Below are 72,089 nucleotides of genomic sequence, written 5' to 3'. Positions count from 1 at the left end.
TAAAGATATGATTTTTAAGGCGACAGTGACGCCGTAACCAGATTGTCTGGAAAATTTTTATGGACTGTGAAAATAATTAAGTCTGTGTGCACCTTGTGTTCGACTCCGGTAACGGACTCGGGTACGGGGTGTTACAATTTTATTGGTATCAGAGCTACGGTTTAGTCGATTCTAGGACTACTGTAATGCGTTTGGGTCTAGCTATACATGCCATTTTATGTGATTATTGGATAGTGTGGTGATTTCTGACATTTGCAAATGTGTTGATTTATAGTAATGGATCCCGATCCCGACCGAAGCGGTAGTGATGATCTTGAGAGTGTAGCGCCTGCTCAAGACAAGGGACAAAGACCGCGGACTCGAACCTAATGCTAGTAATCCGAATGATGAGGCTAGGCAAGCTTTTTATAGCGTGATGAATGATTGGTTCAACCAATACATTCGAACTAATACGGCTGTTCCACAACCTCCATTCCCAACAAACACAACCCCCGCACCTACAATGCCGCGATGGAATCGACCAAATAAGGTCGAATAAGCTCCCAGTTGATGAATTCGAAAACATGGGGCTACTAAATTTAAAGCTACGGATAGCGACGATGCCGAGCAAGCTGAATTTTGGTTGGACAACACTATCCAGGTATTCGATGAGCTATCTTGTACACCGATGAATGCCTAAAGTGTACTATCTCCTTGCTACGCGATTACGCCTACTATTGGTGGAGTACTCGACTTCATTGTGCCCGAGAGCGAGTAACTTGAGAGTTTTTCCAAACCGAGTTTGGAAAAAGTATATCATCGAGATTTGTTGATAAAAATGGAAGGAATTTCTTGAGCTTAAGCAAGGTTCTATGTCGATTCATCGATTACGAGCGAAAATTTGTTAGACTTAGTAGATACGCTCGAGAATGTATTTCGTCCGAGACTATCATGTGTAAACGCTTCGAGGATGGGCTGAATGAAGATATAAAAATGTTCGTTGGCATTCTTGAAATACGAGAGTTCGTAGTACTTGTCGAGCGAGCTTGTAAAGTCAAGAGCTCGTAAAAGAAAAACAAAAAGTTGATGTGGGAACCGGAGAGTTTCAGTAAAGATCCTCGGGAAAGTCTCTTCAATAGGCATCGAAGAAATTTCGTGATGATGTGGGCCGGTCTAGAGGCACTTCGGGCCTTTTTAGACGAGATCGTGATCGACTCCTGTTACAAGTGCGGATCAGTTGACCACTTCATTAAAGATTGCCCGAGGTTGTCTGAACAGAATGTAGATCAGAGTGGGAAACCGGACGCTACCACTGCTCAAGGTAGACCATCTAGAAATATGGGCAATGCTAGTGGTGGTCAGAGAGGATCTAGAGATGCTACGACCAGATCCGAGGCTCGCGCTCCTGCTAGGGCTTATGTAATACGCGCACGCGAGGATGCTTCCTCGCCAGATGTTATTACGGGTACTTTCACTCTCTTTGATACTAATGTGATTGCTTTAATTGACCTTGGTTCTACTCACTCTTATATATGCGAAACCTTAGCATCCAGTAAGACTTTACCTATTGAGTCTACTGAGTTCGTAATTCGGGTGTCAAATCCCTTGGGTCGTTACGTGCTTGTCGACAAAGTGTGTAAGAAATGCCCCCTAGTAATTCGAGGTTCCTGTTTTCCGGCGGACTTGATGCTGTTGCCTTTTGACAAATTTGATATTATCCTCGGTTTAGATTGGTTGATCGTGCATGATGCGGTTGTGAATTGCAAAAGCAAGACTATGGATCTGAGGTGCGCAAATAACGAGATGATCCGAGTTGAGTCTACGGACTTAAAGGGGTTGCCAGCTGTAATATCATCAATGTTGGCCCAGAAATATGCAAGAAAAGGGTGTGAAGCATACCTTGCGTATGTACTTGATGATAAGGAGTTAGAAATAAAACCCGAATCTGTGCTGGTGGTTTGTGGATACCCGGATGTTTTTCCCGAAGAATTACCAGGTTTGCCACCTGTTCGGGAGATAGAGTTTGGTATTGAGCTTGTACCGGGGACTACGCCAATTTCGATAGCTCCGTATCATATGGCACCAACCGAGTTAAAGGAGTTGAAAGCTCAGTTGCAAGAATTGACGGATAGAGGTTTCGCTCGACCAAGTTTCTCACCTTGGGGTGCACCAGTATTGTTTGTGAAAAAGAAGGAAGGAACCATGAGGTTGTGTATTGACTATCGTCAGCTGAATAAAGTGACGATAAAGAACAAATATCCGTTACCGCGTATTGATGATTTGTTTGATCAACTAAAGGGAGCCTCAGTGTTTTCAAAGATAGATTTGAGATCGGGTTATTATCAGTTGCGGATTCGAGATTCGGATGTACCCAAAACTGCTTTCAGAACGAGGTACGGTCACTACGAGTTCTTAGTGATGCCGTTCGGGCTCACTAATGCCCCTGCGGTATTTATGGATTTGATGAATCGGATCTTCAGACAGTATTTGGACCGGTTCGTAGTTGTGTTCATTGATGACATCTTGGTCTATTCAAGAGATGAGACCGAACATCTTTGAACACCGAGACTAGTGTTGCAAATTTTACGGGATAAGCAGTTATATGCTAAGTTCAGCAAGTGTGAGTTCTGGTTAAGAGAGGTTAGCTTCTTGGGTCATGTGGTATCTGCATCGGGTATTCGAGTCGACCCGAGCAAAATTTCAGCCATACTTAACTAGAAGCCTCAGAAATATTCTTGAGGTTCGAGCTTTTGGGACTTTGGTTACTACCGACGGTTTGTAAAAGGATTCTCGATGATAGCCACACCCATGACGGCTACTTCAAAAGATGTTAAGTTTGAATGGACGGAAAATGTCGAAAAGTTTTGATCAACTGAAAACTTATTTGTGGAAGCTCAATTTTAGTGCGGCCGAATCGTGCAAAGAGTTTGTCATCTATAGTGACACCTCCCTACTTGGGTTAGGTTGCGTATTGATGCAAGAGGGTCGAGTTGTGGCCTATGCGTCGAGACAATTAAAGCCACATGAGAAGAATTATCCGACTCATGATCTCGAATTAGCTGCCATCGTATTCGCCTTGAAAATATGGCGACATTACTTATTTGGTGAGAAGTGCCATGTATTTTCGGATCACAAAAGTCTCAAATATTTGATGACTCAAAGATACTTGAATCTACGACAAAGGCGTTGGCTTGAGTTGTTGAAAGATTATGAGCTGGTCATTGATTATCACCGGAAAGGCTAATGTGGTTGCGGACGCCTTAAGCCGAAATCACCGTTTCGCTGCGAAGCGATGAATGTACACTTGTGCGTTTCTACCCGACAATGTGTTAGTAGCTGAATTAAAAGCCAAACCATTATTGATTCATCAAATTCGTGAAGCTCGATAGTCGATGATGAATTGGTTGCAAAACGAATTTGAGTGTGTTGAACAAGGAATCGAGTTTCAAATTGATGATGATGATTGTTTGAGGTTCGAAGTCGTTTGTGTGTTCCAAGGAATTCGAACTCATTTCGATGATTCGAACGAAGCCCATTGTAGCCGAATGTCAATTCACCCGGGAGTACGAAGATGTACAACGATTTGAAACGTCGGTTTTGGTGGCATGGTATGAAACGAGACATCTCCGACTTTGTTTCGAGATGTTTAATATGTCAATAAGTGAAAGCAGAACATCAAGTGCCTTCAGGATTACTTCAGCCGATCAAGATACCCGAGTGGAAATGGGATCGAGTCACAATGGACTTTGTGTCCGGACTGCCATTGTCCGCAAGTAAGAAGGATGCGATTTGGGTTGTTGTTGATAGACTGACTAAGTCGGCTCACTTTATCCCCGTGCACGTAATAGATTTGATCCATCGCACGTAATTAGTCCATCAGAGGTTGAAATTCAAGCCAATATGAGTTATGAGGAAGAACCGATTCGTATCCTAGCACGTGAAGTGAAAGAGTTGCGAAACAAGAGGGTTCCGCTAGTGAAAGTGTTATGGCTCAAACACGAGATAGAAGAAGCTACTTGGGAACCCGAGAACTCTATGAAAGAGCGATACCCAAACCTATTTACCGGTAAGATTTTCGGGGACGAAAATTTCTTAATTGGGGGAGAGTTGTGACAGCCTTAAAACGACCCTAGTCGGAATGTGGTTTCGGGACCATAAAACCGAGGCATAAAAATAATTTAATATTCATTTTGATGTCTATAATATGTGTTAATTCGTGTGTGACATTTTTGATGTTTTGATTTAGGGTTGTAAATGTAAATTTCACTAAAAAGGACCTAGTAGTAAACTTTGAAAGTAGGATGGGGAAATGTGTGATGACTAATTGAGTCATGCATGCAAAACAATGGTTTTGCATGTCAAATATCCCTCTTTTTATAAGTGGTGGCCGGTGATGACAAGGGAGGATGGGCAAAACATGTCATAGACATGTTTTGTTGGTGCATTATGGAAAAAAAACAATAAACTATGGTTAGGAATAAAGAAAGGGAAAAAAAAAAGAAAAGAAAGGAGAGAAGGTGTGATTCCCCCCATTGCAGTGAGTTGAGGGAGAGAAAGAAAAAAAAAAGTGTTCATCATTTTTGCTTCTCTTGGCCGAAAATTCTAAGGAAGAAGGAGGGAGTTCTTGCTTCATGCTTGGTTTGGAAGAGGATTAGGAGGAGGTTTGGCCATACTTGTGTCTAGATTAAGGTATGTTTGAGGTTGTGCCATGAGATTCATGCATGTTTTTAGTTGCTAGCTTGATGTTCTTATTAGCCCATGGTTCAAATCCTTGCTATGTCATGGGGATGATATTCGGCCAAGGTGGATTTTGTGTTAATGCCATTGCATGCTAAATATGAAGCTTGTTGATGATATATGTGATGGTGGGTTGAGGACTTTTGGATTTTCTTTTAGCATTTTTGAGTGAGACATTAAGTTCTTTGTTTAACCATGACCAAAATTGAAACGGTATGGTATTGTGGTGTATTCGGCCATGGTATGTCCATAAGCATAATTTATGCATATTGCATGGTAGGTAAGATTTGAGCTTTGGATATATGTTTATATTTGGTTATAATCAACTTGAGATTCGGCCCTTGCACCTACATGTATATATGTTTGCACATGATGTATTGGTATGACATATATACTATCTCAAGGTATATATTTACTTATGATGATGTTTCGGTTATAAAGGAAATGATAGATGTGTATTGAACTACAATATGTAATGCATTAGTTAGTAAAATGTATGCCGTTCATGTGTGGTATTAAACATGTAATTGGCCTCAACATCAACATGCATAATCGGCCACATGAATGAGCACATAGGTTGATGTGTTGTTCGGCCATAAGTAAGCATGTTGAAGGCTTTATCTCGACCTAGAAAATTTGGCTAAGGAGAGTACTAACTAATGTGTTGAGTTTGATGCATGATTTCACATGTATGTGACTTTAATGTCTAATGTATAAGTGTGGGCTAAGTGCCTTGTGTTCCTTTTTTCGATTCTCAAATGATTAAATCGATTTATTTATTTAATTAAGCTCAAGAGCAAAGGGGATCCAAATCCGATAAAGGGAAGGAAAAAGTGGTCGAATAGCCATCGAAATCGTTCGACAACACCCGAGGTAAGTTCTTGAGTAATAGAGCTTAAATTATGATTTGATTAGATCATGTCTCAAGTAAATCGAAATCATGCTCTTTGTGTGTGCATATTGAACCGAAATGTGCAAGAGTGATAAGTGTATTGTATTTGAGTTTTGCTAATGAAAATGAAATACGAATGTGTCATGATTTAGTGTTAAATGTGCATGTTTATTGAATGGTGTCCGGGCTAAGTCCGAAGGCTTTTGTGCTAAGTGACTAAATCCGGGTCAATTCGAAGGCATTCGTGCGAGTTACCAAAACCGGGTTAAGTCCGAAGGCATTCGTGCGAGTTACTAATTCGGGCTAATTCGAAGGCAATTGTGCGAATCACTATAATCGGGCTATGTCCGAAGACAATCGGCGAGTCGCTATATCCGGTTAAATTCCGAAGGTACGTGATTCGAGAATGAGCAATCTTGCTGTAAAAATTTCAGTTAATACGCTTGCAAAAATTCTAGCAATAAGGTATGTTCGTATGTGCTTTGAATTAGTTGATAAACGAGCTACCGGCCTTTGGCTAAGTTGATCTTTTGTGTATGAACACAAGGGTTGGTAATGTGAAGTAAGTATGATATTGAGAATGTGTGCATATGAAATTATCCGTTTAGCTATGTGAATGCTATGCTTTTGTTGTGCTGGAATCCCTTGCTCAAAACTTACTAAGCATAAATTGCTTACTCCGTTTCTTTGTTCTTTGTTTTATAGATTTTGGCTCGTCAGCTATCGGACTCGGGATTTTTGGAAGTCGAAGTCTCCCACACTATCAAAGCCCCCTTTTGGTACAATTTTGGTTGAGCTTTGAAATGGCATGTATAGGACTATCCTTTGTTGTTTTTCAAGTACTTTTTGTGATGTATGTGTGTATAGCCATGCGAAAATGGCTCGTAGAAGTGGAGTATGGCATTAGACCATTTGTGTTTATGTATGTATATATGGTTTCATGATGTGACTATGGACTGGAATGGAAGTGTTGGGCAATGATCAGCCCTTGGAATGGCTAAATATGATCATAGGTGGACCTATGTATGACAAAACTCTAGTTGGTCCATGGAAACCACGAAATAGGTAAAGTTTACCTGAAAACAGATGCTGACAGCAGCAGTGGTGTGGATGTGAAAAATCACTAAAAATAGCAGGAATGGAATTAAATAGTGAATAAATTATGTAAATGAACCTTGATGAATCTAATTTCATATGGAAGAAACGAAACGGTCATATGAGTTGTATGTTAAGAGATATTTAGGTTTTCGTGAAACTGGGCCAGAACGGTTTCTGGATTCCCTGTTCCAACTTTGGAAATTCATTGTAAATTAACCAGAGATAATTAGGAGTCATGCCATATATGTATAGATTCCTTCTTGAGTCTAGTTTTTATAGAAACAAACGGCATCAGTATTGAAGCCCTGTATAGAGAGATATCCAATTCGTAATGCGTGAAGGTCAATGTAGTCGAACCTTGGATTAGGGGAGACTTTAACTAATAAACTGTACTAATTGGCCCGACCAAAAATTCTATAAAAAAATATGTAGATGGACATATGAGTTTAGTTTCAGGGAAAAATTACGAAACTGATTTTCGAGCTTTGAAACTCAAGATATGATTTTTAAGGCGACAGTGATGCTGTAACCAGCTTGTCTGGAAAATTTTTATGGACTGTGAAAATAATTAAGTTAAGTCTGTGTGCACCTTGTGTTCGACTCCGGTAACGGACTCGGGTACGGGGTGTTACACGTTTACACAATTCATACAAAATTAAAGCATTTAAAATACAATTATAATAAAGCTTATTTACATACGAACTTAACGACGAAAAGGATTTATTTGTCAATTACTTTGTTTTTCCCCCGATCTACACCCAAACTTCGTTTTTCTTGATCTATAATACCACATTTAACTTATTTAATCATCAAGCTATTCAATTCAGTCCAAAATCACATTGCAAAAATTATGTTTTTGCCCTTAACATTTTCAGCATTTTATGATTTAGTCCCTAGGCTCGAAAAATGAATTTCTTTCAATTTCATCACAACCCAAGCCTAGCCGAATATTTTTTGTACTTATAACAGCCCACATTTTTTTCATTTATTCACACTTTTCTACACATTTTATAATCTTTTACAAATAAGTCCATATTTGACATTTTTATCGAAAATCACTTTACAAATGTTGTTTAACTAACAACAAACATGCATTTTCTACCATCAAACATCAAAATACAAGCACAACCAACATGGGTAAATTTTTAAACTTTAACTTTCTTTCAAATTAGTCCTTAAAATAGCTAGATCAAGTTACCACGATCTCAAAAATATAAAAATCATTAAAAATAGGATAAAGATGAACTTACAATCGATCTTGAAAGCTTAGCCAAAACCTTAGCTATGGCTTCTTCCAAAATTTCGGCTAGGGGGACTAAATTGAGAAGATGGACACTTTTATTAGGTTAATTTGTCTTTATTTACCAAATTACCAATTTACCCGTAATGCGTAACTTTAAAATTTCACCTAATCATGTCCATTTTTGTCCATCTTAACGTATAATGGTCTAATTACCATTTAAGGACATCCAATTTAAAAATTCATAACAATTAAGCACCTTTAGCTAAGGGAACTCAAGTTTGGAACTTATTGCAATTTAGTCATTTCAGCTAAATTGAGCACTCAATCAAGAAAATTTCTTAACGAAATTTTCACACAATTATTCTATCATGCTGTAAACCTTAAAAAAATAATAAAATAAATATTTCTACTTCAGATTTGTGATCTAGAAACCACTGTTCCAATTTGACCTTAAAATGGGCTGTTACAACTCTCCCCCATTAGGGAATGTTGTCCCCGAAAATCTTACTAGAAAAGAGGTTAGGGTATTGTTTTCTCATAGCTTCCTCGGGTTCTCACGTGCCTCTTCAACCTCGTGTCGTTGCCACAAAACTTTCACTAGAGCTATGCTTTTATTTCTCAACTGTTTAACCTCTCAAGCTAACACTTTGATCGGTTCTTCACCGTATGTCATATCGGGTCGAATCTCAATCTCTAACAGTGAGATTACAATCAATGGATCTGATCTATATCATCGTAACATCGACACATGAAATACATTATGGATCCTTTCTAATTCCGACAGCAAAGCTAGTCGATATGCCACTGGCCCTATTCTTTCAATAATCTCATACGACCCAATGAAACGTAGACTCAACTTGCCTTTGCGACCGAATCTAAGAATTTTCTTCCATGGAGATACTTTCAGAAACACTGTATCACCAACCTGAAATTCAATATCCTTCCGTTTCAAATCCGCGTACGATTTCTGTCGATTCGAAGCTACTTTCAAACAATCACGAATTACTCTCACTTTCTCTTCGGTTTCTCTAACCAAATCAACCCTGTAAATCTGTTTCTCATTAAGCTCGGTCCAATACAATGGAGTTCAACACTTGTGTTCATACAATGCTTCATACGGAACCATATTTATACTCGATTGAAAACAATTGTTATAAGCAAATTTGACCCATGGTAGATATTTCTACCGACTACCTTCAAACTCTAAAACAAAATAGCGAAGCATATCTTCAAGAATTCGAATCACTCACTCAGATTGACCATCAGCTTGTAGATGAAATGCAATACTAAAACTCAACTTTTACCCAATGCTTCTTGCAATTTTTTCCAAAATCGAGACGTGAACCTCGGATCTCTATCTAAAATAATAGAAGTAGGCACCCCGTGTAATCTAACAATCTCAGCGATGTACAATTCAACTAATTTATCATGTGAATAATTGGTACGTACTAGAATGAAATGAGCCGATTTCATCAATCTATCAACAACAACCCAAACAGTATCTTTCTTCTTCAGAGTCAGAGGTAACCCCGATACAAAATCCATCATAACTCTCTCCCATTTCCACTCGAGTATAGTCACAGGCTAAAGTAAACCCGAAGGCACTTGATGTTTGACTTTCACTTGTTGACAAATCAAACATCTCATTACAAACTCTGAAATGTCTCGTTTCATGCCTGACCACTAATACAATTCTTTCAAATCATTATACATCTTTGTACTTCCAGTATGAATAGATAGACAACCGTTATGTGCCTCATGAAGAATTTCCTGGATTAGTTTGGTATTTTTCGGTACACAAATCCTACCTCGGAACCTCAAACAATCATCCGATCCAATTTGATATTCTGAATCACTATTCAATTTGCACTGAAATCTTTTAGCTTGTAACTCATTATCACCATTCTGAGCTTCGCAAACTTGCTGAAGAAATACCAATCTAGCTTTTAAGTCAACCAAAATTGATCCATCATTAGATAAGGTTAACCGCATATTCATCTGTAACACCCCTAACCCGTATCCATTGCCGAACTAGGGTTAAAGGCATTACTGGAGAAAATCGGAACATTAACATTCATTTCATAAGTATCGAAGTATTAAAAATTAATCATTAATATAGAGTCTCTTATATAGATCATCGTGACCTTAAACATGTATTAGAAAGGGGTCGGGACTAAATTGAACACATATTAAATTTCTCCAAAATTTAAATATTTTTCAAATAAGTATAGGTCACACACCCGTGTGAACAGGCCGTGTGCCTTACACGGCTTTAGACACACCCGTGTGTCTAGACCGTATCAAAACAGGGCATACATACTGACTTGTTCACACAGCCATAAGACACGCCCGTGTGCTTTGGCTGTGGTCAAATCTGACTTGGGCTACACGGCTATCCACATGCCCGTGTGCCTTGGCTGTGCTCGAGCTTGACTTACAATTGTAGGGTGCTCTAGGGGACACACGACCGTGCAATATGACCGTGTGTCGCACACGGCTGAGACACACGCCCGTGTCTCTGCCATTGTGGAAAAACTTAGGCCATTTGAATAGCCAATTTGCCACCCCAATTTGGGTTAACCTATAAGTAAAGAGCCAAAATTCCAAATCAAAATATAAGCCGAAAGCATATTAAAGCATTTCTTTCCATACATCATTCAATCTCATGCTAAAACTTACCAAAACTTAGCAATATTCACCATTTCTTTTATTCAACAAAAACATACCAAATATATCATATTGCAGCACATATCTTATACCAAAACCATGGCATATCCACAACCATACCAAGCCATATCATGTGGCTAAATATATACATATCACAAAACATAATCCTACAATTACTAGCCTATACATGCCATACTTTAATATATACATTTTCAAAGTACAAAAATGAGGTTCGGTAGTGTGATGAAAATCCTCGACGATCCCCGAGCTCACAGTAGATTCGATATCTATAAAACAATGCAAACACACACAAAGTAAGCTTCTAAAAGCTTACTCGTACAAAAAATCATCAATAGTATATAAAATATAAAACAACAACACATAAGTACTTATAAATTCTCAATTCATCTATCAATTTGATGCCAACACCATCTATATGTTCTTACCAATTCAATGAACTTTATAAGAATAATACCATCTACCACATTGGTATCATACGTACCTGAACCTTCTGAAATTCATTCATTTTCATTCTCACCTCTTATTCGGATATTTTAAGACTTTCTAAAGATTACCAATGCTTTAAACATCTGCACACTTAGTACTTTAAAGATTCGCCAAAGCTATAATAAGCACACTTAGTGCCATCTCAATTAACCGAAGCTATCTCAGTATCGTACACTTAGTGCCTCATATAACCGAAGCTATCTTAAATCGCACACTTAGTGCCAAATACTATTGATTTATCATCGTATTCATCCAAACAAAATATATATACAATCTATGTACAATCAAAGCATCAAAACATACTTGCAATATCAAGTTTTACGTACGAACTTACCTCGTACTCGGAATTGTCGACTCGGACAGTTTACTCTATAATCTTCGACTTCCCTTGGTCTAAGTCTGAATTCCTCTTTTCTTGATCTATATGTATTCAAAATTAACCCTTTTATTCACTAAATCATTCAAACCGATCCATATACACACAATTAGGGAATTTTGCAAACTAGCCCTCACATTTTCACATTTTGACACTTTAGTCCCTAATTCACAAAATCATAAAATACACAAAATTTGCCTGTACACAAGCTTAGCCGAACTTTCATAGTCTTCATACAAGTCCATACATTTCATTTATTTCACATTTTAGTCCCTCAAAATAACATTTTTACAATTTAGCCCATTTTACACAAAATCATCAAAAATCCAAAGACAAAACATATAAACCCAACATCAAACTTTCATATTTCATCAATAAGCAACATAAAGCTCATGAATTCATCCATGGAACATTTCAAAATCATCATCAAAATCATAAATTGAGGCATGGGCTTGGTAGTATACGAAGCAATGATTATAAAAACGTAGAAATTATAAAAAACGGATCAAAAACCAGACCTTAATCACACCCATAAGTGCCGAAACCCTAAGAGCTTTTATTCTTTCTTTTTCTTTGCTAATTTCGGCTATGAATGATAATGGATGAACAAGTTTTAAGCTTTGTTTTATTAATCACATATTAATATGCATTTTACTAAAATGGCCTTATTAATATCATTTAAAATCCATTAAGCAATGCCCATTTATGTCCATTAAAAGTCCTAATAGTCAAATTACATAATAAGGACCTCTCATTTATAAAGCTAAATCAAATAAGCACTTTTAACAAGTAGCAAACAACTTTTACATTTTATGCGATTAGGTTTTTTTTATCAAATTGAGCACACAAACAATCGAATTTTTAGACGAAACTTTCACATATGATAATTCACATATCAAAAGCATAGAAAATGATATTTAACTATTTTTCTCACTCTGATATGTGGTCCCAAAACCACTATTCTAACTAGGGTCAAAACTGGACTGTTACATCATCACCCTCAAAGTAAACAAAGTCTTTCTACTTAAAGCATATGCGACTACGTTCGCTTTCCCCGGGTGATAGTCGAACACTAACTCATAATCTTTCAATAGTTCGAGCCATCTCCATTGTTGCAAATTCAAATATTTCGGTGTCATTAAATATTCTAAACTCTTGTGATCGGTAAAGATGTGACACTTCTCACTGAATAAATGATTTCTCCAAACTTTTAAAGCGAACACAATAACGACTAGTGCCAAGTCATGTGTCGGATAATTCTTTTCATGCGGTTTCAACTATCTCGAGGCATAAGCTATCATTTTACCCTCTTGCATCAACACACAACCTAAACCGTTCAATGAGGTGTTGCTAAAAATCATAAACTCTTTTCCCGACTCAGGTTGCACTAACACCGGTGCCTCAGTCAGCAACACTTTCACCTACTCAAAACTCTATTGAGATTTCTCAGACCACTCGAATTTCACATCTTTTTGTAACAATCTGGTCACAGGTGTAGTAATCATTGAGAATCCTTTAACAAAACATCGATAGTAACTAGCTAAACCTAAAAAGCTTCTGACTTCAGATACATTTCTCGGTGGTTTCCAATCAACAGTTGTCGAAATCTTACATGGATCGACCCGTATACATTTTGCTGAAACAATGTTTCCTAGAAATCTGACTTCTTAGAGCCAAAACTCGCTTTTGCTGAATTTAACAAACAATTGTTTGTCTCTCAAGGTCTGCAATACAATTCTTAAATGCTCAGCATGTTCAGACTCATCTCGTGAATAAATCAAGATGTCATTAATAAATACAACCATAAACTTATCTAAATACGGCCTGAAGATTTGATTCATCAAGTCCATAAAAACTACAGGAGCATTTGTTAACCTAAATGGCATAACAAGGAATTCATAATGCTCGTACCTTGTTCTAAACGCGGTCTTCGACACATCCGAATCTTTAACTCTCAACTGGTAATAGCCTGATCTCAAGTCTATCTTCGAGAACACTATTGCCTCTTTCAACTGATCAAACAAATCATCAATTCTCAGCAAAGGATACTTTCTTTATCGTAACCTTGTTAATCTGACGATAATCAATACAAATTCTCATGGATCCGTCTTTCTTCTTGACAAATAACACTTGTGCTCCCCAGGGAGAAAAACTTGGTCTCTTAAAACCCTTATCTGTCAACTCTTGCAATTGAGATTTCAATTCTTTCAATTTGGTAGGAGCCATTCTATATGGAGCTATCGATATTGGTGAAGTCCTCGGTACTAAATCAATAACAATCTCGACTTCTCTGATCGGTGGCAGCCCAGGAAACTCTTCCGAAAACACATTCAGGTATTCACAAACTACCGACATTGATTCTATCTTCAATTGAGACCCTTTCATATTTAGTACATATGGAAGATAAGCTTCACACCCTTTTCTTACATACCTCTGAGCCGACATCGACGAAATAACAATTGGCAACTCACCCAACTCATCCGGTTCAATCCGAAGAATTTCATTATTCTGACATTTCAATTCAATAATCTTTCGTCTATAATTCACTACGACATCATGTAGAGTCAGCCAATCCATTCCAAGTATTAAATCAAACTTATCAAACAGTAACCTCAAATCATTAACGGACAACTCTTGCAAATTTTATCGACTAAAACATATTTGCCTAAGGGGTTCGACACTTTAATCACAAAATCACTAAACTCAACAGGCAAATTCTTACTAGATACCAAATTCATGCAAATATAAGAATGAGAAGATCCAGGATCAATCAATGCAATTACATTAGTATCATAGAGAGAAAATGTACCGGTGATAACATCAGGGGATGATGTATCTTTGCGAGCACGAATAGTGTATGTTCTAGCAAGTGCTCTGACCTCTGATCTCGTAGTGAAATCTTTCGTTACACCTCTGTTACTATTCCTATTTCCTGTATTTCTCAGTGGCCTCTCTCTAGTAGCAGTGTTACTCAGTCTTGTATTCTAAAAATTATCTTTCTCCATCATTTCAGGGCAATCTTGAATGAAGTGATCTGGGGAGCTACATTTAAAGCAAGCCTGATTATTCGTTCTGCATTCACTGGGATGTCGTCTACCACAGTGTTGACATTCAGGTCCATTAGACCTAGCATTACCAATGCTCGCTATTAACTTAGTTTGGGCATTAGAACCCGAATATTACTTTCCGTGATCTCTATTGGGATACCCAGCTAAAACATTCAAACGAGTATACAAATTCTTCGATTTCTTTGACGAAGATTGAAATGACTTATTTAGAGGTCTTTTGCTCAAATCTCTAGTCTTAAACTCAGTTTTTCTCTTTCTTTGCTCAACTCTTAGGGTTTGCAAGCTCGGTCGACTAACACAAAAATTTTTTTCACCTCTAAAATCCCAACTAACTGTCTGATATCCTCATTCAACCCATCTTCAAATCTCTTACACATGATGGCCTTGGTGGAAACACATTCCCAAGCATACTTACTAAGCCTAACAAAATCTTGCTCATATTCAGTCACAGACATACGACCCTGTTTCAGCTTTAAAAACTTTTTGTGTTTCTGATCAATGAACCGTTGACTGATATATTTCTTTCTAAAACTCATCTTGAAAGAATTCCCAAGTAACTCTTTCTCTCGGTACCATGGATACAAAAGTATTCCACCACTAATATGGCGAGTCCCTTAGAAGTGATATGGCACATTTCAAGCACTCATTTGGTGTGCAAGAAAGCTCATCAAATACCCTGATAGAGTTCTCAAGCCAAAACTTTACGCTTTTAGGATCATCGTCAACATTAGTTCTAAACTCTTCAGCCCCTTGCTTTCGAATCTTATCAACTGGAGGCTTTTTCAATCTTAACAATTCCACACCTTGAGGAGCTACGGGAATCGGTTAGGGGTTAGGAGGGGGTGGAGAATGTTAGGCAGCTGGATTTGTTCAAACAAACTCAGTAAACCACTCATTCATCTTTTGGAAGAAGGCTTCCCTAGCCTCTCTTCCTTGACTAACCGTTACTGGTCTACTTTCAAATGACGTTGTCCCTTGGGCGGGAGCTGGCGCATTGCTTTCAACATCATCAGCTACATCTCGGTCGAGATCCATTTACTATATGAAAATACGATTTAAATTGTCAAGAGTCGTCACACTATCATCAATTATATATGGCATGTATAGCTAGACTCTCACACACTATGTTAGCCCAAGAATCGACTAAGCCGTAGCTCTAATACCATTAAATTTAACACCCTTTACCCATATTCAATGCCGGAGCAGGATACGAGGTATTACAGGACTTACATCGCAAGCAAACATACAATTCTGAGTCATAAATTTTAACCAAATTAAAAACCATTTGTATTCAATCATAAAGTTCCTAATACGAGCCTACGATGCCAAAAACAGACTTTGGAAGTGGTTTGGGACTTAACCGATAACTTAGGGAATTTTTACAAAACTTAGAAAATTTTTGCTATAATCAGGAGTCACACGCCCGTGTGATTTGGAACACACCCGTGTGGGTAGGCCGTGTGGTTACACACGCCCGTGTCCCTAACCCGTGTAACTCTCTATTTTGCAAGGCTTGAACAAATTGAAGTCACACAACCAAGTCACATGCTTGTGTACTAGGCCGTATAGTTAATTTAATTTTCATAAAATTGGAGTAGACTTCACACGGCCAGGACACACGCCCATGTCTGGGGCCGTGTCCCTTACACGGTTAAGACACAAGCCCGGTGCTCAATTTTGAGCATTCTGTTTCTCAAAATAAAGGTGCAAGGGACACACGGCCAAAACACATGCCCATGGGATAGGCTGTGTGTCACATACGGCCTAGACATATGCCCGTGTATATACTAGTGTGGACAAAATAAATGCCATTTAGCAAGCCATTTTCCACCCTCATTTACACATACGCATACACATACACAAATTTAATGGCATAAACCATGGTATACTTAAGTAGCCAAAACATCTACAATCATGTCCAACACATGTCAATGTAATGCCATCATCTATCATGCTCATAACATTCTATTATGCCAAATCAAACATACCAATTTCTCATTTAAAACACCACTAAGACTATTTTCAACTTGCATTAACTTATCAAAATACTCTAGCCTATCAATGAACCAAACTCATCCATTTCACAACCAGTCATTAAGCCCCAATCAACATTTAGCAAATCAATATAAACCACATCACCAAGAGGCTTTAGCACATACATGCATATATATATATATATATATATATATATATGAGCTTACGACCAATTTAACCAAAATGAGCCTATTTACATGGCAAAATACCAAATCAAGCCCTTTTTAATTACAAGCCAATACATTTGGCCAAAATCATGATGACACATACAACAAAATGACCAAGTCCCTATACATGCCATATACTTAAAATATTAATATCATCGATACCCAAAATGACAATTTGATAATGTGATGCGATCTCCGACGATCTCCAATCCGAGCTAGCTTGTGACACTATAAAACATGGAAAGTATAATAGAGTAAGCTATATAGCTTAGTAAGCTCATATGTAAGAAATAAGCAAATCTTACCATATATTTAACATTCAAGTAATATAATATAAAATGATGTAATTTACCATAATCTCAAAACCATAATTCATTCCATCACAAACTTACCTTGAATTCATCTTTTTGCGAATTTAATAATCATAAGTTTTATGCACATACTTGTATAAACTCATAATGGTTTCATACTTATTTTCATCTTTGACATACCCAATGAACCACTCAGAATAACAATATCGGATACTTGAGAAACCTTACACACAAGGTGTCACATATGTAGCCATTGCTACCTCTATCTCATAACACATATATGCTTGCTCTTGAGCCATCAACGGGCCTGCTCACACAAGCTGTCAATCAAGAAGTAGTCACATGGTGCTGCTCACACAAGCTGTTAAGTAATGGCAACATATGCCGGTATATTCAGACGCCGGTAGGACGTACAGGACCAGCACCCAGATCACATTACATAATACCCTAGTGACATGTCACTTGTATCCTAATCTATTCCTAAGGTTCGATTGGGATTTTTCGATTGTTAAAATGTTGTCGAACGTGTCCATAGAGTCTGTTACACAATTCATACAAAATTAAAATTATAATAAAGCTTATTCACATACGAACTTACCTTGGTTATAAAAATGACGAAATAGACTATTCGTCAATTACTTTGTTTTTCCCCCGATCTACACCCGAACTTTGTTTTTCTTGATCTATAATATCGCATTTAACTTATTTAATCATCCAAGTATTCAATTCAGTCCAAAATCAAATTATGGAAAAAATTACATTTTTGCCCCTAATATTTTCAACATTTTACGATTTAGTCCCTTGGCTCAAAAAATGAATTTCTTTCAACTTCATCACAACCCAAGCCTAGCCGAATATTGCTTGTGCTCATAACAACACATATTTTTTCCATTTATTCACATTTTTCTACATATTTTCTAATCTTTTTAAAATAAGTCTCTATTTGATGTTTTTATTGAAAATCACTTTACGAATGTTGTTTAACTAACAAAAAACATGCATTTTCTACCATCAAACATCAAAATACAAGCACAACCAACATGGGAAAATTTTTAAACTTTAACCTTCTTTCAAATTAGTCCTTGAAATAGCTAGATCAAGTTACCACGATCTCAAAATATAAAAATTATTAAAAACGGGACAATGACGGACTTACAATCGAGCTTGAAAGCTTGGCCAAAACCCTAGCTATGGCTTCCTCCAAAATTTCAGCTAGAAGAGACTAAATTGAGAAGATGGACACTTTTATTAGGTTAATTTTTTTTATTTACCAAATTACCAATTTACCCTTAAAGAATAACTTTAAAATTTCACCTAGTCATGTCCATTTTGTCCATATTAAATTATAATGGTCTAATTACCATTTAAGGACCTCCAATTTAAAAATTCATAACAATTAAGCACTTTAACTAAGGGAACTCAAGTTTGGCACATATTGCAGTTTAGTCTTTTTAGCTAAATTGAACACTCAATCAATAAAATTTCTTAACGAAATTTTCACACAATTATTCTATCATGTTGTAAACTTTAAAGAAATACTAAAATTAATATTTCTACTTCGGATTTGTGGTCTCGAAACCACTATTCTAATTTGGCCCAAAAATCAACTGTTACATTCCCACTCGTGAATAAGTGATAAAATTTAACCATTATAACAAGAATTTTGCTTTATTTATGAAAATTTATTCTAACAAGTTTATTTTTTCATAGATGGAGTTCTTTTTCGGGTATCCTAAGGTCATATACGCTTCCGATTTACCATCAGATGATTGGGACACCTGCCATGGAGGGGGTAATTTATACTAATATTCATTACATGTAATCACTTTATTTGTTTAATTTGAGTCGTGCTACTATAATGATGTTATTAATTGTGTAGTTCATTTGGATGCCACATTCCTTCCTGGACATTGCGTCTATTATTCCCTCGTCTGCTCACATCCACTCACACTTATGGTGTGTTAACGCATCCCTGCTGAATTTCTCAACAGTCAAGTGGTATAATATTGATCGAGTACTGCGATAGTTCGGGTGCGTCCAACATATTCTGGATGTTCTACAGAGTTTGGAGGTTGTACATTTAATTAACAAAAGCGGGAAACAAGACAAGAATTAGGCATTAGAGCATGAAGAATATCTTGTATTGTGGAATGACTAGATAGGGCAAAGACCTTGGATGGATTATGCATTTGATTTGCGGCCTTCAGTGGAGTACTAGCGCTGGTACATGGCATTTGGGAACCCTTTTTTATTTGGTGGGTGAACAATGCTAATCCCTTCACACATACAACGACTAGGGCACCTCTTGCACTGCCTACACATCCACCTCCTGCTCCCGAACCAGAGCCAGCGCTCGTACCCGAGTGGAATTATTCATAGTTTAAGGGCAGTTCTTATCATCTGGACTTGGGGATTGATGATTATTTTTTGGGCTTATTGGGCTATGCATATCAATCGAAGATTAATGGTTCCAGTTCACATTAGTCAGATCCGAGATCATCGATGATGTTTGATACCTTCAACTCATTACCACCTTAATACTCAACCCCTATCGGGAAAACCTTTGGGACATACGATTTGTTGAGTATGTTTGGCACACCTTAAGGTTCGCTGATGGATGCTACGAATGATGTTTCAAGTGAGGGTAACAATGACCACCGCGAGCACTCTGAACGTCAACGCCAGGCACCACAACGGTTTACCTCTAGGATGACACCATCGAATCATCAATTTTGGGGGGTGTAACATTATATTTACTGCATTTTCAAGATTGTATTAATTTAATTAGAGTAAATTCTAGTCTTTTTACTTATTTTTTACTTAATTTTCAAGTTTATATTTACCAAAAATATAAATATGATTTTTTAACAATATACATAGAGAAATATAAATATGAAAATTCCATAATAATCATAATTTTTTTATTACGAGCTTGAACATGGAGTACATTAATTCATATTGCACCTGATCTCGATGATTTTCCAATATGGTAGGTTTACTGTGGACATTTAGTTCGGTTATGATCAGTTACTCTACATACACGACAAAGTGTGTCGTTGGTTTTCTCCTTCGTGTCCATTTCATTACGGATCCTGGTGACTTGCAAGTGACCTTTCGGCTTCCTACATAACCTCTTAACCCATATCCGTCGCTAGAACAGGGTTATAGAGCACTACTAAAACTTTTAGAACATTTTTTAGATAATTCCCATAAATTACTATTCATTAACCGAGATTATTCATATCTTTCCTTAAATGGACCCTCGAGGCCCAATATGAACATTAGAATCAAGTCGGGACTTAATTAGAAACTCTAAGAATTTTTCACGAAATTACAAAAATTTTCTAAGTTACAGGGCTCACAGGCCCGTGTGATCCAAGGGACATGCCCGTGTGACCCTAGGACACACCCGTGCTACATGCTGTGTTCAACCTCGTGTAACTCTCTGACTTGTGCACATGGCCATGCCACACGCCTGTGTGCTAGGCCGTGTGGTTAATTAAATTCTTCGAAATTAGGTGCAGGTTTCACACGGCCAAGACACATGCCCGTGTTCTAGGCCGTGTAGCACACATGGCAGAGACACACGCCCATGTCTCTGCCCGTGTGCTCAATTATAAGTATTCTATTTTCTCGAATTTAAGGTGTAGGGGACACAGAGCCTAACCACACGCCCATGTACTAGGCTGTGTGTCACACATGGTCTAGACAGGCGCCCGTGTGTCTGCCCGTATGGACAAAATGAAGCCATTTCTAGCTTCATTTCTCACCCAAAAGCACACCAATGACCTACGCTTAAACTCATATCTAAATACCAACCATTTCAAGCGTTCAAATTAAGCAAACTTTATCATTCAACATGGCATATCATTACATGCATACTTGTTTATAATCTTACCTTGGTATGTTCCATATGTTAGGCATAATTTGAACAACCATTTAACATGTATGTAGCTACCATAGTATGACAATACATGTATGTCAAAAACAACCATTACTGGCCATTCCAATGGATAGATTACAAACCACATATTTAAGCCATCTAAGGCCAAGTTAGCCTATGCATGCCATTATACCAAAATAATTTTACTATATATACCCAAAATAAGCTAATGGATAGTGTGACGATGCTCCAATGGTCTCCAACCTTCGCTAGCTCTCGAGCACTATAAAACAGGGAAAATAAAATTGAGTAAGTATTACATGCTTAGTAAGTTCGTATAACGAAAACTAAACTTACCAATCCTGTTTATTAAATCTAATCATACAACATCATGTTTTCCATCAACTTGGCAAAATTTCCTAAACACATGCATTCAATCAAACATGTTAGTCACAAAATTTTCATATACATCAAGTAAACATAGATGAGCTCATCATGCAATATTCTTTCAAGACATCATCATTTCATCTCATAATTCTCTCATCATGCCAAGAGTTTTGTCTTTGAATCATTGAAATTTCGATGGATACTCAAGTAGTACACTCAAGGTGTACAATTCAATAACTTGCCAATTCTTATTCAAGAGTACCCATTAGGGCATTAAATCAAAGAACACACTCTCGAGCCACATATTGTATTACAGGATTACCAATCCAGGCTAAATCTTAATTGTAACATATGCTCGAGAGGGATTATGTTAGAATTACCTGTCCGGGCTAAATACTTTCTATAATGAGATCAATAGGATTACTCGTCCAAGCTAAATCCCATTAGCAACAAATGTAGAACCTCATTTTATAAGGCAATCACATTTATCCATCGAAATTCAATATTCAAACAAGACTTTACCCTTTTTCCAACATTTCTGAACATGAAATTAGTTCAAACATTTATAATATTCATATAAATATAAATCATATTGCATACAATCATAACATTCAAGTTAACATATTTACATGCTCGATTAAGTTACACGAACTTACCTTAACACTGGTTCGCGTATAAAATCTACTAATCTGAAACCTTTTCTTTTCCTCGATCTAACCTCGAATATGTGTTGTCCATATCTATATAAATAACTTTAATTATCAATTTCACACATTTCATATTCATTTGGACTCAATTTACGTCCTAGGCAAAAATTACCATTTTGCCCCTAACTTTTTCATAAATTCTAATTTCGTCCCTAGGCTCGGAAAATGAAATTTATGCAATTTACTCCCTATTCCAAGCCTAGAAAAAAATTTTAATATAGAATTTACAGCCCATAATTTCTATAAATTTTAGAATTTTTCATCAAATTTCACAACTTTGCATTTTAGTCCCTAAATCATGTTTTCATCAAAAATCACTTTATAAAAGTTGTTTATCTATCAACAACCTTTCATTTTCTACCATAAAATTTAAATTTTCAGCATAGTCATCCATGACCTAATTTCCATACCTTCATAACTTTTCAAATTGATCCTCCAAATATATAGATTAAACAATACCGGTTTCAAAAATATTAAAATTACTAAAAACCGGACAATAAAACTTACCCTATTAAGCCATGAAATTTTCTTCTCTCTCTCCTAGTGTTTCCATGTATTTTTGGGGAAGAAGATGAGAAAATAAGATGATATTTCTTTTTTTCATCTTTTAATTAATTAAATTATTTCAAATTTCAATTTAGTCCTTGGCCTTTTTCTAAATTTCCATGGATGAGTCACTAAAATATCTACATACTTTTCTTTAATGATCTAATTACCATATAAGGACCTCAAGTTTTGAATTTCATAGCTATTTAATCCTTGTAGCTACTAGAATTCAACTTTTGCATTTTATGCGATTTAGTCCGTCTCGTAATTAAGCACATAACCGATAAAATTTTCTTATCAGAATTTTCACATGACATTTCTAACATATTATGGACCATGTAATAAAATAAAATAAATTTTATTTTCGGATCGAATTTGTGGTCTCGAAACCACTGTTCCGATTTCTCTGAAAAATAGGTTATTACAACTCATTTCCCCAGATACGCAATGTGTGCTTGAGAGTGTACACCTCATTGATATATTATTCAGCATTGATCGAGGTGCAAGCACAAGCTACAATGACATGTACACAGAGGTAATGAAGTGATTAGAACTTTCCACAATCGCACCATCTATTTCAGAGATAAAGCAGGACACAGGGTCGATGGCTGATGGGCTTCGTAACTTGAAAAGTTTCTAACTGTTAAGAATATATTTCTACATTCATCGACCTCAATCTTTGACAGTTCACATCTATTGCCTTATTGACATATTCGAGAAACACATGTTCCGCCTCTATCTGGTTAACTTGTTTCAGGCCCATTCTTGGAATCAAGGTTGCCAGTCTGAACATAGTTGAAAAAATAGATAAAATTGGAAGATGTTGTGTTCACCTCATCACGGAGTTAACTGCCTCTGCTAGGTTGGTGGTCAAATGACCATATCGAGCTCTGTCATCAAAACTTTGAGCCCATTACTTGGCTCTATGGTACCCAACAGAAAGGAGTATTCGTTTCACCTTGCATGTCATCTTCAAGTCTAGTCATCCTTTACCTAAAAAGGTGTGGTTCTATCTCGTACGTTACGTATGTATTAAGAAAAGACAAGTTACAGTGTCGAATTAATTTTTTGATGTATTAAGAACATTTAAAACATACGTTGAAACTAAATTTTACCCATTTTCACAACTTGTTTCTGCTAGTTTGCATTCTTGTAGTCTCAGTAGAAGTTAGCCGCGATATGTCAGATGCAGTAACGGATCTCCACGAAACATCAGAACGCCTAATTGCGATAATTATTCCCTCACTCTATCGAATATTATTTAAATATTGTTGTCTTTAACAACATATGTCCACAAGTTCGTTAGGAAGAATTCCCATGATTCCATGTTCTCCTTGTCCACAATGGCAAATGCTATCGAGAGTAAGTTTTGGTTCTCTTCTCGGGCAACTGTAATAAGTAGGATCTGTATATATTTTTCATATGGCCAGGTCACATCAATCTGCACAAGTAGCTTGCAGTGAGGAAATGCCCGCACACATGGATCGAACGTCTAGAACATCCAGTAGAAAACTTTTCTTCCAGGTTGTAGTTGGTTATCCAGGCTGCAATAAGGTCGTGTCTACAACTCAATGACAATCCCTGTGTAACATCCAAAACCCGTTTCCATCACCGAAAGGTTTATTGAGTATTACCATACAAGTCAGAGCATTGCATAACAAATAGTATTCAATTATCAATTTAATTTCTTAACAAAAAACAACATTCTATTACGACATTAAAGTTGAGCTTTCAAAATAATAAAAATAAGTTATAGACATTCAGAGACCAAATCAGAACAAACCAAAACTTTTAGGATAAATTCAAAAAAATTTAAATCAGGGGTCATATGGTTGTCTGTCCAGGTCGTGTGACAGAACTCAGCCCGTGTGGCTCCAAACATGGCCGTGTGGCTATCCTACACGCTCGTGTGCGACCTCAACACCCGTGTGCATGGATTGTGTAACTCTCTAATTTGAATCACACGGCCATGTCGCAGGCCGTGTGAGAACTGCACCCATACTATTTTTAAACACTGTAATAGCCCATTTTTGGGTCAAATCAAAATAGTGGTTTTGGGACCACAAATTCGAAGTAGAAATATTTATTTTATTATTTCTTTAAGTTCTACAGTATGATTGAATGATTGAGTGAAAATTTTGTTAAGAAATTTTATCGATTGAGTGTCCAATTTGACTAGAAGGACTAAATTGCAATAGGTGCAAAACTTGAGTTATCTATGCTAAAGGTGCCTAATTGCTATGAATTCTTAAATAGAGGTCCTTAAATGGTAATTAGACCATTATATTTTTGTATGGACAAAAATGGACATGGTTAGACAAAATTTAAAAGTTTTAAGTGAAAGGTATTTTAGTCATTTGGTAAATAAAGATAAAATAAATCAAATAAAAAGATGTCCATCTTCCCAATTTCATTCTCCTATGCAGGAAATTCAAGGGAGTCCATAGCTAGGGTTTTGGCCACTTTCAAGCTCAATTGTAGCACCATTCTTGCCCCGTTTCTCTTGATTTTTATGTTTTTGAAGTTGTCTCAACCTAATCTAGCCTTTCCAAGGATTAATTTGAAGAAGGATTAAAGTCTAAAATTTTACCCATGTTGAATATGTGTGTATTTTGATGTTTAATGGTAGAATATGCATGTTTATTGTGTGTTAAATGACTTTTACAAAGTGATTTTCAGTAAAAAGGCAAATAGGGACTTATTTGTAAAAGTCTATAAAATGTGTAGAAAAGTGTGAATAAATGAAAAATGTGGGCTGTTATAAGTACTAGTAAGGTTCGGCTAGGCTTGGGTTGTGATCAAAACTGAATGAAATTCATTTTACAAGCCTAAGGACTAAAATGTAAAATGCTAAAAAGTTAGGGGCAAAAATGTAAATTTTTCCATAGTGTGTTTTTGGGCTGAATTAAACAATGTGATTATTAAATAAGTTAAATTTGGTATTATAGATCAAGAAAAACGAAGTTTGGGTCAAGATCGGGGGAAAAATAAAGTAATTGACGAATAGCTCCCTTTGGTCGCTTTTGTAACTGAGGTAAGTTCGTATGTTAAATAAGCTTTAATATAATTGTATCTAAATGCCTTTAATATTGTATGAACTGTATGATTAATTGTGTGGACGAGTTTAACTTTATTGACGAGTTCGACGGCGGTTCGATAAGCAAGAAATCTCGTTTGAACCTTAGGAATAGATTAGGATACAAGTGACATGTCACTAGGGTTACCATGTATTATATGATTATCACAAGGATGCTGGTCTCGTATGTCCTACCGGTGGCTAAGTATATCAGCATATGTTGCGTTACTTGACAGCTTGTGTGAGCAGCACCGAGTAGCTACGTCTTGACTGACAGCTTGTGTGAGTAGGCCCGTTGATTAGCTCGAGAATGAGCAATTAAGCGATATAAGATTGAGGTAGCATTGGCTACATATGTGGCACTTAGTGTGCAAGATTCCCAAGTATCCGACATTATTATTTCGAGTGGTTCACGGGTATGTCAAAGATGAGAATAAGTTTAAATTCGTTACGAGATGGTACAGGTATGTACTCGAAGCTTATGATTATTAGTTCGTGAAATGACGATTTCAAGGTAAGTTGTGATGGAAGTGAAATATGATCTTGTGATTATGGTAAATTATGTCATATTATGTTATATTACTTGCATGATTAATGTATGGTAAGGTTGCTTATTTCTTCATACGAGCTCACTAAGCTATATAGCTTACTCTGTTTTATTTTCAATGTTTTATAGTGTCGCCAAGCTAGCTCGGGATTGGAGATCGTTGGAAGTCGCATCACACTATCAAACTGTCCTTTGGGTACCGATGATTTTAAAACATTTTGAGAGTATGGCATGTATAGGGACTTGGTCTTTTTGTTATATGTGTCATTTGATTTGGCCAAATGTATTGGCTTATATTTGTTTAAGGTGATTTGGTATTTAGCCATGTAGTTGGCTTATTTTGGCTAAAATGGTTGTAAGCCCATTTATATAAGTATATGTGTTAATGCCTTCTTGTTTTTGTGTTTTGTAATAGGTTGCTATATGTTTATTATGGTTAAATGACTTCTTATGAAATGGATGAGATGGGTCCTTGGGTATGCTAGGAAACCTAAGTAGAATTATGCATGATGAAAGTATTTTTGTTGATACTTGTGAATGTGAGTTTGGTATGAATTGATTTGGTAAATTATGCTATTGTAAATATGTTAAGTGTTGGTAATGAATGATATGATTTAGCCTTTTTTATGGATGTTTTAGTTGCTTAAACATGCTATGGATTATGCCATTGAACTTGTGTTTGTGTAGGTGTAAAAGAGGGTGACAAATGGCTTGGTAAATAGCCTTTATTTTGTCCACAGGGGTAGACACACGGGCGTGTGTCTAGGCTGTATATGACACACGGTCTACCCCATGTGTTCTAGTCGTGTGTCCCCTACACCTTCATTTTTAGAAATAGAATGCTCAGAATTGAGCACATGGGTAGAGACACGAGCGTGTGTCTCAGCCGTGTGAGGGACATGGCCTCAGGCACGGGTGTGTGTCCTGACCGTGTGAAGTCTGCACCTATTTTATAAAAATATAATTTACCACACGGCCTGGCACACGGGCGTGTGACATCAATTTGTTCATGCATTGCAAAACAGAGAGTTACATGGGTTAGAGACACGAGCGTGTGGGACCACACGGCCTTCCTACACAGGCGTGTCCCAAGCCACACAGGTGTGTGACCCCTGTTCATAGCAAAAATTTTCTAAGTTTTGTAAAATTTTCTTAAGTGCTCGGTTTAGTCCCGAACCACTTCAAAAGCATGTTTCGAGCCTCGTAGGCTCGTATTAGGTACTTTATGATTAAAAGCAAATGGTTTTAATTTGGATGAAAATTTAAGACCCAGAATTGCATGATTGTTTGTGATGTAAGTTCGGTAATGCCTTGTACCCTGTTCTAGCGTTGAATACGAGTAAAGGGTGTTAAAAACACGTTCTCGGTACACGCCCATGTGGCTTGCCCGTGTGTATCAGACGACCATGTGACAACCCGTGTCCTAGATTATTTGTGCCCCAAAATGATCAATTTCAAGCTAGATTTCCAACCATATGCATAGGTACCTATACCAAATTTATCATGCCATATTCCTTCAACTTACCATTTCTTGAATAAGCTTAGGCTTAAACATGCATACTTCATTTAATTACTTCTATCACAAGATCAAATACCCAACGCACAAGCATTTCAAATACTATGAGTCATAACAAAACATAACCATATGTTCTGATTACATGCCATATAACCAAGTTATCCAAAAGAGTCCTTGAGATAGTATGTTTCTTGGAGCTTGATTTAATCTCCCAACCGTAAAATGAAATCTACAAAACAAAGGACAAATAGAGGTAAGCTGTAACAGCCCGTTTTTAGGTCAAATCGAAACAGTGGTTTTGGGACCACAAATCTAAAGTCAAAATATTTATTTTATTATTTTATTAAGGTTTACAGCATGATATAATTATTTGGTGAAAGTTTCGTTAAGAAATTTTACCGTTTAAATGCTTAATTCGGTAAAAATGACTAAATCGCATAATGTGTAAAAGTTAAGTACTATTGTTTAAAGGTATTAAATTGCTATGGTTTATTAATATGAGAGTCATTGCATGTCAGCTAGACCTAAATGAGATAGTGGACGTTGTTGGTTTGGTATTTTTGAAATTATTAAAATTCATTAAGGTTATTTTAATAAAATGTTAATTAAGGTTAATAATAATAAAAAAAAAACCAAAATTCACATTTCCATCATCTTCATTGCCTAAAATTGAGAATAAAAGAATAGGAAACTTAGGTTTTTACTCGGCCAAGCTTGAATCTTCAATTAAGGTATGATTTTTCCCCTTTTTAATGATTTCTACGTTTTTGAGCTCATTGCAGCTTAATCTAGTTGACCCGTACCTTCGTTTTTAAAATTGTTAAAGATTTTGAGATATGCCATTGTTGAATACTTAGGTATTTTGAAGTTTCTTGTTAGACTATTGATGCTTGTTAATAGATATACAAGTTGTATAAAGAGATTTTTGACAAAAATGAGAATTAGGGATTAAATTGTGAAAGATAGAAATGTTGTGGTTGGAAATGTGAATAAAGTGAAAATATGGGCTATTATAATACCATATAGAATTCGGCTAAGGTGGATTGTGGTTAAAAATGAGAAATTTTTCATTTTATGTATAAAGGACTAAATTGTAAAGTAGTCAAAAGTATAGGAGCAAATGTGTAATTTTCCAAATATGTGTGAATTGAATTAAGTGGTTACTAAAAATGTTGAATTTGATAATATATAGACCAAGATAAGCCGAGTTCGGGTTTAGATCGGAGGAAGGAAAAGATTAACGAGTAACCGATAGTTGATATCCGAGCAACTCGAAGTAAGTTCGTATAATTAGAATTGAACTTATATTTATATTTGAAATTTCTATCTTGAATATTGTATGAATGTATATATATGAATTATAGAATTGAAATGCCTATTGGTTATATGCTCAAATTTATTTTCGAGTCCAGTTTGAACCGTAGAAAGTCGTAGGATACAAGTGACATGTCACTAGGGTGACTGTTTGGTCGAGCTCTAGCATTTGTTGTAGACTCACCAAAGCTTGTATGAGCTTACCGTTTCAGCTCTAATGAGATTACCGTTCAGCTCTTCTGAGCTTACCGTTTCAGTCCTTAGGGGCTTACTGTTTCAGCTCTACGGAGCTTATCGTTCAGCTCAATTGAGCTTACTGTTTATCAGCTCAGGAGGATCATATCGATAATGGCTCGAAAGAGCGTATATGATGATGAATTAATGGATTTTTGATTTATACACTTAGTGTGTATCACCCGAGTATCCTCGATATTTCTGAAGGTTTAACGGGCATTATACTGATATGAAACATAAAGTACATGTTACATGAATAATATACCATACTTGAATTACATGTTACATGGATTATATGTTATAAGAACACATGAGATTTATGATTAGTATGAATACAATAATACTTGAGTTACATGAATTGAGAGTTGTTTTGGATGTTATATGAATGTATATGTGGTTGGTTTCATTCTTATGAATTGATGAAAAGATGAATATGATATAACTAACTTGTGATTGGTGATGTGAATAGGCAATATGAACAAATGGGTTGGATTTTAATTTGTTAAAATGCTTATTGTCATTTGGTAAGTTTAATTCTATGTTATACGTGCTTACTAAGCTTAATGCTTACTCCGTTTATTTTTTCCTGTTTTATAGATCCGAAGCTTGCTCAATTCGGTTAAAGTCAGATATTACTATCACACTATCCAGGTGACTTTTGGTACTTTTAGAACTTATGTAAATGATGTAAATATGGCATGTATAGGCTAGTTTTAGGTTGAATCATATGGTTACTTGTACTAATGAATGTGATGTGAATTTTGGTATTTGATCAAGCTATGTGATATGGCTTGAGTTGGAAATGGTTGGCTTAGTACGAAAGCTTATATGATATGTCTTTAATTTGGTAAATTTGATGAATGGTATTTGGCATATATGGTGTTGAATGTTGATATATTAATATACTTTGTTGTGAATGATTTGATAAAGATGGAATAGATATGAATTGGTTATATTTTGTATATGAAATGGTTGTAAAATAATTGTCAATGGTGGTTATGTATGCTTGTGATATTAGTGTGGCAATATGGCTTTGCAAATAGCTTATTTTTACCTATTTGGTAGGGACACGAGCGTGTGTCTCAACCATGTTGCTCGAAGGCCATTTCAAAATGAGCCTGAGCAGGCTACACGGCCAATCACACACAGGCATGTGGCCAAGTCAGTTTCGAGTACGGGTTAGATACAAGGGTGTGTGATTGGCCGTGTGGCCAAGTCAGTAGGCTCCCTAATTTTCACATGTCATGTGGCCGTGTGGACAAGTCAGTATGTATGCCCTATTTTTCCACAACCTAGACACACGGCCGTGTTTAATGCCGTGTGAAGCACACGGCCTATTCACATAGGCGTGTGATAGTTAAAAAGTTGAAAACTTTCTAAGTTTTTGAAATTTGTAATATGTTACGATTTAGTCTTGAATGTATGATTAAAGTTTAATATGTTTGTTTCAAGTTCATAATGGTTGTGAATGAATGTTATTGATTGAATTATGATGTTTTTGGATAAATAATTGTTCTAAGTTGAATTACAAGTCTAGTAGTACCTCTTAATCTATTTCAGTGATGGTTACAGGTTAGAAGTGTTATAATTTATTGGTATCAGAGCTACGGTTTAGTCGATTCTAGGACTACCGTAGTATATATAAGTCTAGCTATACATGCCATATATACAAAACCGACGATAGTGTGATGACTTCTGACATTTTAAATGTTTTTTCATATAGCAAATGGATCCAAATCGAGCGATAGTTGATGAAGTAGAGAGTAGTGCGCCTGCTCCCGCTCAAGGGACAGTGCCTTCCGGACCTAGACCTGTAGCAAGTAGTCACGGAGGAGAGGCTAAAGAAGCCTTCTTTCAGATGATGAATGAATGGTTCTCTAAGCATGTCCGAACAAATTCAGCTGCTCAACAACCTCCACCCCCACTCGTTCCTTAACCAATACCCATAGCTCCTCAAGGTTTGGAATTTCTGTGACCGAACAAATCATTAGTAGATAGATTCTGAAAGTACAGGGCTCAAGAGTTCAGGGATACAATTGATGATGATCCTGAGAAGGCTGAATTATGGCTTGAGAATACCATCTGAGTGTTTGATGAATTGTCGTGTACACCGGATGATTGTGTAAAAGGTGTTGTATCACTGCTAAGGGACACAGCATATCAGTGGTGGAACACATTGGTGTCTGTAGTACCCAGAGAACGAGTGACTTGAGAATTCTTTCAGATGGAATTCTGTAAGAAATACATAAGCCAACGATTCCTGGATCAAAAGCATAAAGATTTTTTTAGAGGTTAAATAGGGTCGTAGAACCGTAATTGAATATGAAAGAGAATTTGTTCAGTTAAGCAAGTATGCCTGGGAGTACGTGGCTACCAAAGATATGATGTGTAAACGGTTTGTAAATGGGTTGAACGAGGATATCAAACTCCTGGTCAAAATTCTAGGCTTGAAAGAATTTGTTATCTTAATTGATAGCGCGTGCAAGGTTGATGTGCTTAGTAAAGAGAAAAGAAAAGCCAATTCTGAGGCTAGGGACTTCAGAAAGAGATCTGCGGGGAAATCACACTAGTCAATATCAAAGAAATCTAGAGATTTTCATCCTCGCTCTACTGCTTCTGCGGGAATTTTGATTAGAGAGAGAGACGCAAGATAATTTAACTCAAAACCTCAAATGACATTTGTTGCTAGTGTGGGCAGTGTTAAGAATGTTAGGCCTGGGTACAAGCATTGCAATAGGCGACATTATGGTTATTGTAGACTTAAGAGCAGAGCTTATTTTAGATGCGGATCTTTTGATCACTTTCTCCGGGATTGTCCAGAAAGGTTTATGGCTGAAATAGATCAACTAGTGACAATTATCACCATGTCTGCTAGAGGGAGACCACCCCAAAATACTGGGAATGCTAGTGGTAACTGAGGTGTTACTAGAGATACTACAGTGAGATCTTAGGCATGAGCACCTGCCTGAGCTTATGCTATCCGTACACGTGAGGAGGCATCATCGCCAGATGTTATTACTGGTACTTTTTCTCTCTTTGACACTGAGATAGTTGCATTGATTGATCCTGGATCAACTCATTCATATGTCTGCATGAATTTAGTGTTTAAAAAGAGATTACATGCTGAGTCTACAAAGTTTGTAATTAAAGTATCGAACCCCAAGGCAAATCTATTCTAGTTGATAAAATTTTTAGAAAGTGTCCTTTGATGACTCAGGGTTACAGTTTTCGGGCTGACTTGATGCTTCTACCGTTTGATGAGTTTGATGTGATTTTGGGTATGGATTGGTTGACTATGCATGATGCAGTTGTGAATTGCAGGCGAAAGATTATTGAGTTGAAATGTTAGAATGGTGAAATTTGTAACACCCCGAACCCGAGACCATCGCCGGTGTCGGACACGAGGGGTTAGCAAGCCAAGTTCACTTGTTTTGCCCATCCATTTGACATTTCCAGTCAGGCTGTCGCCTTAAAAATCATATCTCGAGTTTCAAAACTCAGAAACTGGTTTCGTAAATTTTCCATGAATTTAGACTCATATATCCATCCATGGATTTATTTCTAGGATTTTTGGTCGGGCCAATTGGTACAGTTTATTAGTTAAAGTCACCCATGTTACAGGGATCGACTGCTCTGACCTTTGCGCGGTATAACTTGAATATCTCTCTGTACAGGGCTTTAATGCTGGTGCCGTTTGTTTCTAATGAAACTAGACTCAAAATGGAATCTGTACATGTAAGGTATGTCTCCTAATTCTTTCTGGATAATTTATAGTAAATTTTTAAAGTTGCGACAGGGAACCCAGAAACCATTCTGGCCCTGTCTCACAATAGCTTTAATATCTCTTAACATGTAACTCCTATGACCATTTCGTTTCTTCCATATGAAAATAGACTCATCAAGGTTTATTTACATAGCTTATTCACTATTTAATTCCATTCCTACGAATTTTGGTGATTTTTCACATTCACGTCACTGCAGCTGGCAGCATCTGTTTTAAGGTAGGTCTTACCTATTTGGTAGTCTCCATGAACCAACTAGTCTTGCCATACATAGGTTCATATATGATCATTTTAACCATGCCAATGGCTGATCATATGACCAACATTCCCATTTCCAAGCCATAGCCACATCATGACACCAAATATATACATACAAACCACAATTAGTCTAAGTCGATACTTCACTTTTACGAGCCATTTTCGCATGGCCGTACATATATACATCACAACATATTCAACCAACAAGGGTAGTCCTATACATGCCATTTCAAAGTTCAACCAAAATTTATACCAAAATAGAGGCGTGGATAGTGTGGATGACTTCGACTTTATTGATCCCGAATCCGATTGCTATCGGCGAAATCTATAAAACAGAGAGCCAAAGTAACAGGGTAAGCATTTTTTATGCTTAGTAAGTCTCAAGGAATATAATCAGCTCTAATTACAGCAATACATTCACATAGCCAAATGCATCATTTCATTAATACACATTCTTACTTCACACTTCATCATTATATACTTTCACAAAGTATCAATCAATTCAATAACTGAAATTTATTAGTCGATTGAGCGAATGTTGCTCAAACATGTCGACTTTCCAATGCACATATAACGTACCTTATCCTTTGGGCTTTTCGAGTGTACTAATTGAATTCATTACAGCAACCAACACTCACCTCCAGCCCAAGATTCTTGAATATAACCGGATATAATCACGTGCACAAATGCCTTGGTCTTAGCCGGATAGAATAACTTCATACGAATGCCTTTGGGTCTTAACCGGATATAGCCACTAGCACAATTGCCTTGGTCTTAACCGGATATAATTTCCAGCATAATTGTCTTCGGGCTTAGCCGGATATCATTCAATTTCTCATGTACACATACATCAATAATCATTGGACATACATATTTCATTTTCATTACTAAGGCTCAAAACGCAAATATAATCACAAGCATATTCGCCTTGGGACTTAGCCGGGTAGAATTCAAATGCTCATACATACATAATCAATAATCAATACACATCCATACTTTATTTCACATAATTCAAGTAGGGTCACTTCTTGAGGACTTACCTCGGATGTTGTCGAACGGCTTTTTCGGCTATTCGATCACCTTTTCCTTCCCTTGTCCAATTGTGGCCCTCTTAGCTCTTGAGCTAATTCAAACAAATTCAATTTATTAAAACCTCATTGTGCTTGCTTATGGCGAATATGACAAGGAGTTTAAATGGTCATATGGCCACTCTTTAGCTTGAATACACAATGGTCATGCACATTTTATACTACATCAAGCAATTCAATACAATTTATTTGAGCATCAAGGAAAAGCTAAGGCCTTCAATAGGCTACCCAAGGCGAATATTCATGTACATGTTGAGGTCAATTTTGCACTTAATACCTCACAAAACAGCATGCATTTTACTAGTTAATGCTTTGCACATTGTGGCCCAAAACTTATAATATAGCATCAAGCACTTATATGTGTGCTAGGCGAATTGTGCTTGCAATTTCACAAGCATTCTTCCACATCTTCTTCTTTAAACCAATATATTCATCACTTACTTCATAGCCAAAACATCATGTGCAAACATATATATACAATATGAGCATGGCGAATTTCAAGGTGTCCATAGCCATCCAAAAATACAAATTTTAACTAACATGCAAGAAGCATGAACCATGCTCATGAATGCATCATGGCGAATATGACAATCATGCTCCATTCAACTTCAATCATGGTTAAACACAAAAAGAAAACTCAAAATCTTACTCAAGAGTAGACAATCCATCATTGCATGCATCATCATCAAGCTTCACACTTAGCATGCAATGGCTTTATCACCATAACAACTTTGGCCAAATACCATTTCCATGGCATAACAAGGATTTGAGCCATGGCTAACATGCACATCAAATTAGCAACCAAACCATGCATGAAACTCCCAACACAACCTCATACATACCTTAATCTTGATGCAACTTAGCCAAATCTCCTTCTAGATCTCTTCTAAACAAAGGAAATGAAGCAAAAATCCCTTCTTCCTCTTAGTATTTTCGGCCAAGAAGATGAGAAAGGATGAACAAATTTTTTTCTTTTCTTTCTTTAGGACATTCGGCCAAGCCTATGGAGAAGGATGAACACTTTTTTTTTTGTTTCTCATCCTACTAACACTAATTTTTTTTCCATACTCTTATTTTATCATTTCTAACATCATCCATTAGTAAAACATGTTGGGAACATGTTTCCCCTTGCCCATAATTTGTCATGGCCGGCCACTCCTCCTTAGGAAGGGGATTATTTGACATGCAACTCCACCTTTTTGTTAACATGTACTAACAAGCCATTTAAAATTAGCCTATCATATTTCACCATGTTTCACTTTGATCCCTATTTAATACTTTCTCATACAAATGGGTAAAATTAGAGAATGAAATTTCCACATATGCATGCACACACATAGTAAGCATAGAATATAACAATTAATTATTTTATGACTCGGTTTAGTGGTCCCGAAACCACATTCCGGCTAGGGTCTATTTTGGGCTGTCACAACTCTCCCCACTTAAGAAATTTTCGTCCCGAAAATCTTACCGTAAATAGGTTTGGATATCGCTCTTTCATAGAATTCTCGGTCTCCCAAGTAGCTTCTTCTATCCCGTGCTTGAGCCATTACACTTTCACTAGCGGAACCCGCTTGTTTATAACTCTTTCACTTCTCGTGATAGGATACGAATCGGTTCTTCCTCATAACTCATATTAGCTTGAATTTCAATTTCGATGGACTAATCACGTGCGATGGATCGGATCTATAGCGTCGAAGCATCGAAACGTGAAAGACATCGTGAACCTTTTGAGTTCAGGGGCAAAATCAGCGATATGCCACTGGGTGACTCGCTCGATATCTCATATGGCGAATGAACCTCGGGCTCAACTTGCCCTACGGTAGAACACGAGTATCTTTTTCCAAAGCGATACCTTGAGAAACACTTTATCACCCACGATACTCGATATCCTTACGCTTCAGATCCGCGTCGACTTCGACGATCGGAGGCTATCTTGAGACTTTCACGGATTACTTTCACTTTCATTCAGCATCCCTAATCAAATCCACCGAAATTCTTGCTTTCACCGAGCTCGGTCCAAAACAATGGTGTACGGCATTTACGGCCGTATAAGGCCTCGTAGGGTGCCATCTTAATACTTGATTGAAAGCTATTGTTGTAAGCGAATTCAATCAACGGCAAATACCGTTCCCATGAACCACTAAACTCGAGGACGCAACATCTTAACATATCCTCAAGTATCTGAATTATCCGCTCGGATTGACCATCGGTTTGGGGGTGAAAGGCGGTGCTGAAATGCAACTTGGTACCCAAAGCTTCTTGCAACTTTTTCCAAAATCGCGACGTAAATCTCGGATCTCTATCCGACACGATGGAAATAGGCACCCGTGTAATCTCACAATCGAAAGCGTACAATTCCGCTAATTTGTCCATTGAAAAATCCGTACGTACGGGGACAAAGTGGGCCGACTTAGTCAATCGATCTACCATGACCCAAACCGCATCCTTCTTACTTGCTGACAATGGCAGTCCGGATACAAAGTCCATTGTGACTCGATCCCATTTCCACTCGGGTATCGTGATTGGTGAAGTAATCTGAAGGCACCTGATGTTCCGCTTTCACTTGTTGACATATTAAACATCTCGAAACAAAGTCGGAGATGTCTCGCTTCATACCATGCCACCAAAACCGACGTTTCAATTCATTGTACATCTTCGTACTCCCCGGGTGGATTGCCATTCGGCTACAATGGGCTTCATTGAATTATCGAAATGAGTTCAATTCTTTGGGACACACAGACGACTTTTGAACCTCAAACAATCGTCATCGTCGATTTGAAACTCCGAGTCCTTGTTGAACACATGCAGCCCGTTTTGCAACCAACTCGTCGTCGACTTTACGAGCTTCTCGAATTTGGTGTGTCAATAATGGTTTGGCTTTCAATTCAGCCACTAACACTTTGTCGGATCGGACAGACAAGTTCACATTCATCGCTCGTAAAGTGAATAACGATTTACAACTCAAGGCATCCGCAACCACATTCGCCTTTCCGGGTGATAGTCAATGATCACTCATAATCCTTTAACAGCTCGAGCCAACGTCTTTGTCGCAGATTTAAGTCTCTTTGGGTCATCAAATATTTGAGACTTTTGTGATCCGAGTATACATGGCACCTTTCACCAAATAAGTAATGTCGCCAAATCTTTAAGGCGAATACGATGGCGGCCAATTCGAGATCATGAGTCGGATAATTTTTCTCATGTGGCTTTAATTGCCTCGACGCATAGGCCACAACTCGACCTTCTTGCATTAATACGCAACCTAACCCAAGTAGAGAGGCGTCGCTATAGATGACAAACTCTTTGCCGGACTCGGGTTGCACTAGAATTGGGGCTTCATCAAATAAGTTTTCGATTGATCGAAACTTTTTGGCATTTCTCCGTCCATTCGAACTTAACATCCTTTTGGAGTAAGCCGTCATCGGCGTGGCTATCGTTGAGAAGCCTTTACAAATCGTCGGTAATAACCAAGCAAGCCCCAAAAAGCTCAGAACCTCGTAATATTTCTGAGGCTTCCAATTAAGTATGGCTGAAATTTTATTCTGTCGACTCGAATACCCGATGCAGATACCACATGACCCAAGAAGCTAACCTCTCTTAACCAGAACTCACACTTGCTGAACTTAGCATATAATTGCTTATCCCATAAAATTTTCAGCACTAATCGCAGGTGTTCAGCATGTTCGGTCTCATTTCTTGAATAGACCAAGATGTCATCAATGAACACGACTACGAATCGATCCAAATATGGTCTAAAGATCCGATTCATTAAATCCATAAATCTGCAGGGCATTAGTGAGCCCAAAGCGGCATCACTAGGAACTCATAGTGACCATATCTCGTTCGAAGGCGGTCTTGGGTACGTCGAATCTCGGATTCGCAATTGATAATAGCCCGATCTCAAATCTATTTTCGAGAACACCGAGGCTCCCTTGAGTTGATCGAACAAGTCATCAATACGTGGCAGCGGATATTTGTTCTTTATCGTCGCTTTATTAAGTCGACGATAGTCGATGCACAACCGCATGGTTCCATCCTTCTTCTTCACGAACAATCTTGGCGCACCCAAGGCGAAAAACTCGGCGAGCAAAACCTCTATCCACCAATTCTTGCAACCGAGCTTTCAACTCCTTTAATTCCATTGGTGCCATACGATACGGAGCTATCGAAATTGGAGTGGTACCGGTACCAATTCGATGCCAAATTCTATTTCCGACGGTGGTAAACCAGGTAATTCTTCGGGGAAAACATCCGGGTATTCACAAACCACGGGCACAGATTCGGGTTTCTTTTCTAATTCCTTGTTATCGAGTACGTACGCAAGGTACGCTTCACACCCTTTTCTCACATTTTTCTGGGCCAACATCGCTGATATTACGGCTGGCAACCCCTTTAAGTCCGTAGACTCAACCCGAATTATTTCATTATTCGCGCACCTCAAATCGATAGTCTTGCTCTTGCAATTTACAACCGCATCGTGCATGGTCAACCAATCCAAACCAAGAATAACGTCGAACTCATCGAACGGCAAAAGCATCAAGTCCGCCGGAAAACAAGAACCTCGAACACTAGGGGACTTTTCTTGCACACTTTGTTGACAAGCACGTAATGACCCAAGGGTTTGACACCGAATTACAAACTCGATGAGACTCAATGGGCAAAGTCTTCTTGGATGCTAAGGTTTCACATATATATGAATGAGTAGAACCAGGGTCAATCAAAGCAATCACATTTGTATTGAAAAGAGTGAAAGTACCGGTAATAACATCCGGAGAGGCGGCATCCTCGGCGTGTGCGTATGGCATAAGTCCTAGTAGGAGCACGAGCCTCGGATCGATGGTAGCATCTCTAGATCCTCTCGACCGCCAACGACATTGCCCATATTTCTAGGTGGCCTACCTCGGCGATGGTAGCACCGGGTTTCCACTCGACTCACATTCATGCTCAAGCATCCTCGGGCAATCCTTCATAAAGTGGTCGGCCGATCCACACTTATAGCAGGAGCGATCACGAAACCAACAGCTCCCGAATGCCATTTGCCACAATGTGGACACTCGCCCTCTCTCGGCGATCATTTCCACCATGGCGATCGAAGTGACTCGTGTGGTCACGGGGTCGATCGCGTCCTCGTCTAGAAAAGCCCAAACGCCTCTAGACCGGCTCGCATCATCTCGAAATCTCTTGATGCTTGTTGAAGAGACTTTCCGAGGACCTCTTTCGAATTCTCCGGTTCCCACATCAGCTTTTTGTTTCTCCTTTCTAAGCTCTTGACTTTACAAGCTCGCTCAACAAGTACTACGAACTCTCGTATCTCGAGGATGCCAATAAACATCCTTATATCATCATTCAGCCCATCCTCGAAGTGTTTACATAGTAGCCGGACGAAATGCATTCTCGCGCGTCTGGGTAAGCCTCACAAATTTTCGTTCGAGTCGATAATGGCGACATCGAACCTTGCTTAAGATCAAGGAATTCCCCGCTTTTGGTCGATGAATCTCTGGTGATATACTTTTTGAACTCGGTTTGAAAGAATTCCCAAGTCACTTGCTCTCTAGGCACCACGAAGTCGAGTACTCCACCAATAGTAGGCGGACTCGCGTAGCAAGGAGATGGTACACTTTAAGCACTCATCGGTGTACAGGATAGCTCATCAAGCACCGGATAGTGTTATCTAACCAAAATTCAGCTCGCTTCGGCATCATCATCATCCGTAGCCTTAAATTCAGTGGCCCCATGTTTTCGAATCCTATCGACCGGGGCTTACTTGACCTTATTTGGTCGATCACCGGAGGTATTGTAGGTGCGGGGTTGCATTTGTCGGGAATGGAGGTTGTGGAACAGTAGTGTTGGTTCGAATGTATTGATTAAACCATTCGTTCATCACACTATAAAAGGCTTGCCTAGCCTCGTCATTAGGATTGCTGGCCATAGGTTGAGAGTCCATGGCGCTGTCCCTTGCGCGGGAGCAGCGCCACACTCTCCACATCATCAGCTATCGCTCGGTTGGGATCGGGATCCATTGCTATAAACAAACACAAAGTCAAATTGTCAGAAATCACCACACTATCGACTCATCATTTAATGGCATGTATAGCTAGACCCCAAACACATCACGGTAGTCCTAGAATCGACTAAACCGTGGCTCGATACCAATAAAATTGTAACACCCGAACCGAGACCATCGCCGTGTCGGACACGAGGGTTAGCAAGCCAAGTTCACTTGTTTTGCCCATCCATTTGACATTTCTAGTCAGGCTGGAAAAACTGCGTCACTGTCGCCTTAAAAATCATATCTCGAGTTTCAAAACTCGGAAACTAGTTTCGTAAATTTTCCCTGAATTTAGACTCATATATCCATCCATGGATTTATTTCTAGGATTTTTTGTCAGGCCAATTGGTACAGTTTATTAGTTAAAGTCACCCATGTTACAGGGATCGACTGCTCTGACCTTCGCGCGGTATAACTTGAATATCTCTCTGTACAGGGCTTTAATGCTGGTGCCGTTTGTTTCTAATGAAACTAGACTCAAAATGGAATCTGTAAATATAAGGTATGTCTCCTAATTCTTTCTGGATAATTTATAGTAAATTTTTAAAGTTGCGACAGGGAACCCAGAAACCATTCTGGCCCTGTCTCACAATAGCTTTAATATCTCTTAACATGTAACTCCTATGACCATTTCGTTTCTTCCATATGAAAATAGACTCATCAAGGTTTATTTACATAGCTTATTCACTATTTAATTCCATTCCTACGAATTTTGGTGATTTTTCACATTCACGTCACTGCAGCTGGCAGCATCTGTTTTTAAGGTAGGTCTTACCTATTTGGTAGTCTCCATGAACCAACTAGTCTTGCCATACATAGGTTCATATATGATCATTTTAACCATGCCAATGGCTGATCATATGACCAACATTCCCATTTCCAAGCCATAGCCACATCATGACACCAAATATATACATACAAACCACAATTAGTCTAAGTCGATACTTCACTTTTACGAGCCATTTTCGCATGGCCGTACATATATACATCACAACATATTCAACCAACAAGGGGTAGTCCTATACATGCCATTTCAAAGTTCAACCAAAATTTATACCAAAATAGAGGCGTGGATAGTGTGGATGACTTCGACTTTATTGATCCCGAATCCGATTGCTATCGGCGAAATCTATAAAACAGAGAGCCAAAGTAACAGGGTAAGCATTTTTTATGCTTAGTAAGTCTCAAGGAATATAATCAGCTCTAATTACAGCAATACATTCACATAGCCAAATGCATCATTTCATTAATACACATTCTTACTTCACACTTCATCATTATATACTTTCACAAAGTATCAATCAATTCAATAACTGAAATTTATTAGTCGATTGAGCGAATGTTGCTCAAACATGTCGACTTTCCAATGCACATATAACGTACCTTATCCTTTGGGCTTTTCGAGTGTACTAATTGAATTCATTACAGCAACCAACACTCACCTCCAGCCCAAGATTCTTGAATATAACCGGATATAATCACGTGCACAAATGCCTTGGTCTTAGCCGGATAGAATAACTCGCATACGAATGCCTTTGGGTCTTAACCCGGATATAGCCACTAGCACAATTGCCTTCGGGTCTTAACCCGGATATAATTTCCAGCATAATTGTCTTCGGGGCTTAGCCCGGATATCATTCAATTTCTCATGTACACATACATCAATAATCATTGGACATACATATTTCATTTTCATTACTAAGGCTCAAAACGCAAATATAATCACAAGCATATTCGCCGGGACTTAGCCCGGGTAGAATTCAAATGCTCATACATACATAATCAATAATCAATACACATCCATACTTTATTTCACATAATTCAAGTAGGGTCACTTCTTGAGGACTTACCTCGGATGTTGTCGAACGGCTTTTTCGGCTATTCGATCACCTTTTCCTTCCCCTTGTCCAATTGTGGCCCTCTTAGCTCTTGAGCTAATTCAAACAAATTCAATTTATTAAAACCTCATTGTGCTTGCTTATGGCGAATATGACAAGGAGTTTAAATGGTCATATGGCCACTCTTTAGCTTGAATACACAATGGTCATGCACATTTTATACTACATCAAGCAATTCAATACAATTTATTTGAGCATCAAGGAAAAGCTAAGGCCTTCAATAGGCTACCCAAGGCCGAATATTCATGTACATGTTGAGGTCAATTTTGCACTTAATACCTCACAAAAACAGCATGCATTTTACTAGTTAATGCTTTGCACATTGTGGCCCAAAACTTATAATATAGCATCAAGCACTTATATGTGTGCTAGGCGAATTGTGCTTGCAATTTCACAAGCATTCTTCCACATCTTCTTCTTTAAACCAATATATTCATCACTTACTTCATAGCCAAAACATCATGTGCAAACATATATATACAATATGAGCATGGCGAATTTCAAGGTGTCCATAGCCATCCAAAATACAAATTTTAACTAACATGCAAGAAGCATGAACCATGCTCATGAATGCATCATGGCCGAATATGACAATCATGCTCCATTCAACTTCAATCATGGTTAAACACAAAAAGAAAACTCAAAATCTTACTCAAGAGTAGACAATCCATCATTGCATGCATCATCATCAAGCTTCACACTTAGCATGCAATGGCTTTATCACCATAACAACTTTGGCCAAATACCATTTCCATGGCATAACAAGGATTTGAGCCATGGCTAACATGCACATCAAATTAGCAACCAAACCATGCATGAAACTCCCAACACAACCTCATACATACCTTAATCTTGATGCAACTTAGCCAAATCTCCTTCTAGATCTCTTCTAAACAAAGGAAATGAAGCAAAAATCCCTTCTTCCTCTTAGTATTTTCGGCCAAGAAGATGAGAAAGGATGAACAAATTTTTTTTCTTTTCTTTCTTTAGGACATTCGGCCAAGCCTATGGAGAAGGATGAATACTTTTTTTTTTGTTTCTCATCCTACTAACACTATTTTTTTTTCCATACTCTTATTTTATCATTTCTAACATCATCCATTAGTAAAACATGTTGGGAACATGTTTCCCCTTGCCCATAATTTGTCATGGTTGGCCACTCCTCCTTAGGAAAGGGATTATTTGACATGCAACTCCACCTTTTTGTTAACATGTACTAACAAGCCATTTAAAATTAGCCTATCATATTTCACCATGTTTCACTTTGATCCCTATTTAATACTTTCTCATACAAATGGGTAAAATTAGAGAATGAAATTTCCACATATGCATGCACACACATAGTAAGCATAGAATATAACAATTAATTATTTTTATGACTCGGTTTAGTGGTCCCGAAACCACATTCTGGCTAGGGTCTATTTTAGGCTGTCACAAAATTCTTCTGATTGAGTCTGATGATTCGAGTGAATTGCCTACTGTATTATCATCTTTGATGGCTCAGAAATGTATGGAAAAGGGTTGTGGTGCATATCTTGCATATGTACTGGATTCTAAGGTATCGTAATCGAAAACTGAATCTGTACCAGTGGTTTGCGAGTTTTCGGATGTATTTCCTGAAGAACTACCTGGATTACCACCAATTAGAGAGGTTGAATTTGGTATTGAATTAATACCAGGAACAACACCTATATCGATAGCTCTGTATAGAATGGCACCAACAGAGTTGAAAGAGTAGAAAACATAGTTGCAAGAGTTAACAGATAGAGGTTTTGCCAGATCGAGTTTCTCGCCTTAGGGTGCTCCGGTATTATTTATGAAAAAGAAAGACGAGTCAATGAGAATGTGTATTGATTACAGATAGCTGAGCAAAGTGACTATAAGGAACAAATATCCTTTACCATGGATTGATGATTTGTTTGATCAGTTGAAAGGGGCTATAATATTTTCAAAAATTGATCTGAGGTCGAGATATTATCAATTGCGAGTTAAGGAGTCTGATGTACCGAAAACAACTTTTAGAATGAGGTACGGGCATTATGAATTTCTTGTTATGCCATTTGGTTTAACTAATGCTCCTGCTATTTTTATGGATTTGATGAATCGAATATTTAGATCGTATTTAGACAGATTCATGGTTGTATTCATTGATGACATTCTGATCTATTCACGTGATGAGTCTGAACATACTGAGCATTTAAGAAATGTGTTACAAACTTTACGGGATAAAAAATTATTTGCAAAGTTTAGCAAATGTGAATTTTGGCTTTGAGAGGTTGGATTTTTGGGGCATATAGTTTTAGCTGAAGGTATTCGAGTAGATCTGAGTAAGATTTCTGCTATTGTTGACTGAAAACCTCTGAAAAATTTATTTGAGATCAGAAGTTTTCTGGGATTAGCGGGATATTACCGGAGATTCGTGAAAGGATTTTCGATGATTGCAGTACTGTTAACTCGATTGCTTCAAAAAGATGTGAAATTTGAATGGACTAAGAAGTGTTAACAGAGTTTCGAATAGTTGAAAGCACTGTTAACAGAAGCGCCAGTTTTAGTTCAACCTGAATCAGGTAAAGAGTTTGTGATTTACAGTGACGCGTCGTTAAATGGACTAGGTTGTGTATTGATGCAAGACGAAAAAGTTGTAGCTAATGTTTCCCGAAAATTGAAGCCACACGAGAAGAATTACCCGACACATGATCTTGAATTAGCTGCAATAGTATTCACATTAAAGATTTGGTAACACTATCTATACGATGAGAAATGCTGAATATTTACGGATCATAAAAGCTTGAAGTATTTAATGTCACAAAGTGATTTGAATCTATGACAATGAAAATGGCTTGAACTATTGAAAGATTATGAGTTTGTAATTGATTATCATCCAGGAAAGGCCAACGTTGTAGTCGATGCTTTGAGTCAGATGTCCTTATTTGCTTTACGGGCAATAAATACTCAAATGATGATATATGATGACAGATCTATTTTAGCTGAGATGAGAGCTAGGTTGATATTTTTGCAACAAATCTACGAGGCTCAGAAAGATGATGGCGAGTTGCAAGTTAAACGAAATTTATGTGAGTCTAATTCTGATTCTGAATTTCATATTAGGAATGATGATTGCTTAATGTTTTAGAATAGAATTTCTATACCGAAAGATACCAAACTCATTCAGAAAATTCTACATGAGGCACACAGTAGTCGCTTTTCTGTTCATCCGGGTAGCACCAAAATGTATAACGATCTAAAACAGTTGTACTGGTGGTTAGGAATGAAACAAGATATATCAGAGTTTGTATCGAGACGTTTAATCTATCAACAAGTAAAAGCTGAACATCTAGTACTGTCAGGTTTATTACAGCTAGTGATGATTCCAGAATGGAAATGAGATAGGGTTACAATGGATTTTGTATCGGGATTGCCCCTGACTCCAAAAAAGAAAGACACAATTTGTATTATCGTAAATAGAATGACGAAATCTGCTCATTTCATACTGGTACGATTGCTCTGTTGATAGACTGGCTGAACTGTACTTGTCTGAAATTGTACAATTGCATGGTGTACCACTGTCTATTATCTCCAATAGAGACCCGAGATTTACGTCAAGATTCTGGAAGAAATTACAAGAAGCTCTTGGAACAAAATTGAATTTCAGTACAGCTTTTCATCCTCAGACGGACGGTCAGTCCGAAAGAATTATACAGATATTTGAGGATATGTTGCGTTGTTGCATTCTCGAGTTTGAAGGTAGCTGGGAGAAATACTTACCTCTGATTGAATTTGCTTATAACAACAATTTTCAAATGAGTATAAAGATGGCACCATACGAAGCTTTATACGGTCGTAAATGTCGAACACCGTTATACTACACTGAATTAAGTGAGAAAAAGATTCACGGGGTTGAATTGATTAGAGAAACAGAAGAAAAAGTGAAAACGATTCGCGGTAGTTTAAAAGTAGCTTCAGATCGACAAAAATCATACGCGGATTTGAAACTTAAAGAAATAGAGTTTCAAGTCAGAGATCGTGTATTCTTGAAAGTGTCACTATGGAAGAAAATTCTCCGTTTTGGCCGGGAAAGAAAGTTAAGTCCATGATTCATTGGGCCGTATGAAATTGTTGAAAGAATAGAGCCTGTAGCATATCGTATATCATTAATGTCTGAACTTGAAAAGATACATAATGTTTTTCATGTTTCGATGCTACGTCAATATAGATCGGATCTGCCACATATGATTTCTCCCATTGATGTAGAGATACAGTCTGATTTGTCGTGTAATGTATAACACGGGATAGAGGAAGCTACATGGTAACCTGAGGAAGCTATGCAAAAATAGTACCTTAACCTTTTTACCGGTAAGATTTTCGGGGACGAAAATCCCTAAAGGGGGAGAGTTGTAACGGCCCGTTTTTAGGTTAAATCAGAATAGTGGTTTCAAGACCATAAATCTGAAGCCAAAATATTTATTTTATTATTTAATTAAGGTTGACATCATGATAGAATTATTTGATGAAAGTTTCATTAAGAAATTTTACCGTTTAAATGCTTAATTCGGTAAAAAGGACTAAATCGCGTAACGCGTAAAAGTTGAGTACTATTGTTTAAAAGTATTAAATTGCTATGTTTTATTAGTATGAGAGTTCTTGCATGTCAGATAGACCTAAATGAGCTAGTGGAAGTTGTTGGCTTGGTATTTTTGAAATTATTAGAGTTCATTAAGGTTATTTTGGTAAAATGTTAATTAAGGTTAATAATAATAAAAAAAACCAAAATTCTCATTTCCATCATCTTCATTGCTGAAAATTGAGAAGAAAAGAATAGGAAACTTAGGTTTTTATTTGGCCAAGCTTGAATCTTCAATTAAGGTACGATTTTTTCCTGTTTTTAATGATTTCTACGTTTTTGAGCTCGTTGCAGCTTAATCTAGTTGACCCATACCTTCATTTTTAAAACTGTTAAAGATTTTGAGATATGCCATTGTTGAATACTTAGGTATTTTGAAGTTTCTTGTTAGATATTGATGCTTGTTAATAGATATACAAGTTGTATAAAGTGATTTTTGAAAAAAATGATAATAAGGGATTAAATTGTGAAAGATAGAAATTTTGTGGTTGGAAATACGAATAAAGTGAAAATATGGGCTAGTATAATGCCATATGGAATTTGGCTAAGGTGGATTGTGGTTAAAAATGTGAAATTTGCCATTTTATGTATAAAGGACTAAATTGCAAAGTAGTCAAAAGTATAGGGAAAATGTGTAATTTTCCAAATATGTGTGAATTGAATTAAATGGTTACTAAAAATGTTGAATTTGATAATATATAGACCAAGATAAGCCGAGTTCGGGTTTAGATCGGGGGAAGGAAAAGATTAACGAGTAGCTGATAGTTGATATCTGAGCAACTCGAAGTAAGTTCTTATAATTAAAATCGAACTTATATTTATAATTGAAATTTCTATCTTGAATATTGTAAGAATATATATATATATATATATATATATATATATGTGAATTATAGAATTGAAATGCCTAGTGGTTATATGAATTATGAATTATAGAATTATAGAATTATAAAATTGAATTATAGAATTTCTATCTTGAGAGTTGTTTTGGATGTTATTTGAATGTATATGTGGTTGGTTTCATTCTTATGAATTGATGAAAAGATGAATATGAGATAACCAATTGTGATTGGTGATGTGAATAGGCAATATAAACAAATGGGTTGGATTTTAATTTGTTAAAATGCTTATTGTCATTTGGTAAGTTTAGTTCTATATTATACGTGCTTACTAAGCTTAATGCTTACTCTGTTTATTTTTTCGTGTTTTATAGATCCGAAACTTACTCGATTAGGTTAAAGTTAGAGATTACTATCATACTATCCTGGCGACTTTTGGTACTTTTGGAACTTATGTAAATGATGTAAATATGACATGTATAGGCTAGTTTTTAGGTTGAATCATATGGTTACTTATACTAATGAATTTAATGTGAATTTTGGTACTTGATCAAGCTATGTGATATGGCTTGAGTTGGAAATGGTTATCTTTATATGAAAACTTATGTAATATGTCTTTAATTTGGTAAATTTGATGAATGGTATTTGGCATATATAGTGTTGAATGTTGATATATTAATATACTTTGTTGTGAATGATTTGATAAAGATGTAATAGATATGAATTGGTTATATTTTGTATATGAAATGTTTGTAAAATAATTGTCAATGGTGGTTATGTAACACCCCAAACCCGGCCTAGAAGTTAGGCCTGAATCTGGTGTGTTACATTAAAGTGTTTTTTCTAAAACCATGTTCTCACTGAAAACGCTTCTTACTACTAAAAACCTTTGGCCATTTTAAAAATTGTGAAACGTTAATTCCCTTAAAACCTTACTTGCTACGGAAGCTTACTTTTAACCAGTTGCGGAAACGAGATATTTTGAAAACTAGTTGTTGTTTTGGAAAACTGTGCCTACTTCTAACAGATATTATGGATACTAAATAAATTTCCCAAATAAAAGGTTAAGAAAATAAAGAGTTTTTAATACAACCCAAATCAAAAACCAAAATGCTTAACTAAATAAATGAAATAGAAAAACATGTGTAGTTGAGTGGTCGTCTCCGAGTCCCTCTGTGACACCGATCCACCTAACGCTGGGGATTACCTGCACAGTTAATAAAAGGGGTGAGTTTATGAAAACTCAGTGTGTAATCCCCTTACTTGAGTAACAGTCAGTAAATAGACAGAATTCAGAATCAGTCTGGGCCGGAGCCCATTACAGTAACAGACAGTCTAGTTCAGAGCATACGTGGGCCAAAGCCCGTTACAATATCATTTGGGTCACAGCCTATAACAGAATCAATTGGGCCTAGCCCATCTTAGCCCACATCATAATAATATCACAATAATATCATACATGTAATGCTGTGCAACCCATCCCAATAATCCAACCGCTACACACCAACTCCGTCTCCCGGTACACATCATGTGGGGATATAAATATCGACCCACCCATCCGATACACATTAATGGTAGCCCAGCTAAGGTACTACCTTCATTGCAGCAAGCTGCTAATCAAATATTAAGCTTAATAGCCGTCGGTCGATCCACGGTCGTCAAGCAACCATGAGATCCTCATATACTTCCTCCGTTCCATAATTCCCAACCCATGCAATATGTCGTGTATGTCATGCTCAATCATCACACGTGTATGCAAAATTACCATACCCAGTAACAGTCTTTTAAACATATATTAAGAGCATATCGTCATACAACCACAGTCAAGTTAATTAAAATGCAGTCATACATTCATAATCAAATCAGTCACATTCGAAGTCTAAGTCGGTCATTTACCCTCAAGGGCAAAATAATCATTTTACCCTACAAGGGTATGTCGGTCATTTTACACTATAAGGGTATTTCGATAATTTTACAAATTGAGGGTATTTCGATAATTTTACAAATCGATGGTATTTCGATAATTTTACAAATCGATGGTGTTTCGGTAATTTTACAAATCGAGGGTGTTTCGATAATTTTACAAATCGGGGGTATTTAAGTAATTTTACAAATTGATCGCGTGATTTCATGATAGGTTTTAAATATTTATAATTACTTGTTCTTGAACTAACTATTATTGCGATGTAGGCAATTGTACCTATCAAACAGTAGTATATTTTAGCAAGACCGGATTCTCGAACCCAAAGGAACTAAAAGTACCAGTAATGACTATCTTTTTATTATCTAGCCTAAGAATAAAGAGGTTTTGTTTTAATTAACTAATTATCTAAGCTAAGAACTCACAAAGAAAAGAATTGGGGAATTGCTTTTGGGGAAAATCGATTGACTTAAGACAATACCTAAGGAAAAATCCACCTAGACTTTACTTGTTATTCTAGCTCCAAATAGGACGATTTATTCATTCAACTTGTTCCGTAGAGATCCCTAAGTTATGTTATTATCCCTATTCAAGACTAATAATGTCTAATCCCTAGATTGAATAACTGAGACTTTTCTCTAATTAACACTCTAGGGTTGCATTAACTCGATCTATGGATCCCCTTATTAGGTTTCACCCTAATCCGGCAAAATCTTGTCACCCTATGTTTAGGCGTGCAATCAATTTCGCTTAATTATGACAAATGTACTCTTAGACAGGGTCTATTCCTCCTCTGAATAAGAGCTTGTCTTGAATCAGTATCCTGGGTTATCAAAACAAGAATTAAGAACACATAATTAAGAACAAGTTAAATATTTATCATACGATTTAGAAAATAATAACAAGATTCGTCTTAGGTTTCATTCCCTTAGGTATTTAGGGGCTTTAGCTCATAACTAAATAAGAAAACATCTCAGAAGAACAAAGAATACAAAACATAAAGAAAACCAAAACTCCTGAAGGGAAATTGAGGAGAGATCTTCAGTCTTGATGATGAATCCAGCTTCTGAGATGGATCAATCGGCTTTCTTAGAGTAATTCCTTACTCCCTATTCTCCGTGTCATTTTCTTCCTTCTCTAGGGTGTATTTATAGGCTTTGGAATACCTAAAAGCCCTCAAAATTAGCCTTTACCGAATTGGACTCAACTTGGGCTCGACAGGGACATGCCCGTGGCCTACGCCCGTGTTCAATTACTTCAGGCTGTGTTCGAGCCTGCCAAATTGACACGGCCGTGTGGTTTGCCCGTGTGAGGAGGTTCAGGCCGTGTTGATTTTGTACTTTGGCTCATTTTTTACGTTTTTAGCCCTTTTCTCATTCCTTTCGCTCTCCTATGCTCTCCTAAGTATAAAACATGAAATTAAAGCATTAGGAGCATCGAATTCACCAATTCTAAAGGGAAATCATCCATAAAATGCATTAAACATAGGGTAAAAATATGTATAATTTACGGTTTATCAGATACCCCAAGACTTAAGCATTTGCTTGTCCTCAAGCAAAATTCTCAACTCATAATCAAAATAAATTCTTCTCAACTTATAATTTCTATCGATAATATCTCACATTAATCCATAAGTAATCATACATTAAGAATTCAACTAAAAGAACATAAAAGTTCCACACATTCCAAGTTGAGCATTTTATTCATGCAAACATAGGTGTCTCCCCTCATCTAAGTAATTACCTTTGATTCAGAATATCACAGTGTTTTACATCCTCACTAAAGATTCACTCAAATCACTCGAGGTGTTTAAGGACAATAAATGAAGCACTCAATAGTCAATAATGAAAAGTCATTACCATAGGCTTGCATAAATATCAAATCTCCACCACTATAATTTAAGATGATACATCAATCAAAAGGTCTTTAGAGAGTTGTAATGAGGCTTGGTTAGGGGTGTGGTCACAATCTGAAAGAAAGGGTTAGAATCGAGGTTGAATTGAAAATTTGCCTAACTAGAAAAAGAGTTAATCTTCATTTGCGTACAACAGAGCTTCTTCTCAGAATATGGAATTACTAATAAATATACATAGTTTTTTTAAGTACAAGTTAAATAACATAGACTAACTATTAAGAACAAAACATAGCTAAGCAATCCATTCAACTCAAATCTCAACAAAAATAGGGATTAATTTAGGGGATTTCAATAATAATGGGTTAAGGGTTAATATTAAGGGTAATACAAAGAATGGTTTGTTAGGCTCAAGAGGGTTTACTAGGGGTTAATCTTAGAGGTAGGCTTTTCATGGCATGAATGGTTTAATCCTAAGCGCCTTAATCATTTTGACATAACAAATCAAATGGTGTGGTCTCGACATGCATAATCAAGCAAGTTCTAGAATAACAGTTCAATACGAACGCACTCAAAGCAATAATAAAAGTGAGCATGAAAGAATTAATATATGCTCAAATGGCTCAAAAATCTCATAAAAATTATGGCTTTTTGATGTTAAAAACTTGTGAATTCCAATTCAAAGTAATACCTAAACTTTGGGGAAACAACCTAAGATTTTGAATTCTTAAAAATCAACTCATCATGCTTGATTCTCTAATGTCTTAAAGTTTAAACAATCAATGCATAATTGCCTATTTTTTAATTCAAGATATATCAATCAAAATCATAAATTAATTAAAATTTATCCTAAATATGATATGAAAGCTTTTTAAGAGAATAAGACAATCATTCAGGGATTTTTATGATAATGAAATAAATACCCCCCCACACTTAAGATGTATATTACCCTCAATGTACAGAGATAGACATTAAAGTAAAAAAAAAAGATAGGGGGAGAAGTGAAACTTCCTGTATGATGAATTCCTCGAACTGGAGTTTTTGAAGAGTAATTGGTTCGAGAGTGGAGGAGGATACTCCAACGGTAGTAGAGGTTCATTAATCCATAAGTCTTGCACCATAAGAATATTATATCTAGTGGTAGCTATGGTCGTGGTCGAGCAGGACATGGCAGTCGTGGAGAACCTTTCTCGGTGGAGTTTTAGTTCCTATGTGATGATGAGCTTAAGATCTCGATATAACTGTGATAAAATCAGGAACTTTTTAGGGGATATTAGGAAGAATAATTACTCATAAAGAAATAACCGAAATTAATAATTAAAAATAAAATTCTAAAATCTAACAAAAATAAAAAGTAGTTGTAATAAAAATTAACATAAAAACATAAAATTATAAATAAATGTTTTTAAACATCTTCATCACTGGATGGTTCGCGAGGTGGGACAGGCAATGAGATGTGGAGGTGCTGACAAATCTACTGTAGAGTAGCATCAATGTTGTCAAATCGTTGAAAACATTGTTGTTCGAATCAAGTGAGGCTCTCAGAGATGTTAGCGTATGAAGCCGCCGCATGAACTGGACGAGAGGGTGGTGGTGGCTAAGTCGGTGGATCGTCGTGCTGTGGGAGGACATCATCAGGAATGTCCTCATAGGCTTCCTCCTTGGTAGATTGGGTGAGACGATACTGGGAAGGGTAGGTTCCTCGGCGCCTCTTAATCATCCTCATGCTAAGCATGCTCGAGATGCCTTGTGGAGACATCTGACCGATGAGGGTGAGGGATGGTTCTTGGGCCGCGGTGTTGAGGAGCTCGAAGTGTCGCGCCAGCGAGTCACGTAGGGGCCGATGGAGATGACCCCCTTCCTATACCGCTCAATTTGGTGCTAAATCGAGAGGGCAATGAAATAGGCAAGGTCGATGACGTGCCCGTGTGACATGCACCATAAGAAGTAGGCGTCGTGGGTGTTGATGACGCCAGTGCTCTCTCGCCTCCCCGTAATCATGTGAACTAAAATAGCGTGTAAGTACCTCAAGGATGGTGGGAGAACTGATGCCTTGGAGCGGCTAGGATTGTAGGAGGCCGCACCAGGGGCCAAAGTGTGCCAGTACTTCGAGGGGGAGAAGTGTATGTGGCCACAGAGAGTGTCTAAATCATTCTCCTCCTTGAACTCCTCCGTAGATAAGCCCAGTGCAGCATCAAACTCTGGGACGCTTAGCTGGCAGATTAATCTACCTAGGCGAAATTGAACCATGCCGGGATCATCGTAGTTCGTCATTAAGGTCTGAAGATGGAACGTTGAGCATAGTTCCATCGTGAGCTCAAGGTATATTGGCTGGATAATCCCAAAGAATAGCTCCCAACGGTCGGTGGTTAGGAGGGCTCGAATAGAATCAGCCAACTGAACTTGTTCTACAGCAGCCCAATCGATGCAGCAACCCGCAATTAAAGGTCGGGCCCGAAGTATTTGGAACAGTTCTTCCTAGGGCCCTCGGGGGAACTGTAGGAGAGGGTGACGAATTTTTGCGGTTGGGCCCACAGAAGAGGATGCTCCCTTCCTCTTTTTTGAAGTGGGTACGGTAGTTTTCTTTCCTCTTGAAGACGACATTGTGTACCTGCAAGTGGAAACATCAATTCGTCTTTTGATGAGTGGACAATTTATAATATATAAAAGGAATGCGACTAAATTCGAAAAGAAGAATGCATAAATATATTCAGCCACAATTACTAAATTCAATTAAAACAATAAGTTCAATGACCCATTTCTTTGTGGCATGACCATGGTGATATAAGTAAAAATGGCAAGGAATGGAATGCAAAATACTATATGAATGAAAAGAGATGTCAACACAATATGCATGATTATTTCAACTATCCTAGCCATGAATATTCACTTCTAACTAATTAAATGAAGTGTAGGAATCATGTAATGAGAAAGATTTTAAACATGAGAAATATGATAACTTGTTTGATAAATGAAATTTATGTGATTATCAATATGGAAATAACATGAAAAATATAGATTAATATGATAAATAGCATTATAAATCAGTGAAATAAAAGAAAAAGGAGTAAACAAACGCTAAGGGAAGAGATTGGGCGTCGAGAATAGAGTTGTAGGCTGCGCACGGGCGTGGCAGGGAGGCTGTGTGAACTTGCAGCGGCTAGGGTTAGGGTTTTTGAATGGGGAAGAAAGTGAATAGTGCAGGGCATTTATAGATTTTGGGCCACACGGCCATGGCACACGCCCGTGTTCCCCAATTTTTTCCCGTGTGTTTCGCATTTTTCCTATTTGGGTGCATTTGAAATTCGTCCCACGCCCGTGTACCTCGGGCGTATGGGTTCACACGCCCGTGTCGTACGACCGTGTCGAGCTTCGTTCGCTTCTCCCACCCCCGTGTTAATTTGATAGGTGTGTTGGACCACGTGTGTTGGACACGGGCGTGTCGCACGCCCGTGTTGTTTTGCCAGGCTTGGCCACGGCCATGTCGCATGGCTGTGGCGTTGTATCGTAGCCCGTGTTGGGGAAATCCTTGCCCTGTTTTCCCATGGCCATAAGCATGCCCGTGTGCTTGGCCGTGTCTCTGTGGAAAACCTGTATTAAAGAGCTCCGTTAGTAAGTTAGATGTTGAAGACTAAATTTTGGAAGAAGTTAATACAGTTAGTGCTCGGGTTAAGTCCCGAGAGGCGCTTATTTATAGTCTAAGCTCGACTTACCTCTTCGTTGAATGATCATGGTGGTTTGAGGAGTTTATACTCCTCATTCCTACTATCAATCTTAAAATAAGGTTTTAAACGGGTATTGTTTACCTTAAAAGTGCCGAACTTGGGATGACTCACCTCCACCGTACCAAATGGAAAAATACTTAGTACCGTAAGAGAGATTTCCTCATTCAGTGTGGTAGTGACAATGTGGGGATTTGCAGCATCTAATAAGACTTTATCACCAACCTTAAGTTGATTTGGAGAGGTATCGGGCTCATTCTGGCATAGTTTCGGTTTATCGTGTGTTCTCGGTTTATGTGTTCGCCATTCATCTAGCTTCTCTATTTGCAACTTTCGTTCTTCATGAATAGAACCTCTACTGTTGTTTGAGAGTGGCTCATGTACTTCCTTCAGACTTATCTCCTGCAAAGTGGGTTGTATCATGTGGTTAGTTTTAATAGAATGGTTTAGATGATCACTTTCAATTTCCGATGTGTTGTCAGAATTGCGAGCTTGAAGGGTGAGTGTTTCATCTCCTACGTGAAGCGTGAGCTCACCTGTGCCAACATCAATAATTGTTTTAGCAGTTGCTAAAAAAGGCCTTCCTAGGATTAAAGCAGTTTTGCTATCCTCTTCTATGTCTAAAATAATGAAGTCAACGGGAAATATAAATTTATCGATTTTGACTAGCACATCTTCAATAATACCCCTAGGAAATCTTATAGTTTTATCTGCTAATTGAATTCTCATCCTAGTTTGTTTGGGTTTCCCGAGACCTAGTTGCTTGAATATTTTAAAAGGCATGACGATGATACTAGCCCCTAAATCAGCTAATGCATTATTAACATCTAAACTACCAATTAAGTAAGGAATCGTAAAACTCCCTGGATCTTTTAGTTTGTTCGGTAGCTTATTTTTCAGAATAGCTGAGCACACTGCATTTAGCTCTACATGCGATGCCTCGTCCAACTTTCACTTATTTGCTAAAAGCTCTTTTAAAAATTTCATTACGTTTGGCATCTACGATAGAGCTTCAATAAACGGTAAGTTAATATGTAATTTTTTAAGAGTTTAAGGAATTTACCAAATTGTTCATCTGAGCGGTCTTTCCTTGTTGCGTTGGGGTATGGTACACGACGTTTATATTCAACATTCACTGATTTGTTTGTATTTTGATCTACCTCACCTTGACCTTTGCTTACCACAGTTTCTTGCCGCGGTTCTGGTTCAGGCTCCACAAATCCTTCTTCATCTTGAACATTAATCGCGTTGAGCTATTCCCTTGGGTTGGGTTCAGTATTACTTGGCAAACTACCTTGTGGTCATTCAGAGATTAGTTTGGAAAGCTGGCCTATCTGAGTTTTGAGCCCTTAGATCAATGCTTGTTGATTCTTAAGTGTTGTCTCGGTGTTCTGGAAATGAGTTTCTGACACTGATATAAACTTTGAGAGCATCTCTTCAAGGTTCAGCTTCTTTTCTGTTGGTAGGGTGGTTGCTGAAAACCTGGAGGATGTTGTGGTCTTTGATTTTCTTGGCCTCCCCACGAAAAATTGGGATGGTTCCTCCAACCTACATTGTAAGTGTTACTAAATGGATTGTTTTGAGGTCAAGGATTATTACCCATGTAGTTTAGTTGCTCGTTATCCATGTTATGGCCATAAGGTTGGTATTTCGAATGGCTTGTTCCACCGCTAGTTGCTTCGCACTGCATTACTGGGTGAACCTGTGAAGACTAAGAAAACTATCAATCTTTTTATTTAAGAGTTCTACCTGATTTGACAACATGGTGACCGAATCGACGTTATAAACACCGGCTATTTTCGTTGGCTTTGTCCTTATGACTTGCCACAGATAGTTATTCAGTGACATCTCCTCAATAAACTCATAGGCATCTTTAGGTGTTTTATTATTGATGGTTCCGCCAGCAGCTGCGTCAACCATTTGTCGATTCGAAGGATTTAGACCATTGTGGAATGTTTGAACTTGGAGCCAAAGCGGTAATCCATGGTGAGGGCACCTTCTCAGTAAGTCCTTGTATCTCTCCCATGCATCGTAGAGGGCTTCTAAATCCATCTACACAAAAGAAGAGATATCATTATGTAATTTAGCCATTTTAGCCGGCAAAAAATATTTTAGTAAGAATTTTTCGGTCATTTGTTCCCAAGTAGTAATTGACCCTCGTGGTAACGAGTTCAACCACTGTTTAGCTTTGTTCCTTAATGAAAAAGGGAATTGTAACACCCCTATCCCGTAACCATCGCCGGAATAGGTAAGGGGCATTACCGGACTTGTAACTCATGTCAGAACAGTAAAATTTTGAACTTTTTCTTGAAATAAAGATCATTCATTTAAATAAGTACTAAGCATAGCCAGGGATAAAATTTAAACTTCTCTAAGTAAACATTCAAAAGATGCCATTTTCGCATGGCTTATATACATTAACCAAAAATATTCTTCCGCCACTAGTCTATTCTATACATGCCATAAAATAGTTCTAAACATAACAGTAACAAGCAGTGGATAGTGATAGTGTGACTAGTTGCTGACGATCCCCGAGCCTGTAGCTTCGCAATGAGATCTATAAAACAGAGAAAACAAAGTAAACGAGTAAGCATTACAATGCTTAGTAAGTTTTAAGCAGTGTCAACAGATAACAATCAAATTATAACATAGTTGTTCGTATTTTTATTTCACTCTTCCTTCGGGCATACCATCCCTTTACCGAATATGCACATCTCATCACATACAATAGGCAGATAAACTTTCACATAAAAGTGAGCTCATGTGACATAGATATATTGTATGATTTCACATAACCTCTCACACTGATCCGATGTCACATAATCATAGGAATAGTCTCATGGATTGCTCTCGTATGCATCACATAACTACCTTATGATTTAGTTCAAATCAAGCTCACATATAAACTTGGAGTACATACCTGTTTAACCTTTCGCATTGAATATATTTATAAGCAATTCTTATTACAAAGTCTTATAGCTTTAACCTCTACTTGGATTATCAGCGAGACCTTTAGCTCAGACGAAATCTCCATACGAAGTTATCGGGTCTTACCCGGACAAAATCTCCACACATAGTCATCGGGTCTTACTCGGACATAATCTCCACACGTAGTCATCGGGTCTTACCCGGAATACATTTCCAAGTTTCATGTACATTTAATCACATGTTACAACATTCACATTAGCCATTTGGCTTTACCACATATACATATCTCATACATATTTCACATTTTCCATTCGACTTTACCACATATACATATCACACATATATTTCACATTCGCCATTCGGCTTTACCACATATACATATCTCATATATATTTCACATTAGCCATTTGGCTTTACCACATATACATATCACACATATATTTCACATTAGCCATTCGGCTTTACCACATATACATATCTCATACATATTTTACATTCGCCATTCGGCTTTACCACATATACATATCACACATATATTTCACATTAGCCATTCGGCTTTACCACATATACATATCTCATACATATTTCACATTCGCCATTTGGCTTTACCACATATACATATCACACATATATTTCACATTCGCCATTCGGCTTTACCACATATACATATCACACATATATTTCACATTCGCCATTCGGCTTTACCACATATACATATCACACATATATTTCACATTAGCCATTCGGCTTTACCACATATACATATCACACATATATTTCACATTAGCCATTCGGCTTTACCACATATACATATCTCATACATATTTCACATTCGCCATTCGGCTTTACCACATATACATATCACACATATATTTCACATTAGCTATTCGGCTTTACCACATATACATATCTCATATGTATTTATCTTGTACATCAATTTCAGCCATAGCTTATAAGCAACTCAAATAGTTTCATCAATGTTTACAACAAATTCACATATTCACCACAAGCTGTTTTCCTGAGCAATAGTGACTAAATTATTTATAACTGGAGCTACAAAACTCAAAATTAATTGCCGTTAATTTTCCCTGAATATAGACTCATATATCTTCCATCCACAAAATTTTCAGAATTTTAGGTTTGGCCAATCAATACCAGATTTTTCTTAAAGTTTCCCCTGTTTCACTGTTTGACTAATCTGACCACTCTTCACTACGAATCAAATTTTTCATTGTACGGAATTCAAAATGTGTTATATTTGATTTTATTTGAAACTAGACTCATTAAGGAGTCTAAGCATATAAATTTTATCTTATAACCATTTTTGTACAAATTATAATGATTTTCTAAAAACAGAACAGGGGATTTCGGAGTCATTCTGACACTGTCCCACACAACTTTAAATATCTCTTTATAGGGAATTTCTTTGCTTACACGGTCTCTTTTATAAGAAACTAGAATAACTAAGCTTTGATTACATATTTTATTCAGCCTGTAATTCCACACCAACAATTTATAGTGATTTTCTAAAATCACGTTACTGCTGCTGTCCAAAGCAAATTATTACAATTTGCTCTTAAATTTCCAAGTCCAAACACTTATGAACTTACCATTTGAGTTTAAGACATATCATGGCCACATCATATCTTATTAAATCAACTCATTATATCCTATTATGATTGAATTTACTCAACGTTTAATCACTTAAAACTTACCTCAGAAGTGGTCGACGATTGGATGTCCACGGCTATTCGTTTACTTTCTCTTTTCCCATATCCGACTTTGATCCTCTTTGCTCTTAAGCTTAAGTAAAACAATAGATTGCTTAAGTACTTAACTAATATTATTCACTTAACAATCACATTTGGCAAGCACATATCATTTAATCTTTGATTAACCAATTTAACACATACCAAAATCCAATCATACATCTAACCTTTATCTCAATACCAAACCGAGTTATAAGATCATACATTATACTAAGCATATCATTAAACATACCTATTCAATTTAGCTAATTTCATAGCCGATTAATCACCTTACCCCACATTACTCAATGCCGAATATTAACCCAACATCACAAGCATAATCACCATGAAACTTACCTTAATACACATTTTATCCCATTGCGAATACATATATATATATCATCAAACAAATATTTATTCACATAACAACAATTCAAGCACATCAAAGCATAGTCGAATGTATCATTCTTCTTAAATTCAAAAATAAATACATGGGCTAACTTCAAAATCTATTTAACAACTCAACTTTATAAACACATATTCGGCTAAGAAGAAAGATTGATAATTTAATGACCTCGACTTAACATATATATATACAACCTAAATCCCTTTCTTAACTCGTGATTCACTAACTTGGGAGTTATTTTCTAACAAATTTTAACTTACTATAATATCGAATGCTACTCAAGCTTTAAGCTCATGTCCTTTCATTATTAAGCAAATGTTATAACATAACTAACATCCCTTTTCAATTTGAGCATCAACACATAAAGAAATTAAACACAAAGATTCATAGCAAACCTATACATAACATCATTCAAGGTTTAATCCCTAAATTCATGCACAAAGCCGAACCTATTGAGAGATGTATATAAAACAATATCTAGTTAGTACATTCAAGCACCTACGGCATTCCCTTCAATTTAATACTAAGACAAACCAAAAGATTTATTCATGTAAATTCAAAAATTTCAAGTTCATCTCTTTCACATATAAATACCAAAAATTAAGTATTTACTAGCTTAAACTCTATTAAACCTTAAAACATCAATCTATCCCCTACCATTTTCCCCCATGGCCGAATGCTCAAGACACCATAAAACTAAAAATTTTGTCATGGGCTATGTAATGAACTTAATGTCTAACTCAAAATATGCTAAAAAAAAATCCATAAGCTAACATGAATTTCTCACCTTATTTATGACTTAGAATCACCGAATGGTTGCTCCCTCTCTCCCTCTTAGAATCGGCCAAGAAGAAACAAGAATAAAGACTTGTTTCTTTCACCCCTTTTCTTCTTTTCTTTACTCTATTCGGCCAACTTGAGCAACATGATAACCTTTTTTTCTTTTTCTTTTTTTTCATCATTTTCCTTTTTCCCGTTCTTTATTACTAACTTTGTTTTTATTTTATTGTTTCCTACATACCACATTAACACAAAGTGTTTATAATATGGTTAATCCCATAGCATGGCCGGCCACTAGTTCATCTTTTGGGTATTTTGACATGCAAGGACAACATTTTCTAAGATGCATCAATAGGCCACTTTAACATTTGCCTAGCACATTTCTAAATTTTCTCACACAAATCCTATTTAGCAAAATTCACTTACAATTAACAAAATTCAAACATGAAATTTTCACACATGCCTATATACATATAATAAGCATCAAATATAATGGTTAATTATTTTTATGACTCGGTTTTGTGGTCCCGAAACCACTTTCCGACTAGGGTCACTTTAGGGGTGTCACAGGAATAACCAAAGATGAATGACATCATCAGAAACGCCATTGATTTTAAATGTATTGCAAAATTCCAGAAAGTTTGCTAAGTGAGCGTTGGGATGTTCATCCTGCAAACCATCAAACTGACCAAATTGCTGTATCATCTAAATAGTGTTAGGTTTTAATTCAAAAGTATTTGCAGCTACAGCAGGTCTAACTATGCTAGATTCAGTTCCTGTTAAAGAAGGTTTAGCATAATCATACATAGTGCGTGGAGCAGGATTTTGATTAGCCGTAATTGCAGGAGGTAGTTGATTGTCTTGATTTTTAGCCATCTCTTCGATTGGGGGTTGAGTATCGTCTTCTTGCTTGTTCTCTGTGTATCGTAAGCTTCACCTTATTTCTCTTTGATTTCTACGAACTGTACGATCGATTTCTTCGTCAAACAGTAATGGTCCTGACGGGTTTCTTCTAGTCATAAACTATAAAAACCTGCCAAGAGAAAGAAAAATTAAGTTAATAAATAATAATAATAATAAAATTAAATTAAATTTCAAGAAAAATAAATGGCTAAAGTAATAAAAATTGAGCGTTCCTAATATCTTAGCTCCCCGTCAACGGCGTCAAAAACTTGATCGCGTGATTTCGTGATAGGTTTTAAATATTTATAATTACTCGTTCTTGAACTAACTATTATTGCGATGTAGGCAACTGTACCTATCGAACAGTAGTATAGTTTTAGTAAGACCGGATTGTCGAACCCAAAGAAACTAAAAGTACTAGTAATGACTATCTTTTTATTATTTAGCCTAAGAATAAAAATGTTTTGTTTTAATTAACTAATTATCTAAACTAAGAACTCACAAAGAAAAGAATTGGGGAACTGCTTTTGGGGAAAATCGATTGACTTAAGACAATACCTAAGGAAAAATCCACCTAGACTTTACTTGTTATTTTGGCTCCAAATCGGACGATTTATTCATTCAACTTGTTCCGTAGAGATCCCTAAGTTATGTTATTATCCCTATTCAAGACTAATAACGTCTAATCCCTAGATTGAATAACCGAGACTTTTCTCTAATTAACACTCTAGGGTTGCATTAACTCGATCTATGGATCCCCTTATTAGGTTTCACCCTAATCCGGAAAAATCTTGTCACCCTATGTTTAGGTACACAATCAACTCCGCTTAACTATGACAAATGTACTCTTAGACAGGGTCTATTCCTCCTCTGAATAAGAGCTTGTCTTGAATCAGTATCCTGGGTTATCAAAACAAGAATTAAGAACACATAATTAAGAACAAGTTAAATATTTATCATACGATTTAGAAAATAATAACAAGATTCGTCTTAGGTTTCATTCTCCTTAGGTATTTAGGGGCTTTAGTTCATAACTAAATAAGAAAACATCTCAGAAGAACAAAGAATACAAAACATAAAGAAAACCCAAAACTCCTGAAGGGAAATTGAGGAGTGATCTTCAGTCTTGATGATGAATCCGGCTTCTGAGATGGATCAATCGGCTTATTTGGAGTAATTCCTTACTCCCTATTCTCTGTGTCATTTTCTTCCTTCTCTAGGGTGTATTTATAGGCTTTGGAATGCCTAAAAGCCATCAAAATTAGCCTTTTCCGAATTGGACTCAACTTGGGCTCGGCAGGGACATGCCCGTGGCACATGCCCGTGTTCGATTACTTCAGGCCGTGTTCGAGCCTATCAAATTGGCACGACCGTGTGGTCTGCCCGTGTGAAGAGGTCCAGGCTGTGTTGATTTCGTACTTTGGCTCATTTTCTCCATTTTTGGCCCGTTTCTCATTCCCTTCACTCTCCTATGCTCTCCTAACTATAAAACATGAAATTAAAGCATTAGGAGCATCGAATTCACCAATTCTAAAGGGAAATCATCCATAAAATGCATTAAATATGGGGTAAAAATATGTATAATTTACGGTTTATCACAAATCGAGGGTATTTCAGTAATTTCACAATCGAGGGTATTTCGGTAATTTTACAAATCGAGGGTATTTCAGTAATTTTTCTTTATTATGGGTTTATTACTTACCTTGGCCCGTTAACAAGTCCTCATTGGCTAAAGTGAACAAATACTATGCACCAGGTAGGATTCTAGAGAGGAGGAGGTGAGTCATTAAGACTTCTTAAATACCAAGCTCTCTCTAGATCCAATCCTAGACATGCATATACCCATTGCCACACCTTAACCTTATGACTCGTCCACGGTCGCGATTAATTAAGTATTTAAGTTTTATGTCTGCTTGAGTAGTTACCAAAAACTAGGTCCAAAACCCCTTTGCTAAACACTAACAGATCCACACTTATTCATTTGGCCCCTTTAGGTCCAATCTCGTTCACATGGCCCATTAGGCCCAATCACATTCATATGGCCCATCAGGCCCAACTACTTCCCACCTAACAGTTAAGTTTTCACAAGCGAGCCCACGGGCCCATTAGACCTATCGAGGCCCAGAACAACCCCAGCACACTAGAACGCTCGTGGCGGCTTTCAGCTTTTGCCGATTTCTAACAAAGAAGGGCGTGAATACACACCTGTTTATGAGAATGCACCGAATTCCACGATCGCCAACCTTGGCACATCCTGCATTGGGTCTTAATCACCTTTTTCTTTTTCACCAACTCATTTGGTTCCCTCTATTTAAAGCCAGCTTCTCACCAATTCCCGTGTTAGCTTCCCGATGTGGGATTACTTTCAACCATTAGGAAAATTCCTTATTTTCTTATGACCACCTCAACCATAGAGTTCCAGTCCAACTCCACCTCCTCACAGCTCAAACAACAAAATAAATACTCCATTGCGCATCCCAAGACTTGAACCTTAGACCTCACAGTTACACAACACGCCACCTTGCCACTCCACCACAGACGCTGTCTGGTCATATTTTATCCTCAATTAAATATAAGGTCTATAGGCCAAAGTCCAGGTTCCTTTAAAAGAAATACCAAAATAAATTGCAAGAGCTAAGACTTGAACCCAGGCTCCTTTGCAACCTTAATGATGCCACAACCACTAGACCACAAGCTTTCTTGTGTCATTTATTTACCATAAAAATTTAAAAGGCCTTCATCCAAGCACCTAGGGTTTTATTCACTTATTACCAAAATTTTTGCTAAAGCCCAGGTTTGAACCCAAGATTTCTCCAACACTTCTTAGGGCCATTAACCACTAAAGCAGACATTTAATTGTGTCATTTCCTTGTACAATTAAATGCTTATATACAACCTCCTTACGGACCCAAACTAAAGGCCCAATATTTCTAGGCCCAAATTCGGGGCGTTACAATTCTACCCCCTTAAAGAAATTTCGTCCTCAAAATTTCCAACTATCTGAAAAAGCGCTTAGCTCAATCTACACCACTACACTCCCGCTGCGCACTCTAGTTCCAAACTACACGAATACACTTTTAAGTTAATCTCAAAACCTCTCACACCCAACCAAAACATCTAACCACAGAAGCAAACAGATATTTACCACACATGCCTACAATTTCTATATTCAAACATCACATCCAAACAAAACACACCTGACTTAAAAGGAACTATGATCCCTCTTCTTGCTGCACTCCAAGTGCCTAGCCGGAAGTGTTTCACCATACGCCTTAACTCTTGCCTCGAACACTTCTTCCAGCCCTTCCCTTACCAACAAAATCAGTGCCTCTGTACCAAGCTTTGGGTTATTGTTACCCGAAGTTAGCGGGCTTACCTTGACTACAGTTTTCTGAACTATATCATGTTCCAAGGAGACAGGCAACTCCTCGCGACCTTGCTTGCCTTTGAAATCCATCACAGTATTGTTGCTAACTAAAAAAAAAATCTAATTTCCAGAACATACAGTGAATAAATACAAAATCTAACTTTAAGTACAGTCTAACAGAAAACTTATGGATTCAGTGCCGGAGACTCAGTAACCACATTTTCAAGAAAATATTCAGAAAAACATTTCAAATGCTTCAAATCTTTTCAAACCTTTTTGAAACAATTCTTTCGAAAATCCAATTTTAAAACCCATTCCACAGTTGAGTTTTGCAACTTGACTCTGATACCACTAAATGTAACATTCCAAACTCGGCCTAGAAGTTAGGCCCGAATCTGACGTGTCACATTGAAGTGTTTTTCAAAAATCATGTTCTCATTGAAAACCCTTTTTACTACTCAAAACCTCTGGACATTGTAAAACTTGTGAAAGTTAATTCCCTTAAAACCTTACTTGCTGCGAAAGCTTACTTATAACCAGTTGCAGAAACGACATATTTTGAAAACCAGTTGTTGTTTTGGAAAACCGTGCCCTACTTCTAACAGATATTAAGTATACTAAATAAATTTCCCAAATAAAATGTTAAGCAAATAAATAGGCCTTAATACAACCCAAATCAAAAACCAAAGTGCTTAACTAAATAAACGAAATAGAAAAACATGTGCAGTTGAGTGGTCGTCTCTGAGTCCCTCTGCGACACCGATCCACCTAACGCTGGGGATTACCTGCATAGTTAATAAATGGGGTGAGTTTATGAAATCTCAGTGTGTAATCCCTTTACTAGAGTAAAAGTCAGTAAACAGATAGAATTCAGAATCGATGCAGGCGAGCCCATTACGATGTGATGCAGATCCGATTCAGAGTATACGTGGGCCAAAGCCCATTACAATATCATTTGGGTCACAACCCATAACAGAATCAATTAGGCCTAGCCTATCTTAGCCTCAGTTGGGCCGAAGCCCACATTGCAATAATATCACAAAAATATCATACATGCAATGCTGTGCAACCCACCCTAATAATCCAACCGCTACACACCAACTCAATCTCCCGGTACACATCATGTGGGGATAAAAATATCTACCCACCCATCTGATAACATCAATGGTAACCTGGTTGCGGTACTACCTTCATTGCAGCAAGCTGCTAATCAAATAGTAGGCTTAATAGCCATCGGTGGATCCACATTCGTCAAGCAACCATGCGATCCTCATATACTTCCTCCGTTCCATAATTCCCAACCCATGCAATATGCCGTGTATGTCATGCTCAATCATCACACGTGTATGCAGAATGGCCATACTCAGTAACAGTCTTTTAAACATATATTAAGAGCATATAAGTCATACAACCACAGTCAAGTCAATTAAAATGCAGTCATACATTCATAATCAAATTAGTCAAATTTGAAGTCTAAGTCGGTCATTTACCCTCAAGGGCAAAACAATCATTTTACCCTACAAGGGTATGTTGGTCATTTTACACTACAAGGGTATTTTGATAATTTTACAAATCGGGGTGTTTCGGTAATTTTACAAATCGAAGGTATTTCAGTAATTTTACAAATCAAGGGTATTTTGATAATTTTACAAATCGAGGGTATTTCGATAATTTTACAAGTCGAGGGTGTTTCAATAATTTTACAAATTGAGGGTGTTTCGATAATTTTACAAATCGAGGGTATTTCGATAATTGCAAAATCGAGGGTATTTCGATAATTTTACAATCGAGAGTATTTCAGTAATTTTACAAATCGAAGGTATTTCAGTAATTTCTCTTTATTATGGGTTTATTACTTACCTTGGCCCGTTAACAAGTCCTCATTAGCTAAAGTGAACAGATACTATGCACTAGGTAGGATTCTAGAGAAGAGGAGGTGAGTCATTAAGACCTCTTAAGTACCAAACTCTCCCTAGATCCAATCCTAGACATGCATATACCCATTGCAACACCTTAACCTTATGACTCGTCCACAGTCGCGATTAATTAAGTATTTAAGTTTTATGTCTGCTTGAGTAGTTACCAAAAACTAGGTCAAAACCCCTTTACTAAACACTAACAGATCCACACTCATTCATTTGGCCCCTTTAAGCCCAATGTCGTTCACATGGCCCATTAGGCCCAATCACATTCATATGGCCCATCAGGCCCAACTACTTCCCACCTAACAGTTAGATTTACACAAGCGGGCCCATGGGACCATTGGACCCATCGAGGCCCATAATAGCCCCAGCACACTAGAACGCTCGTGGCGGCTTTCAGCTTTTTCCGATTTCTAACAAAGAAGGGCGTGAATACACACCTGTTTATGAGAACACGCTAAAGTCCACAATTACCAACCTTGGCACATCCTGCAATGGGTCTTAATCACCTTTTTCTTTTTACCAACTCATCTAGTTCGCTTTATTTAAAGCCAGCATCTCACCAATTCCCATGTTAGCTTCCCGATGTGGGATTACTTTCAACCATTAGGAAAATTTCTTATTTTCTTATGACCACCTCAACCACAAAGTTCCAGTCCACATACTCTATTGCGCATCCCAAGACTTGAACCTTAGACCTCATAGTTACACAACATGCCACATTGCCACTCCACTACAGGCTCTTTCTTGTCATATTTTATCACCAATTAAATATAAGGTCTATAGGCCAAAGTCCAAGTTCCTTTAAAAGAAAAACCAAAATAAATTGCAAGAGCCAAGACTTGAACCCAGGCTCCCTTGCTACCTTAATGACGCCACAACCACTAGACCACAAGCTTCCTTGTGTCATTTATTTACCATAATAATTTAAAAGGCCTTCATCCAAGCACCCAGGGTTTTATTCACTTATTACCAAAATTTTTGCTAAAGCCTAGGTTTGAACCCAAGATTTCTCCAACACTTCTCAGGGCCATTAACCACTAAAGCAGACATTTAATTGTGTCATTTCCTTGTACAATTAAAGCTTATATACAACCTCCTTACGGACCCAAACTAAAGGCCCAATACTTCTAGGCCCAAATTCGGGGCGTTATAGGTTATGTATGCTTGTGACATTAGTGTGGAATATGGCTTTGCAAATAGCCTATTTTTGCCCACACAGGTAGGTACATGGGCGTGTGTCTCAACCGTGTTGCTCGAAGGCCATTTCGAAATGAGCATGAGCAGGCTACATGGTCAATCACACACGGGCGTGTGCTAGGTCATGTGGCCAAGTCAGTTTCGAGCACGGGTTAGATACACAGGCGTATGACTGGCCGTGCGGCCAAGTCAGTAGCCTCCCTAACTTTCACAAGGTTGGCACACGAGTGTGTCATGTAGCCGTGTGGACAAGTCAGTATGTATGCCCTGTTTTGCATGGCCTGGACACACGGTCGTGTCTAATGTCGTGTGAAGCATGCGACCTATTCACACGGGTGTGTGATAGTTAAAAACTTAAAAACTTTCTAAGTTTTTGAAATTTGTAATATGTTACGATTTAGTCCTGAATGTATGATTAAAGTTTAATATGTTTGTTTTAAGTTCATAATGGTTGTGAATGAATGTTATTAATTGAATTATGATATAATTGTTCTAAATTGAATTACAAGTCTGGTAGTATCTCTTAACCTATTCTGACGACGGTTATGGGTTATGGGTGTTACATAAGCTTACTTGAAGCTTAGTAAATTTGTAAAAATAACAATAGAGCTTACCACAATTTAACTTAACAATACAATTGAATAACTAATAAGGTAATTCTTGTGTGAACCCACCATAGGTAAGAGCTACACATTTCATTAAATTAATTTTCTCAGATGTCATTAACTCATCATTTCAGAAATACAGGGTATCGCTCATTTGAGCTAGTTTCCATAACATTGACCGTTTCGCAATGCTGCTCACACAAGCTGACAAGGATGTGCAACGTATGCAGGATCTCAACCATCGCTACAATTCATTCATCAGAATAGATTATCCAGTCATTTCACTAGTTCTCAATGCTACTCACACAAGCTGTCAAGAATTTGCAACTTATGCAGGATTTTCATCCATAGGAACGATCTATACCATCAAAACAAAATATTTAATCATTTCATCATTTCACGTCCCAGCCCAAGGCTGAATCACCTTAATAGTTCATATCACCAACTCTCAATTGATTAAGTATGCTTATAAATTCCACATATAAAATACAAAAAATGTATGGAAAGAAACACTAATTATAAAAATTAGAAATACGAACTTACAGGACTGATTTGCAGTAATGGTCCAGAATAACTCAATCAATGATCAACGTTGTGTCAATTCATTATTTTCATTTCTTATTAACACCCATCAATATAATCCAAACATTAGACAATTAAGGCATATAATACATTTAAAATGTGCTAAATTTAAACTGTACGAACTTACTAGACTAAATTGCAACAACGACAAAGTACATGAGTTATTTGATAATTTTCTCTTTTCTTCGGTCTTCCACTTGTTTAGGATCTAAAATATTAATTCCATTCAATTCAAAAATTTTAATAGCAATATTAATTCATTTTATGCCATTAAGCCCCTTTTGACATTTTTACAAAATTGCCCTCAACATTTCACTTTTATTCAATTCAGTCCTTAAGCCCCAAACATGCAAATTAACCATTTTTATTTAAAACCCACCTTGACCAATTATTCAAAAGTCTCCATACAACCCCTATTTGCAATTTTTGCACACCAAGTACAAGTAATTTTACCACTTTAACAATTTAGTCATTAAACGTTAAAATCGTCAAAAACTACTTTACAAAATAGTCCTGACTAACAAAAAAACTCAATAATCTTTCATATAACTCCATAAACATCTCAATTTCATCAATGGCATAATCGTCAACATTTGAAAATTTTACAAATTAATCCACGGGTTATTTAGATTAAGCTAATTCGAGCTCAAAAACATAAAAATTACTAAAAACAGACAAGAATTACCTACCCAATCAAGGTGCCCTAGCTTGGTCGTAGGTTTATCCATGTCTCCCATGGCCATTTGGCTTGTCCAAAAACAAGAAGAATGAAAATTGATAATATCATCCTTTAAATCTTTTAATTTAACTTATTCTTTAATTTACACAATTGAATTTATAACTTATAAATCACTAAAACATGTCAAAAAATGTCCAATATATATAAACATGGTATAATTACCATTTAAGGAAGGTTTAATTACACAATTGGTCCTTCAATTAAATTAAATTCCAACTAAATAAACTTAATTACAATTTAATCCTAAACTAATTAGGACTAAAATGAGCAAATAGCCGAAAAGTTAGTAGATTTAATCATGCCACCATCGCTTCGACTTTTTGACCATGGTTTAATTACCATATTGGTCCCTTTATTATTTTAAATCTATATCAATTAACTTTTACCTCTTTTACAATATAATCCTTTTACCTTAATTAAGAAATCAATCGTCAAAATTACCGAACCAAACTTCAATTCACCTATAATACGATTCTGCAAATATTTTACAAAAATATTTACGACTTTAAATTATGGAAACGAGGTCTTAATACCTAATTTTCAATAACCATTTGACTTTTGAACCAAACCACTTATGCTAACTTTTAATTCAATTACTTAAAATCATCAAATCAAATTCAATATAAAAATTATTATTGACTCGTATAATTTAAATACTAATTATACGAGCTTACTCATCGGATTTATGGTCCTAAAACCATTATTTTTGATACCACTAAAAAATGAGCTATTACATCCTGGCACGTACTCCAGCATAGTGGCTATCCACCATTGTAGCTCATAGTACGACGCATCCTAATCTCCGTAGAACTGTTCAATTGCCATCTATTTAGCTATCCACGCTTTTCGGTATGACACTAGGTTTTGGAATCGTTCTTGCATTTCAACAATTAGTACTGAAACAAGAATGGTCGGCATGTCTTTCACCATTGGCATGATGCAGTTGAAGATAGTTTTGGATTCAAGTTTGCGATGATCTTGCGTCATACGTGTTGAAGTGCATCTGCGAGGCCCAACAAATTTTTGAATCTCCCACATTTGTGACTTCTAGATAAATACGGCTCGTACTCGCCAATTGCAAGCTTCTACCAACATCCAACACTCTCCAATATACAATGTTAGTTTAGACACGACAACTTTGTAGTCAACTGACACATTCATGCTATACCACTTAATTGCAAATATGCAATCTTCCTTAGTTACAAATTTTTGGCCCACAAACAACTCCTCACGTTCAGAATCTGTGACCAATCGTTGAATAGGTAGTATATCGAGGTACTTCAAGAACTCATATGTATGTGCCGCATTGGAATCTATGATCGACATATGTCCTCCAGGATTATTGTGTATCATAATGCCTTGACTCAGGTTCTCGACTAAAGACGCATTAAAATTTCCATCATTATTCATGCTTTCATCATCAATATCATCTGGGACCTCGTCTAGATCGCGATCACTATAATCTTTAACCTTATGATCGAAAGGATCATTATTATCATATCCATCATCACCATCTGCATCGGTCTTAATCACCACCAGATGTATTTGTAAACGGGGATTCGGGTTAAGGTTCTCAGAAGCAAGTGG

The 72,089-nt window shown here is 37.1% G+C and overlaps 1 non-coding gene across 1 annotated transcript; it reads left to right on the top strand.

Moving 5' to 3' along the window:
- The first annotated feature begins 57,300 nt into the window (after positions 1-57,300).
- Positions 57,301-57,406, top strand: LOC128281802 (small nucleolar RNA R71). Its single transcript, XR_008272076.1, has one exon. It is a non-coding gene; the product is annotated as a small nucleolar RNA R71 (small nucleolar RNA).
- The last annotated feature ends 14,683 nt before the right edge of the window (positions 57,407-72,089 follow it).

Source organism: Gossypium arboreum, chromosome 1 (genome assembly GCF_025698485.1).
Source record: "Gossypium arboreum isolate Shixiya-1 chromosome 1, ASM2569848v2, whole genome shotgun sequence".
Taxonomy (NCBI): Eukaryota; Viridiplantae; Streptophyta; class Magnoliopsida; order Malvales; family Malvaceae; genus Gossypium; species Gossypium arboreum.
The sequence above is the reverse complement of the archived record's forward strand: the minus strand, read 5'-3'. Positions and strand labels throughout refer to the sequence as shown.